The sequence below is a fragment of the Nuphar pumila genome, chromosome 17, assembly GCF_984573655.1.
Source record: "Nuphar pumila chromosome 17, dmNupPumi1.hap1.1, whole genome shotgun sequence".
Lineage (NCBI taxonomy): Eukaryota > Viridiplantae > Streptophyta > Magnoliopsida > Nymphaeales > Nymphaeaceae > Nuphar > Nuphar pumila.
Window position 1 is genome coordinate 51,541,685 of NC_143265.1, and position 72,089 is coordinate 51,613,773.

General features: G+C 35.3%; 1 protein-coding gene across 1 annotated transcript; it reads left to right on the plus strand.

Annotated features, from left to right (window-relative positions):
* The first annotated feature begins 20,223 nt into the window (after positions 1-20,223).
* Positions 20,224-60,487, plus strand: LOC149811957 (elongin-A-like). The gene is made up of 10 exons (XM_089992955.1): positions 20,224-20,352; positions 26,139-26,382; positions 26,646-26,783; positions 26,901-26,979; positions 32,695-32,766; positions 32,886-32,961; positions 33,083-33,151; positions 45,774-45,901; positions 46,001-46,101; positions 60,398-60,487. Exons 2-10 carry the CDS (start codon positions 26,221-26,223, stop codon positions 60,485-60,487), a joined length of 915 nt encoding a protein of 304 aa, XP_089849081.1. The 5' UTR covers positions 20,224-20,352; positions 26,139-26,220.
* Positions 60,488-72,089: the final 11,602 nt, after the last annotated feature.

A 72,089-nucleotide genomic window follows, 5' to 3' on the forward strand; every position in this document is an offset into this window, starting at 1 on the left:
CTCTGCAATTTCTTTCTTTTGAATCTTGCGCATGAAGTCACGATTTATCTCATGAAAAGGAATGGAGAAGTCTCCAAGATCTTGAGCATGACTATCATTAAATAGCTTATCAAAATAATCTTTCCATCTCTCCTTAATCTCCTCATCTTTGACTAAAACCCTTTGCGTTTCATCTTTGATACATCTAACCATACCCAAATCCTTCGATTTCCTATCTCTCATCTTTGCAAGCCTATAAATATCCTTCTCGCCTTCTTTGGTATCCAACTTGTCATAAACCTCCTTATATACCTTAGCCCTCGCGTTTCGAACAACTTTTTTAGCTTCCTTCTTTGCTATCATATACTTCTCCAAATTCTCACTATCACGACTCTTACTTAGATTTCTATAACACTCTCTTTTAACCTTAATAGCTAATTTGACATCCTCGTTCCACCATGATGTATCCTTACCTAGTGGTGCACCGCCTTTAGACTCACCCAATACCTCCTTAGCTACTTTTCTCATACCACCCGCTATCTTATTCCACATTGATTCTGAATCCTCCTCGAGACACCAATCAACTTCCTTAACTACCTGCTCTACAAACATTCCTTGTTTAGCTCCTTTCAGTGCCCACCACTTAATTCTAGGATCTATCCTATGTCTATCCCTTTTGCGGCATTGTCTAATTCTAAGATCTAAAATTAAGACTCTATGTTGTGTAGCTACACTTTCTCCTGGTATAACCTTACAATCGATGCAACAACCCCTATCTCTCTTTCTAAGTAGGAAAAAATCTATCTGACTCGTATTAACCCCACTTTTAAATGTTACTAGGTGAGACTCCCTCTTCCTAAACCAAGTGTTTGCTAAGATCATATCATAGGACAAACAAAAATCTAAAATCCTTTCTCCACTTTCATTTCTTTCTCCTATACCATAGCCTCCATGGATATTCTCAAATCCATCCCTACTAATGCCTACATGTCCATTAAGGTCACCGCCGATGAAAAGCTTTTCTCCATAAGATGTCTCTTGTACTACTCCATCTAAATCTTCCCAAAATTGATGCTTAATGGAATCATCTAAACCTACTTGAGGTGCATAAACACTAATAATATTAAGAATATCCGTACCTAATACTAATTTAATAAGTAAAATTCTATCACCCTTCCTACGGACCTCAACTACATTATCTATAAACTGATGACTCATAACAATCCCTACTCCATTCCTATTCCTATTTATTCCTGTATACCAAATCTTATATCCCCAAGGTTCTATCACTTTAGCTTTCTCACCTACCCATTTGGTCTCTTGAAGACATAAAATATCAATCTTTCTCCTACACATAACATCTACTAACTCTACCAACTTACCAGTTAAAGACCCTATGTTCCAAGTGGCTAACCTAATTTTATGGTCTTGGACTAACTTCTTTACCCCCACCCGTCCAACAAAGTGAGGGAACCCTTGCCTATTTGACACCACACCCGGGCGCCGGTGTGACGCGTCGCTTCTGGGCGACGACCTAGCAACCCTTGCACATTTATCACTGCCTCCGGGCCTAGAGTATGCCTGATTAGATGATCTTTAAAAAATTCATGATAATGCTTTAAATCATTAAACCTTTAATACTCATAATTTGAGTCTCTTGCTAGCTACTAAAAAGATTCATGGTTATTAATTTTTTTGTTACGCAACTCGTCAATCATTGTAGATGCCTCCACTTTAATTATTTTCAATTGTTCTTCATTGTATGAGAATCGATTGAATGAGAATCTATTCAAAACTATGTCTCATTGGTAGAAAAAATCAATTTTAATGCCCAATTAATGCTCATGTAGCTTACACAACATACCAAGGGTTTGAATTTTCAATTATCATTTTTGCATCATTTGCATTCGTCATTAATTGTCTCATGTAATATGTGTTATGGTTTTCTATTATCGTTTGATAATCATCCTCATCCGACATGCTATAGTCATCATCCTTATTCAATTCTTTGCTATCTAGATGGTCACTGCTACCACTAATTGGTTGTTTGGATGTAAAAACCAAATCACAAGGCATTATATTAATCTTTTCATTTTATTTCATAGATGCATCATTCATGCATTTCCAAATTTCATGACTAATCATAAAAATAACACATGCATCTCAATCATAGATTACATACATGCATGATATCTATATTTTTAATTGGTTGGGACAATTGCATGCCCTCTACATACATGTTATGAACATTCATATTGCCAACTGTTTGGGAGAGTTGGATGTTCACTACATAATTGCCCTCAATAGATATTGTCTAAGATAAATGCACATTCTCTACATGTTTTCCGCCATCGTTTGAAGCACTGCTTCTTTGGTGAGAATTTTGTTAATCAATTGCTTCTTGTTTAACTTTGTCATATAACATGATGAAAACAATTAAGTAAACATCACTACTACATAATATAGTCTACATCATCGTCATTCAAAATGGGCATAATCATTTTTTGGCTTTCTATGTCTGCAGAATAACTATACAGGAGGCTCATATACTCTTTGACCTATTCGATTTTATGACAACAAAGCCATAAAATTTCTTAGAGATAATGTTTTTTTAAACTATTATAGATCTCTAATGAGGGTCATCAATGAGATGGTAGTGCACTTTAACTCTTTCTGAGGCCATCATTAAGTGCCTACATCAACCACACAACATATTATGCATCAAATAAAAATAGCATGTAACAAAAGGTCATTCGTATATCCATCATATATTCAATTAGCACAATAGACTACACTAACCATGGTTGTTGTCTCACACTAAAAGCTAGTTAGTTCAACCCTAACCCCATTACCCCAATTGAATACTTATGCACAATCAACCCTAACCCCATTACTCCAAAATAACCATAAATGTACAAACTGATGTCAAATATTAAATAAAACATAAGTAAACAAATATAAATCACCTATGACAATAACCAAATGTAAATACTACAAGGCCAACAAATATATATATCTATAAAAAAGCTTATTCTATCAAGAAAACATATGAAACTCACTTTTTGACCTAAGTTTTTGGGGGCCAAAAGATGGGAAAGGTTAACCAAAAAGTTGTTGCAACCTCGACGAAATACTATGAGATAAAATTTCTAGAAATCACTATAAGGTGAGAAAAAAATGGTTGGGGTTCTATAAGAAAAAAGGTTAGGGTTCTAACGAGAAACAAAAAAAATAAAAAAAGAACCATCAATGACTTCATATATGAATATGAAAGTATGCAAAGATAAAAACATTCACAAAATGACATTCACACGTTAAAATCGATTGGCATTGCATTAACATGAGGTTCACATATAGTATTTATAAAATTCATGTCATTCCGTTGACAGAAGGTTCACATACAATATTTGCCAAATTCCTGCCATACATTTATGGCATCATGACTTTATGTGATTTTAGTTAAAGGAGGTTTGCATGTTTTCTATGAAAAGGTCATGATATTTTCAAATTTGTGACACAAACCTACAATAAGAAAACATGCTAAAGTAAGAACATTCACAACACATATTTGTGAATATCAAGCACACATTTGCAGAAATACGTCCAAACTCTATGCGAGTTTTAAGTTAAAAGAGGTTCATATGGTATTTGCATGAAGGTCATGACATTCACAAATATGTGACGCAAACCTAGAAAACTCGAATAAGAGAACATGCAAACAAAAAGACATTCACAATAGACATTTGTGAAGGTCGATCATATATTTGTAGACGTACATACTAACTTTAAGCAAGTTTTTAGTTAAACGAAGTTTGCATGATGTCTGCATGAATGTCAGGACTACTATAAAGGTATAGAGCAAACCTGCCAAGCTAAAAATTTTAAATTCTAAAAGATCCATGCATTTTAGATGTGAATCTCCTATGTTGGGATTCGAGTTAGCCATCTTCATAAATAATTTATGTTAATTTCATTAAGTTCGCAAAATGTTCATGTGAATCTCATTTTTATTAATGTGTTGTGACTTTCAAATGATGTATATATCTATCACATGAGCATCAACATGTTCACTTGTGTGAAGGGTAAAAATGTCCTAAAAAAATCAAAATTAAATTTTTTTGGACATGAGTAGGATTCAAAAAATTATGAGGCATTTTTTTAATTACACCATTTTACTAGGATAATACAGTCATTTTTTATATACTTTTAGAGGTGGGCTTCGGGTTGGGTGTATAATAATCGTAGTTATATTGGTTAGTCTACATATAGGTTTGAATACATAAACAATTTGGATTTGGTTAGTTTGGGAACACTATACCAATTGGATTGGGTTCAAACCAACTGGTTAAATCAAAATGGTTGTCTTTTGATGAAGAAAATTGATAATTTTTGGGTAACTGGTGTTTAATATCTATAAAAAAATAGTGTTTAAAAAAATATATTCAGAAGATATTATGTAATCATCACAAATAGGGGTGGGAAATGGGCTGGCCCGTTAGGAAAACCCCTGCCCATGAGGCTGGTGGGCTTAATCACACCGAGCCTATTATATTATATATAATATATAATATATATTATATTTTATGTTATATATATATATATATATATATACACACACACACATGGACTGGGAGGCCCGTGTCAGGCCAAAAGCCCGGTTCGGGCTGATCTTGGGCCTAATTTATAGGTCCAAGCCCGGTCCGTGGCAGGCTGGCCACTAGCTGCGCAAAATCACAAACTTAGGTAGTGAAATGTTATTTTGAGTAAATCCGATCAATGGATGTGATCAACATAACCAAAATAATATGATTAACTCTTGGATCATATTTTTTGACATAAATATATAATTTTATAAGGGTTGAAAATTTGGTATATTGTATGTCAATGCTTTTTCAACCCCTATAAAATCTTATATATGAATTGAAATAACATGATCCAAGCACCGATTTCTGCTAACTCAAACATGTAGGTCACATTAGAGGGTTAGATATGCAACAAACATAAAAAAATAAACAATATTACAATTTTTCACTAGGGGTTCCTTACCCAAGAGGGTAGCAAACATTAACAACCCCCTCCCCCAGCCCCCCCCCCCCCCCCCCCCCCCCCCACACACACACACACACACATGGTGCACACTTGATTTATATAGATCTAAGCTCCAAAAGCAAAATCTAACTATTGATCATGTTTAGTATATTCTACTCATTATGTTCTTGTGTTAAAGTTGACTCAAATATGATGTTTTATACCATTTTTAAACCATCCTTATTTTCATGAATTGTGAGTCATTGATTTTCACTATATCAAAATGAAATCTTATGGTGTATTAAACATAATAAAACCTTTAATATAATAAATAAATTATGCTAAAACACATTTTTACAATTAGATTTATCATTTGGTGGCTCGATCTATGCAAACATGAGTGTGTACCACTGTATGGTATCATGACACTATATATATATATAGGGGAATAAAAACCTACCCACTAAGAAGCATGCTATTAGATTTTCATGGTTTTTTCAAAATTCTGACTTTACATATGTGATCTATGTGCTTGTTTTTATAGGAATATGTTCTTGGAGCATTTGATTTTGATACATGGATAGGTTTTTATAAGGTTTCAAAAATCAATGTCCTACAATTTGCATAATTTTTTTAGGCTGCAAATACTATTTTTGAAATTCAAAATGCATAACCGGCATCAATTTCTAGTAAATTAATCATATTGAACACATTTGTAAGGTTAAAATTTTGAAAAAACACTAAAAAATCGATAAAATGTTTCTTAGTGGTAGGTTTTCTAGTGGGTAGATTTTCAATCCCCTATATATATGTATATATTATTTTCTATTGTCAATTGTATTTGAAAAATTATAGGTGCAAAATCTATACACTCAATTTGACTTTAGAGATGTGTTCAACATGGTTTATCCATAGGGTTCACACGTTAGATCATACTTTCTTGACATAAAATATGAGTTTTTGAGTCATGAAGTTTTGGCATATGATCAACATTGATTTTTAATTCCATTGGAAAGCCAACTTACATATTGCAAATAGAAGATCCAAAACTTGCTTCTACTAAATTAATAAACTATGTAGATCATGTCTACAAGGTTAGACCTACAAGAAAATTATAAAAAATAATATGTTCAAGTAGATTGTAAGTATGCTATTTTCATGTATTCCAAGCTCCTAGTCAAAAACTCAAATATTATTTATTTTTTTGTTAGCACATCTAACCCTCTAGATGTTATGTACATGTTTGGTTTTGTAGAAACTAGCTTTTAGATCATGTTCTCCAATATATATGGTTAATCAAGTAGAGGCACTAGGGGCTCTTAAAATATGAGAACTACCATGTGAGATGGGCATTTTCAATACTTTTTTTGCAAATCTAACCATGAAGATGTGTTTGCGTTGGAAAATGTGGTAGGTCAAGATACTAAAAATAACCTATAAATTTTATAAAATTTAAATACTACAAGAAATATTATCAATCGAGTAGGGCATATCCATATATGATTGCAACCAAGTGTAGAATTTCATTACTTTGTTTCATGAGAAACAATCACATCTTTTTATTTTTATTTGTTTGAAATAATCATAGCAATGAGACAAACTATATACTTTTATACATGATCCATGTAACATGTCATTTTAAATTTGCAAATGAAATCTCAATGACCAAATTAATATTGTAAATTAGTATATAAGATCATAAATAATCAATTGAAATATCTAATAATATCTAAATGAATCAAATTATAAATAATATATAGTTGCAATTAGAAATAAACATGTAATTATAATCTATAATTATCGACATGATTTTAGTTAAGATAAAAAATAAGATCAAGCTTATTTAAATAAGCAACTAAATTTGCCAAAGCATAAATGTTTCATTGTTATAAAATTTTGGACATGAAAGAGGAGGAATTTACTTTTGGCTTAAAAACACATAATTTATATAATTTAATAAGCTTTCTAACGTGTCAAAAAACACTAAATTCTAATATACAATTGGAAAGTTATGGCTTTCGTAAGCTGACTATGTCAAGTGCTAGCCAATTTTAGGTTATGATTTGACTCAAATATATATATATATATATATATATATATATATATATATATATATAAGATCCAAGCACAAAGTTGAATAAATAATATAAATAAATTATATAAATAAATTAATAATAACATCAAGAAAGAGAGAAAGATAAGGCATACCTTTCACCAACCAAAGCTTCTTGATTCATGTTGATTTCAAAAGAAAAAAAGAAAAAATATGAAGCATAATGCTAGATAAACTTATTTTAACTTGAACCACCATTAAAAGAGAATCAGACTCAAGCTTTTGTGTTCACCCTAGCTTTAGAAGCACACTGAATGTGGCAGACTTGGGCTTGCCTCTTGGCTATATGGCACAAGGCTACCCAAAAGGATTTATTTATTGATCTTTTCTAAGGTGAGACCCTTTATTTATAGAGTATGGGGACTCTAGTCTTCTGTTAAGAAAAAAAGTCTCACTTGATGCCAACCTTCAACCACACTTTCTTAATTGACAAGGTCATCCCTCATTAAGTAATATTTTTAATTAAAATAATATTCTAAAAGTTGTAGAGGATTTAGGAATACCAAAAATAAAATTTAATAAATATAATAATTACAAACATGTCTCAAAAATAAGATTTAAAAAAAAGCTTGTTTTGAAATTCATGACTTTGACTCAATATATGTATATTTACTAGTATACTAACAGAGACCACATTGATAGACATACTAAAGGTTTGACCTTAATATAATATGCTCAACTAGTTAATGTTAAGAGCATTCAAAAAGTTTTGTTCACCTAATACATAATATGGGTGAGTTTAGATCCAAAATAACATAATGAGATTCAAGATTATTCAAATTAGTTATGTGAGATTGTGGATGTCTCAATGTATGTGTTTTATAAATAGTCCCTCATTGGATGCCTTTATTATATGAATCTCGGTTTAATCCAATTTTATGATGAATTCGAATAGAAGCAAGCTAGATATGTTCTAGATCTAATTACATATGTTATATAGATTCATCTAACTTTGGATCATGAGGATATGGATTTGAACTATATTCAAATCTGAATGACCCATGATAATTAAACACGTGAATGAACTTGATATATAATAAATTCAAGCCCATAAACATGCATAGAACCAAATAAGTAATAGACCCATGATATAAAATTGCATAACTTTGTGCTTGGAATTGAGCCTATTTTGAATGTCTTGATTTGGTTATTTTAATTAACAACACAATGAGATCCAAGGGCATCTTGTTGGGTATGCTTTATAGATAGTCTGTATTTTGGATCCAATTGATTTATATTTGATCCAAGGTTAAGTGATGGGTCTTAATATTTGTATATTGAATATATTTAGATCCACATATATAATGGATTTTGACAACAGTAAAAACCTATATGACTCATGGTTTTGCTTGAGTTATTTAAACTTGCATGTAGATCCAATTTTTTTTATTATGGTTCATGTTGGACTTGATGATAACATCTCAAGTCAGTTTTGGATATAAACTCATATAAATCCAATAGATATGGGTATAATTTTTTTTTATGGATCAGTTAATGGATTTGACCTTATATGTTCAAATGCTTGTTGTTTGAATGCTTATTATCATTTTTATTAAAATTAAAACCTTGAAAAATAAGCTTATAATCTTTGGCATATACAAATGGTAATGAAACATAAAAAGATAATTCCCATTTAATATGAATATTGTGTATATCCAAATTGAATATGAATATGATGACTTAAGTTTTATTCTTAATGTATATTGCGTATAGTTTGTGATGTCTTAATGTGCACATATTACTTAATTACAATACCTTAATAAAGTGAGAGCTACATTATAATTTTGCATATGCATGCGAGTATTTATTTGCGTATAAAGATAAATCATCATCATAAATCATACTCCCTATGGTTTTCTTCTATGAATTCATGCTTTAGAAGCTTTATGCTTGGTATGCAACATGGATGTATTCATGTTTTAAATGACTATTTGGATTTGGATATATCAATCCAAAATGATCAAGTGGTGGTTAATCTGATGAGAGCTAAAGTATGTTGCATGTGATGATGATGCACATGAATAGTAAGACAATTGTCTATAGTGAAATCTTAAAAAATGAGAGCATTTGCTATGTTTGACAAATCATAATTTATCATAGATTCAAAAATCGATGAAAGTTTATAATACCCCACTAATGTGCATGTGAACTTTGTGCAAGGTTAGCAGATGATGATGTCCTATGGTATGGTCATGGAAGAACCATAAAAAACCTCATGACTAACTAAGAAAGTGAGACCCCCACATTATGATGTATTGGAATGAATATGACAACCTTATGATATATGTGCAAAATAATTCACCATGGTTTACTCTTAAACTATAGACTACACAGTTGAGGATAAAGTGAAAGTAAAAACAAAAATAAAATTTTATACAAGGTATTACACATTAAGGGTTATAATTAAAATTTTAACATAATGAAAAACCCATATGATTATGTGAAATGAGTGCATAAAAGGATCATGATAGAAAAAATCAACTTAGTTTATGAATATCATCATGATATGGATATATCATGAAGGAAAAGTCTAACCAATGTATGTAAAACCTCATGATATCATGGCTAAACCCATACTATATGTAGAAAAAATCATGATTCATATAATGATGAAAAATTCACATGACTATGTGAGAAAAAGATCATACTTAATTATTGATATTACTTTTAGAATTTTGCATGTTTTATCATGAAGTATCATATATGATACATGATGCACCAATTATGATATAATATGTTTGTTCATATTGTATGACCAAGGGAGAGATGTTGGTTCCAGGTATTGGATCCAGTGTAGCCATAGAGTCTCACAAATAGAACCCCAAGAGCCATAAAAATGGTGGGCTCATTAAGATTAATTTAGGTCATTTAATTATGAAATTTAATATTATTTATTGTTTGCATTTTACCCTCTTTGCATGGGTTATGAATGAGTTATGGCCATGGCATCAAGGTGAAAAATGTTTATGTGTTATAGCAAGAATGAGTTATGACCAAGTCAAGAATGGACATAAATTAGAAATGAGCAATATATGAAATAGGATTGTGAGTGAATTCCACCATGTGGAGAGGGCTAAAATAGATCTATATGTAGAGCGTGTGATTTCCCAGGTTGGAGGTTCAACCACTGCTTCTAGCGCACATGCCCCATTTGATTTGATGACTACAACCAAAACTTAATACGAACCCACAGGTTCTAGCAAAAATTATGAACTATTGATTTTCAAGCTTTAAAAAATCCTACTTATGCATCATAATCAAATGATTCAAGAGCTGCTCCTTATAAAACCAACACATGAAGATCACATCCATATAGCTAGATTCAAGATAAAAAACAAAAATCCCATGAAAATATTAGTTCACATAGTAGTTATCATATTCTATTGTCCCTAGTAATTGGTTGTAACATATCTAGACCAAACGGTTTCTAAAGAAACCTAGGTGAAACACACATTTGAAAGAAGTTCATCATTTTAGATGTAGCATAGGACTCAATTATAAACCAATTGTTGTGTCAAAGACTATTTTCATTTTCCTTTTGGTAATAGAGATAAGCTTGCAAGGAGTAACATAAGCGTGATCCCAGTTGTTGTTCAGTTATACATGGTGTGGTGAGGTGGTCCCTACATTACCTGTGTACAACATATTTTTGGCAGAGAAGCAGAATCATCTATATGCAGCGTGATCCCAGACGGAGTTCAGTAGTGCAACGTGATCCCAGGTGTGTGTCGTTAGTTCTTGTTTTCTGCATGCCTATCCTATTTACAATATATATATATATATATATATATATATATATATATATATATATATATATATATATATATATATATATATATATTTGGAACCCACATCAGCAATTTTGTATCTCATTAACATGGTTTGTTGCTAAATCAATGCTTTGTGACCTATTTGTTGGGGTCTTCTTGATGTCCTTATGGCTTCACCGTCAAACTCCCAGTCCAGTTTTTCCAGTTTGGTGATGCCAAAACCTCGGTGACCCAATGAAATGCTTTTTCAAGTTTGGTTTCTATTAAACTGGTGTAATACCCATAAATTTTCAATAATTATTTAAATAAAAAAGATAATTTTATTTCTTAATTATGAATTTTTATTTATTTAAATATATATTTGGATTAGAACTGATTGTGTATATTAACTTGAAATTTAATCTAAGCTGAATTGGAATTTTAATTTATATTAAAATGAAATTCAAATTTAACTTAGAGTTAATTTCATGTAAATTATAATTTAAACATAAATTGAATTTGAATTTGAAATTGGATTTTAATTACAAGTGAATTTGGGTTTAGTATGTGGAGTTGGATCCAAATTAGGTTTGAAAATTAATTGGATTTGGATTTGGATTTGATATGAAATCCAAGGTTTAATATGGAACAAAAATCTAATTTTGGAAATTTAAGAATTAAGCTAAATAGATAAAACCTAATTAATTATTTAATTAAGTAAGTCAATCCAAGAGGGTGGGATCCTCCTAGGTGGGCCACACCTCTTGGCTGGAAATTACTTTTTAAAATTTTGAACTCATTTGAAATCTCATTAGAAAAAGAAAGATTTTATTTTTTGAAACTTACCAAAATGAAGACAAGGCTTTGGTAAGGAAGCCTTGAATCCAAGTTAGACCCATTTAGCAATCAAGGCAAGTAGGAGGATTCACATGGGACGTCCCTATCTACTTGGATAATATAGGCATTTAAAATCAAAATAAAAAATACAAGGAAGTAAGAAAGAAAAAAAAAATGAAGTTTTTGAGTGTGGAATTTGGAAAAAAATGAGAAAGATCAAGGAGAGGGGGCGACCCACTCTGTTTCCATAAGTGTGTGGGCAGCCAAGGCAAGTCATTAACCTTGACTTAGCTGGACCCACATAGCCTTAAGTAGGGATCCCTAAGAGGGACGTCCCACCTAGTCTTGCCATTCTCTCTCTCCAATCTCAAATCCATTTCTTCTTCCTCATCTTCTTATCTCCTTCCTTCTCCGACAAAGGGTTGGTCCAACAGCCATTGTAGTTGAAGCTTGGAGGTACCTTTCTCAAATTCGAAGTTGGGAGATAAAGGATTCGCTGGTTTAGAACTACTTACGAGGTAGGTGCATCAAACACACAAGCATGGGTCAATCTAAATGAATGGGTTATGCGTAGGAGTTATTTTAAATCTGAATTAAGGGTGGATCAAACCTTGGAACAACAAAAAATAGATTTGGTTTTGGCTTTTCAAATTGGTTTTGGTGAATCCATGTCACCATATTTGGTTTTTAAAAACTGGTTTGTCGAAAAACAATATTTGAAGCCTTAAATCAAAAATCAGTTTTGGGGAGGATTAGATCTATGATTGAGTATTAGATCTCAATTATTTTCAGCATATTTAATGTTTGAATGATGGGTTTATATGTTGCAAGCATGATTTATAAGTTTTGAAATTGATTTGGGCTTAGATCTATGTTTAAATCAAGCACAAATATTTTATCTAGGGATTTAAGCAAAATTGATATGGAGTTTTATGTCTTATAGTTAGATTAAATTGTAATTAACATATTAGTGAGTTAAGTTCATGTTAGTTATGTCAATTAGCATGATAATATCTATATAAAATTATAATGATCTTGCTTTGACTGAGTTCTAAGTTGTTAGTCGGCTAAGTTTATGTTTTGGAATAAACATGAAAGAAGCATAAATTCGGAATGATGAATATGGCTAATTCATTTTTTGTTTGCATAAAAAAAGTTTAAGAATTGATGTGATGCATTGTAAATAGGTTTAAACATCTGAATATAAGGTTGACCATGCATTTTTGACTTTCTTGATCTTAGTTATTGGATGAATCATGAATATTACAATTCATTGTTATGTTCCCATTTTTTACGCAATTAGTTTTGAAAAAAAATCTATCTCCCAGAATATGAATCTAATAAATAAAAATAAAAAATATTAAGATGTTCTACATATCTAGGGCTTGATTTTGAAATCTTATTTGGTCGAGTTTGAGTCAATATGAGGGCGAAATGATTGTTGCAACAGAGCATAAATTTTTTGTTCTGGTTGCAACACTATTTTGACCTAGAGTGAAATCCAATACATAGAAGAAGACTTTGTAAAAGTGATTTTGTCAAAAGAGTTCACAATAAATCCTAAAAAAAAATTCAAGTTGATTTTTTTTTTTGCAGTTACGAGTCTGTCCTATAATTTTTCTGGACATGGGTCTGTTACATAATTTTCAAGGATTTGTGGAGATCAAATTTGGGGCTAAGATTTTGGAGTTTTGTTTCTGACATGGTAGGAAAATTCTAGTTAAATTTTGAGGGCTAAAACTAATATGTGATTTTTGGTGATTTTTTAAAATCTTGTAAATAATGATCTAAATTTTTCTAAATGCTTGTGGTTATTGTTAATCATTTTGCCATGTTGCTAATCATGATCAGTGATAGGTAAGACCTATTCTATGATATTTTATGCATGTTAAATGAATGTGTATCATGACAAATCATGTTTGCTAAAGAGTCGTGTCATCCTACATGAGAATGTGTTTTATGTATCATTTGATATGATATTAAGTTATGATGGAGGCATTGTTATACATTATTGTCTCAAGTTGTGATTTTATAACATTATGAATCAAATATATGTTATGGGGCATGTGTATAACTCACGAGTGGAATCGGGTTCATTGGAACCCATGAGTGGTTGTTAGGCACTAAGCAAAAAAGAAAATATGGTAAAACACACACATAATCACATAAGCCTCAAGGAGGCTGAGCTCAAAGTACCCTAAGATGGGGTATGCACTGCGAGTTATTTGAATGAGTTAATGAACGACCTTGTGTTATGGAAGCATCCTAGAGTGAAACTTGAGCTAGGGGCCCGTGTGCTAAGATCACATAAAATTAATTTATGAGCCTAAATTTAAATAACACCTAGTGACCAATTCAAACCCAGGACCACCTTGGAGAGGGTAAAGGTACACATGACCGGTCAACCATTTGTTGCTTTGGAGAGCTAGGCATCACTGTTGGTCCTCAACCATCAATCATAGGGGGCTGGACTATCGTATAGCCTAAATAGTATGTTCTAAATCTTTGGAGAGTAAGAATCAATTTTGTATGAACCACTGAGAGTTCTCTCTGTCATAGACCAACCCAGTGGGAAACTCTGATAAGAGTTTGCATGTTCTTTTAATCAATGTGGATAATAAATTATATGGCATAACAGACACCACATTGACTTGGTTGAATCAAAGTTAGAATCCTTGAGTGTGTACCCTTCAGGGTAAAGAAAGATAAACAAAACACTAAATTACGAACTCACTGGCATTAGTACAAATTGTATATGCATATAGGGTTTATTATGAGTTGTTTGTTTACTTCTGAAATTATGCATAATAGGATATTCACTTTGAATGTTTCATGTAATCATGACTGGGTTATGAATTTGTGAAAGGTATATGCCTATGTATTATGTTGCATGATTTGAGCTTTTTATTTGAACATGGACTTGCGTATATCTCTTATGTTTAGACTCTATCCATGTTTACGTTGTTTGGTATATCCTACTGGAGTTATCGTTTAATGCCCCATACTTTAAATTTTTACAGATAATGCATGAGCTGGTGTGATGGCGGGTTGCTCGGTGACGTCAAATAGATCATCGTCGTTCTCTTTCCTTTTATTTCAGACTTGTAAACTTTGAATTTATTTGAGTGTAAGTTTGAATTAATCTCATTAATTAAGTTCTTTAAACTCAGTTGTGTGTGTAATTATTTTCATTGTAACCCAGCCAAAGTTTGAATCGGTTTCAAATCAACTATTCCATTGTATTTGCATTTTGATAAGTCAAAATAAATAAAAAAATCCTTAAAAAATTTCGATAAAAATTTTGGGGTGTTACAACTGGATCACAATAATGATCTATTAAGGGGAACTCAAATTGAGTTAGTCATGAATAACCAAGACCTATTTAAATTTGTTGATGGCACATATCCCCATCGAAATATGGGAAGGAGGATAATGGTACATTAAATCCTAAATAACAAGCATGGTATAGGGCTAACCAACTTGCACCTAGTTGGATTAAAGTCATAATGTTTGAATACGTTTTTAGTCAAATAATCTGGATCCCTATAACATGGGATGCATGGGTTGTTCTTGAGAGGTCATATGCTTCACAATCTTCATTGCGCATTCTATAACTTAAAGATCAATTATGTACCATAAAAAGGAGAGAATGGCATGATAAATTATTTAAATAAAGTTAAATTATTGGCAGACTCCCTAATGGCCGCAGGAGAGGTTGTGAGTGATAGTGATCTGGTTGAGTCAACCCTCAACGATCTCCCAGTTGAATATGAAAATTTTATAACCTTTGTTACAATAATTGCATCCAAGTATTTACCTATGTTCATCGATATTTTTGATATACTCCTAAATCAAAAATGTAGATTTGCCCTACTTCTCCCAAAACAGAGTCAGCCTACTGAAAATAATCGTATTGCTATGTCATCCTTTGGAGAAAGAAGAATAGGTCAAAATCAGTATCATGGTCATCATGGCCACGGTAGTCAGGGTCATGGCTTTTTGAGTGGTAATAATAATTGGAACCCTGCGCCTCCTAGTGATGATATCTCCGGTGGTCAAGTTGTATGCGAGTATTGTGGTCATCATAACCATATAGCTTGCCAATATTTTGATATTACAAAAGCCTTCTCTGCCATCGCCCTGAACTCTGCCTTCGATAACCCCTGGTATCCTAACAATGACACCATCTGTCATATGATTTCAGACGATCAAAGCATGACAAGACAAATTGATCCGAGTACACTTGAACTTGTTATGGTTGGCAATGGTTTGTATCTTCCCATAACTAATACTGGTAACATCACTCTTTCTACTCCCCAGAAAAGATTTATTCTTCATGATGTTCTTCTTGTGTCTGCCATAAAGAAAAACTTGTTATTTGTTGGCAAATTTAAAGAGGATAATGATTGTTTGTTTATATTCTCTAACATGGGCTTTGTGGTTAAGGATTGAAAGACAAGGAAGAAACTTCTAAGAGGGCCAATTAAGCATGTTCTATACCTGGTTAAAATCAGCAAGGAAAATCAAGGTCGTTTTACACCTTGTGCTTTCACCTCTATTGGCGTGCGTGTGGCTCTTGAGCAATGGCACAATCGGTTGGGACATTCCAATTCTAAAGTTTTACAGTTTTTATAGAATGATAGTTTATTACAACCTACTGGTGCTAAACATTTTAACACATTGTGTGAACATTGTCTTATTGCTAAGTCTCATAGACTACTTTTTGATTTCTATCACTCATGTCTCTGGTCCTCTTGAGATTGTTCATGCAGAATTATGGGGCCAGCTCCAATCATATCTCATGATGGTTATAGATATTACTTATTGTTTGTTGATAAAATTTCTCATTTTACTTTGTTGTTTCTATTAAAGCAAAAATCAGATGCTTACCTGTGTTTTGAAAAATTTAAACTTATTATGGAAAAACAATTGGGGGTTGCAATTCAAAATGTCCAAAGTGATGGTGGGGAGAATTCATTGGAAAAAGTTTTCAATAATTTTTATTGTCATGTGGCATACATTATCGTATATCGTGTCCTCATACACATCAACAAAATGGGCTTGTTGAACGTAAGCATCAATATGTAGTTGAAACATGGCTCAATTTATTATCTCACTCTAGTTTGCCGGTGCCATTTTAGGTTAATGCTTTTAGCACTGCTATGTATCTGGTTAACTGTTTAACCTCATTAATCAAAACAAAAAATCTCTTTTTTTTTATTCTTTTTCTTAGAAAACCTGATTACTCTTTCCTTCATGTTTTTTAGTGCACGTGTTACCCTCACCTTGTCCCTTATAATTCTCATAAGCTTCAACCCAAAACTAAAGCCTGCATTTTCCTTGGGTATAATCCTAATTATAAGGGGTATGTTTGTTTTGATCTTGTTCAGTCTCGTACCTATATGTCTTGTAATGTTATCTTTGATGAGAACATGTTTGTTTATGTCAAATCCCATCTCCCCATCACAACCTCTGACATATCCACTTTGTTGACATCGTCACTGCCATCTATTCTGCCCCCAACCTTTGGTACCAAAAGGTATTTCGATCATCCCTATCATTTTTCTTTCTCCATCTATGGTCATACCAACCGAGGTTACTTCTCTGAACACAAATGATAGTCCTACCCCTGCATTTCTGATTATGCCCACCCCCAGTCCGACCCTTCTTATGGTCATACCCGATGTTGACGTTCCCCCTTTATCAGTTCGTACCTACCATATGGTAACTCAATTTAAAGATAGTACCTTAAAACCAAAGACCTTCCTTAGCACCTGGTATCCTCTACCACTTAGACCCAGGACTTGGAACCCACCTAATTTTTTGAAGCTCACAAACATTCTTATTGGCGCTGGACTATGGCAGATGAATTTAATGCTCTCATTCAGAATGACACTTGCCAGTTTGTCTCACCTAATCCATCTTATAATGTTATTGGCAGTAAATGAATTTATAAAATTAAGCGAAAAGTTGATGGCACGTTGGAATGGTATAAAGCTCAGCTTGTTGCTAAAGACTATTCACAATAAGAAGGTTTTGACTATATTGATACTTTCAACCCTGTTGCCAAACTCACTACTATTCAGATAGCTCTTGCTTATGGCATTAGTTAGGGATGGCTGATTCATCAGGTTAATGCCAACAATGCTTTTATCCACGGTAATCTATCAGAAGAGATCTATCTTGAGCAACTGCAAGGCTTCAAGGATCTATGTTATTCTGCTTATGTGTGTCATCTCCATAAAGCTCTTTATGTGCTTAAGCAAGCTCCATGAGCATGGTACCAACAATTGAGATGATTTCTTACTTTTATTGGGATTTCAAGCATAAAAAATGAATATTTCTGTTCATTTTTTGGTCCTCCACTGTGGTTGTTTTTTACTTATTTATGTTGATGATATTATTGTTACTAAAAATTGCCCTCATCATATTGATCATCTATTGACATGCTTCACTCGTACATTTGCTATTAAAGATTTGGGGCAACTACATTTTTTTTTGGGAATTGAAGCTAACCCTAATTCAGCTGGTCTTTTCCTCTCACAGGTAATATATTATTAAGCTCTTATAAAGAACATGTATAACATGTTGCAAGCCTATCTCGTCTCCTATGCCAATTAATGCTAAATTGTTTTGCGGTGATAGTTCTCAATTTTTTAACCCCACATTATATCAGCGCATGGTGAGTGCCCTTCAATATATTACTATGACAAGACCTGATGTTGCATATTCAGTCAATAAAGTCTACCGGTTCATGCATGCCCGTATTGAAATACATTAGTCATATGTCAAACTCATTTTGAGTTATCTCAAACACACGCATAATTTTGATCTTGACTTTCACAAGTCCAATTCGGTTGTTCTTATGGGCTATAGTGATGCTGATTGGGCCAACTCTCTTGATGATCATAAATCTCCTGGAGGTTATGCTATCTATCTTGGTAAAAATCTTATATACGGCAGCTCCAAAAAGCAACAAACAGAATATTGTGCTCTCGCTAATGGTGCTGCTAAAGTTCTCTGGTTGAAGTATCTACTTCCCGAAATGGGCATCCATGTGTCCTCTCCCTTGGATATTTGGTGTGATATTGGTGGTGTTGCTTACCTCGCTGCTCATCCCATCTTTCATACTCGTAGTAAGCATGCTAAGATTGATATTCATTTTGTTCGCGATCAAATTGCTAACGAACAACTACAGGTTCGCTATGTGCCTTCTTCTAAACAAATTGCTGATATTCTCACCAAACCTCGATATGAGTTCCTGTGTACCAAACTCATTGTGCAGTCTAGCCCAATGAGCTTGAGGGATCCTGTTAAGATGAATACGAACTCTACAAGTCCAACATGTGAAGAAGCCTCATACGAGAAGACTCCCACAAGATCAACATGCATTATCTCAAATGTAGATATTCTAAACAAATTGCTGATATTCTCACCAACCTTCTTACCAAAGCTCGATATGAGTTCCTGTGTACCAAACTCATTGTGCAGTCTAGCCCAATGAGCTTGAGGGATCCTGTTAAGATGAATACGTACGGACTCTATAAGTCCAACATGTGAAGAAGCCTCGTATGAGAAGACTCCCACAAGATCAACATGCATTATCTCAAATGTAGATAAGAATAATCAGTCCTGTAACAACCAAACTCATGTGGTTGTACAAGACTTCATGTATCAATACTTATAAATAAGATTGATCTCTCCTCTCTCCTCATTGTCATATATATATATATATATATATATATATATATATATATAGAGAGAGAGAGAGAGAGAGAGAGAGAGAGAGAGAGAGAGATTTCTTCACCTTGGATACAGTTCTTCAACTAACTGAACCACATAAACCTTGTATTGTGTGTGCCCCTTGTGAGTGTGTGTCTCTGTCCTTGATTCTTTCAACTGGGACTGGAAATAGGGATGTAAATAGTTTAGTTCAAATGGGATGTGGCCAAATACCATATTCTATTAATCAGATGTTGGCTGAACAAATTAAATAGTTTCAAATATCTATCAAATTCGAATATTTCTCAGTTGTAGTAGCAAAAGTCAAAACCATATCCACATCCCATTGTAATCTGATATTTTTTTTTGTTTTTTTTTTTAAAGGCAAGCTGGGGTTAGGCAGATCCCTACCAATTACACAACTATACCATTGGGTTTTGGATCTGCACGGTCCCAACACAAGCTGACGTGCACTAGCTGCTCCTACCAGACAAGCAGAGACCCGTTGGTGTAATCAGATATTGTTTTGGCTCACGAAATACAAGTAAACAGAATCCAATTCTGTTGGATATCAGATAAGATCCAATTCCTTTACATCCTTACCGGGAAAATTGTGTTTGGTCCGGGTCAGCTACCCGCCATAATCCGACTCATTAAGTTAAGTGAGGCAATCAAACATTGCGCTTCTGCCACGTGCACAAGTCGGGAAAATAATGGTATTCAATATAACGTAGGGCATTTCCTGGAAAATGCACACTAGGAAAGCCAGGTGGCAACAATCCCTTCTTTAGCGAGAGAGGGTTGGCATTGAAGAAAAGCTTTCCTTCCCAACCCCTCTATTTTTAGGACTTCTATTTTTCTCCTTAAAATTATTATTATCATTTTTTTTATCTGGCGGGGAATCGGATCGTTGCCGTTGATTTGGTAAGAACTCAATCACCTCCGTCCAAATTAATGTTTTGTCTGATGATCTTTCTCATCGCCGAAATCTGATTTCTTCTTGTAGCTCATTTGAACGAGGATCTTAGTGTTTTTGATTTGTTGTTTCTCGTCGATCATTAGATTGGATGTGACGAATGATCCCTCTCTTTCTTTCCTCTGTTTGGTTGTTGTTTCGATCGAGAATACGCATGTTGTTTCTTTTTCACGAACTCGTTTGGTAAATTAATCTGACGATGGGTTAGTATTTTCTAATCTCAGGATTCTCAGAAATTCGGATTAATTTAGGGCAATATTTTGGCATTTAGGCTGGTCCCTTTTCTCTTAAGAATTGCAATATATCGTTTCTTTCTGATATATTTGATAGTGTTTTTATTTTCCCCCTCCTTTAGTCAAAATTGTGATTCTTGTTGAGATGCTCTTACGGAAAAGCATATTTGCGTGTGTTCTGATGATTTTAAGTTGCTAAATACAAGGAATCAACCAATTCTGCTGAGATTAGTGAGTATAATTAACAAAAAAAAAAAGAGGAGGGCGGTTGATGTAGATCGAATAAGTGATGGATAATCGGGGAAAAAATATGTCAGAATCTATATAACATGGCTACCTCCACCAGGACCTAATACTGGTGTGGACACAGCATGTCACCGCTACCGGTATTGGTACTCCTAGGCACTGGTCAAATGGGCTTCGGACGTGATTCGACCGATATTATCGATTTTATGATCTGATCAACATGTGGCCAATGTGCGGCATCAAAATTGTTTATTGTTTATATATTTGTTCATCATTAATTCTTCTTAATTAACTATGTATCATTGACTTGTTCTAGGCTTTAATTCATGATTGACAGTCTATAACTTGGTAACGGAGCATTTTGTAAAATGTGGTATAATTGCAAGATTTTTTATGCGAACTTGTGTGCTTCTCTCTCTCTCTATATATATATATATACAAAAGGCTCTTGAAGAATATTCAAAAAAGCATGATGAGTGGGAAATAAAGAACTTCAAAATATTATCTTGGATTTTTTCATCCGTTGAAACAAGATCAATGCCAACATCATTAAGTTTAAAAGGGCCTCCGAAGCTTGGTTGTACCTTGAAAAAATGTATACTTCAAGGGACCTATCTCACAAATATTATCTCCAAAAGAAAGCTTTGACTCTTCAACAAAACGATTTGTCCATTCGGGAATATTTTGCCGAACTATCATCTATTTGGGATGAGCTTGCTATGCTCGAACCAAAATGGAGCGGAGAAGCTACTGAATTGAGACACAAGCAACTAGAGGAAGATCGATTCTTCAACTTTTTAAATGGTCTTAGACCCGAATTTGAGCAAATTCGGTCCTCTCTCCTATCCGCTTTCACATCTCCCTCTATTGAAGATGTCATCACCAAGCTAAGTGGTGAGGAAACACGTATGGGGATTAGCAAAAATAACCCAAGTATCCTTGCTACTCCTTCTCAAAGTGATTATGAAGTGGTTAATGCTGTGTCAAGACCCGGAAATAATTTGAAAACCTATAAACCACCCCATTTCAAAAATCAAGGGCAAGGAGGAAATGATCGATATGGCAAGAGAGACTATAGCAAATTAACTTGCCATTTTTGTAAAGAACCGGAGCATATCAAACCCCTTTGTCCCAAATGGAAGAAATTTCTTGCCGCGGCCTTAGCATCCCAATCAGAGGAACGACCGTCGTCATCAAATGAATTTCTTTCGCTTCAACAAATTATGGATTCTCTTCAACCTATTCTCAAAGGAGGCATTTCTGGAGCCGCTATGTCATCCCCATCCTCTCTCGGTAAGACATCTTGGCTCCTTGATTCCGGTGCTTCATTTCATATGACTCCAAGTCCTTGTTTCTTTCTGATTATTCTAAAAATTTTCTTCCATCTTTTGTCTCAACGGCGGATGGAACACCTCTTGAAATTAAAGGAATGAGCAATTTTGAAAAACAAGACTTCTTTATCCTAAAAATTCGTCTTATACCAAAACTAAACTTAAACTTACTTTCCGTTTCTCAACTCTCGGACTATGGTTGCGATATAAAGTTTTCTTCTGATAAATGTTGGATACAAGATCGCCAGTCCGGGAAGTTGATTGGGGAAGGCTCTAGGAGAGGAGACCTCTACTATGTTGATTTTTTTAAAATTCCCAAGAATCAATTTTGTAATGTTGCTCAAAACAAAGATATTCATGTATGGCATAAGAGATTGGGTCATCACAACATTGTTAAAATCTCTTATTTGCCTTTTATTAAGCATTTTTGTAATGAAAATTTTGTTTGTAATGAATGTATTCTTGGAAAAATGAGAAGTCTTCCTTTTCCTCAAAGATCCATGTTTACAACAAAACCTTTTGAAATTGTTCACTCCGATGTATGGGGTCCGGCTCCGGTGATATCTAAGGGAGGTTTCTCGTACTATGTTATCTTTGTGGACGATTTCACTAGGTTTAGTTGGATATATTTTCTTAAACATAAACATGAAGTTTTCTCAACTTTTAAAACATTTCATACGATGGTGTTAAATCAATTCAATGAAAATTTAAAAATTCTTAGAACTGATTCGGGTGGCGAATATCTTTCCAATGAATTCAAAAATTATCTTGAAAATTATGGAATTCTCCATCAAAAGTCTTATCCTAAAACCCCCCAGCAAAATGGGTTGGCGGAACGAAAACATAGGCATATTATTGAAACAACACGAACTTTGCTCATTTCACAAAATATTCCGAAAAAACTTTGGGCTGAGGCAGCCCTTACATCTGTCTATCTCATAAATAGACTTCCATCTAAAAACTTGAACAAAATTTCCCCATTTGAAAAATTATACGAAAAAGAACCTGATTACAACAGGTTAAGGGTTTTTGGATGCAAATGTTTTGTCCTTACTGATAAAAATGACAAACTCTCTCCCAAGGCCATTCCTTGTGCCTTTCTTGGTTATTCTGAAACTCAAAAAGGCTTTCGCTGTTATGATATTAAAAGTGATAAACTATATGTTGCCAGAAATGTAAGCTTCTTGGAAAATATTAGTGGTTTCGAAAAACTTGAAACTAATGACGAGAATTTTGACTATTCATTTCTGTTTGATTTATTGACTGATGATGATGATTCTAGTGATGATGAATCAAATCAAAATGACTTAAGTAATAATGAAACCCATTCTGAGTCCTCAACCCTTCATCAACATATCAGTGAAGAACCACATAGAGATCCCATAACCTACTCTCATAGAGATAGGAATACTTTCAGAAGTGCCCTCGAAAGATATGATAATAAGTCTACTCCTTCGAGTGAAGAAAACCTTCGTAGGACCGAAAGACTAAGAAGACCCCCTTCTAGGTTCATCTCATATGAGTCCTTTTCACCTAAATATAGAGCCTGTCTAAGCGCCATTCACTCTTACGTAGAACCTAGGAACTTCGAGGAAGCACGAAAATGTCCGGAATGGATAGTCGCTATGAATAATGAACTTGAAGCTCTAAAGAAAGCAAAGACATGGGAGTTTCAAGACCTCCCTAAAGACAAGAAAGCAATAGGATGTAGATGGGTATTTAAGGTCAAGACTAAGAGTGATGGATCCCTTGAGAGATATAAGGCCGCTTAGTTGCTAAAGGATATGGTAAAAAATATGTGATTGATTATGAGGAGACCTTTGCCCCGGTAGCTCGGATGGTCACCGTCCGATGCCTTATAACTGTTGCCTCAATCAATAAATGGAACATCTATCAGATGGATGTTAAGAATATCTTTTTAAACGGAGATCTAAATGAAGAAGTATATATGGATGCTCCTCCTGGAATGGAGTCTCCTAAAGGAAAAGTGCTTTGCCTTCGGAAAACACTTTATGGTTTAAAACAAGCTCCCAAGGCTTGGTATGATAGGTTTAACTCTATAATGTTAGATAATGTTTTTTCATCCTGCTTTACTGATACTGCTTTATTTGTTAGAAAATCTAATGCAGGGATTGTTATTCTACTACTTTATGTGGATGATATGCTTATAACTGAGAGCGATTCTAAAGGGATTAAAAGCATAAAATCCATTTTAAAGGGTAAGTTTGAAATGTCTGACTTGGGTTTCTTAACTTATTTTTTGGGTATTGAGGTAGCATACTCTCATAGATGATATTTTTTGTCTCAAACTAAGCTGACATCTGAGATTATTGACAGGTCAGGTATTACGGACGATAAAATTTGTGAAACTCCTGCTATAGTAGGAGCTAAAATAAAGATTGATGATGGTGTTCCTCTCTCCGATCCTACTCCCTACAGGCAACTAGTACGATCGTTGATGTACCTGAGTATCACCAGACCAGATATCTCACATGCGGTGCATACGACAAGTCAGTTTCAGCATGCACCAACTTCTGTTCACATGGGTGCTATCTTACGTATCGTGAGATACCTAAAGCACACTATTAATAAGGGAGTTTTTCTGTCTTCCTCTTCTGAGTTAAAATTAATTGCTTATACTGACTCTGATTGGGGAGGTGACCCAAATAACCGTCACTCCACCACTGGATTTTGTGTTTTCTTAGGAGACTCATTAATCTCATGGAGATGCAAGAAGCAGCAAAAGGTGTCTCTATCATCAACTGAAGCTGAATATCGTGCCATGACGACTACTACTATGAAAATTGTTTGGATTCATCAGTTGCTGGAAGACATGGGGATCACTATTGAAGGACCTACAAAGTTTTGCTGTGACAACAAAAGTGCGATTTATATCCCTAAAAATCACACTTTTCATGAGCGGACCAAACACATAGAGATGGATTGTCATTATGTTCGGGAGGCGTACCTCAAAGGGATCATTGACCTTCCATATGTCACGTTCGAATATCAATTAGCGGATTTCTTCACCAAAGCCTTGTGTGCTCCGCGTTTCAACTTTCTTCTTAACAAACTCTCGGTCATCCTGCCCTAAGTTTGAGGGGGGGTGTTAAATTATGTACCTAATCACTTAATGTAATATATATATATTATATATATATATAAAGTAATACATATACATATATTAATATATATGCATATGTATCTACTTATTATATATATAAAATATATATTTCTATTTGTTTAGCCGTAGGGGTAGTTTAGTCTTTTTCTCTATTTTACGCATATTCACTTAATGAATGTGTTTGTAATTTATTTTAGTTTTCTTTTTCTTTTATTTTTATTTCTTTTATTTTTGTACCTAAAGGTACATTGGGGGGCCCACTCAAATAGACGTTGGGCCCCTCCAACGGTCACATTTGTGACCGTTGGAGGGGCTCCAACGACTATGAGTGGAGCCCCTCCAAGGCTCCTTTTGTGTGGTTATAAATAGGGGCTCTCTCCTTTGTATTCTCTCATGGCTTTGAGTCAAAGCCCAAGTGCTCAATAAATTGATTCCATTATTTTTATGCCTTTGTGCATTTGTGAGTTACTTGTGAGTTGTGCTTTTGTGCACAAGTGTTCTAAAGTGTTCTTATTGTGTATTCATGCCGGGTTTATTATCAAGAATATTAAGGTCTTGATCTAAGTATCTTGTTGAAGATACTTTCACACTAGTTTGATGGAATGATTGAATGAACTCATCTTTTGCTATGTGGTGAGAATTGTTTATTTTATATTCCTGGTTTTTTTCTATTCTTGCTCTGGCTGACCCCTTTTTCTTGTAAATTAGATATTTACTTTATTTTCAGGAGCCATATTGTTGTTTACACAGTTCAGGGTTTAAATTTAGAACTGACATACATTTTTTTCCTTTTTGTGTAGCACTTGGGAAATAGTACCTGTGCTTGTTCTAGTCCCTGTTTTCATCCTGGGATTAGATTGACTTGGTTTTCTCAATAAAAATATGGTAGTCAGGATTCCCTCTTTGGTGGACCTCTGTATTCAGACTGCGATTGACAACATCAAATATATTCGGGATGTTGGTGAGACAGATATAAATCTGTTGAAGTTCATTCTACCACACTGCACCATTGATCAACTAATGCACATTGAAACTTCTTCTGAAGTAAGCTAGTTGTTTTCATTGCAATTCTTTCTTATTCATGCTAAAGTGCAAGTAGTAACGTGTTTCAGTTGCATAGCTTGTAGCATGATTTTATTTTTTTGCATTTATTCATAATGTGACTGTTTTAGAATGCCTGATGCATGTAATTTGATTCTATCTTAAGTCCTGGGTTCAAGCTTCTAGCCTGACTATATTTTTATCTTGTCTTTGTTTGTGGAGGTGGTAAATGCAACTTTCATTTGTGTTTGTTCAACTTGTGCTAGGGGAGAGATTTGAGTCCTGTAACTGACAACTTGTGGAAGAGACACTATGAACACCAATTTGGTGTAGAAAATGCTAATGTTGTTATCAAGAGGATGAAGAAAGTGCAACGCTCATATAAGTGGCGAGACTTATATAAGGCATTCTTATCCCTCTTTCACACTCTTCCATTCTCTTAGTATATAGCAGGATCTGCATAGCCTTGATCTTTATGCTTGCTGTGAAGGATCTCCCGATGTAATGAAACTTGATTGCAGGCAAAATTAAAGGACAGGGATGAGGCCCAGAAGAAATCAGTAGATAGAATGAAGCAACGTTATGCACAAGAAGTCCTTAGTAAGCTCTTTTCAGTCAACAGTTTTTTTTCTTTCCTTTCCTCCACAAGAACTTTGTAGCTGAGTACAGACATTTCTTTCCGCTCAGGCTTCCCACCCGGGAACCCCCTCGATGACTTCCCACTGCTGGAATTCATATTTCTTTCTCACTACTGAGCTGGCACTGTCCTACTCTGGTCAAGCTCAAAAAGGTCTGATCTTCGCCACCTGGGGTGCTAGTACGTCCCAAGGGTTGGGCTGTTCACCCATTAAAGCGGTACATGAGCTGGGTTCAGAATGTCATGAGACAGTTCTGACCGGCAAGCAGAATGGTGCACAACAAAGGCTGGGTTTTTACCCAGCCTTTACCAAACCACAGACCAAACAGACTGGAAATAATAGCTGAACACTTCCACTTTGATTTCTTTAGTAGATGATTTCACCATGTTCTGTGCTCTTCTCTGTCATACACAGTTGGTGGGTGCTAAGCTATTAATAAATTCACTAAACTGTGTTGATCATTTGGAAAAAAATCACCACTCAAAGTGTTTGGTAATGCATACTTCTATAAATTACTACAAGGGCCCTTGGTTGATCTTTCTTGTAATTCTTTGTAAAGTTTTGCTCTCTTAAAACCATTAGCATTGATGTGTTTAAAACTATTAGCATTTGATATATGACGTGTTACTTGTAATTAATGAACTAAAAGTATGGTTACCTGAAAGTCCCTTGAAAGCTATGTCACATGGGTGCGGGTGCGACACGGGTGTGGCGCAATTCCAAAAAATTTGGACACGGGGACTCGGCTATATATATATATATATTAAAAAATATATATTATAAAAATATATATATATATATATATATTTTAAATATATATAATTATATATAACAATAAATTGACACATAAAGATTGTAAATTTTAAAGCAAAAATAAAAAAGCTATTCTTAACAACACAAACTTACCAAAATATAACACATAAAGAAGCTTGTGAGTGTGATAAACAACAAAACTTATCATAAATCTGCCTCATCGTCTGAATTAGAGGGAAGAACAGGATCGAGGTAGTCCATGTTGAGAGTATGTAAATTATGTTCTCCCTCCAAGTCAAAATCTTCTGGATTTACATCCCAATTCTTGGATGGTCCACAACTGCATCAAAAAATGACTATATTAGTATTTAACTTAAAACTTTGAATGCAAATATTTAAATACAAACTTTGAATACAAAAAAAAAATACCTATACTCTTCTTTGGTGCGGCGAGAAATTAATCGTAGATTTGAGTGGATATAAACCAAATCCTCTGCTCTTTTACTAGTGAGTTTGTTTCTTTTAATGTTGTGAATTTGAGCATATGTACTCCAATTTCTTTCACAACAAGATGATGTAGCAGGTTGGGATAACAACTTCATTGCAAGACGTTGCAGATTTGGTGTCTCTGATCCATATGTTGCCCACCAATTAAGGGGATCTTCCTCGTCCCTTGCCACAAGTGCTGCTAAAGAATCAAATCTCCCTGTAGAAAACTTGCCAAACTCATTATTTATAACCTTAAACATGTGAGGATCATTAAAAAGTCTTCCCAAATATATCATTCTATTTTTTGATATCTCAGGATCTTCATTTGGAGAAACACAACCAACACCTGCTGTCAACCATTTTTTTGCGTAGTATTTTGGATTGAGAGAGTGTGCCATGCAATGCAAATGTGTATTGCTTTTATCCCATCTTCTCACTAAAACTGAATGTACATGATTGTAAAATTCTGAATCATCAAGTGCAATATCTTTCTTCTCATGTTTAAAAATGATACTTTGAACTTTTTCAATCATATTGTCCCACATTTCATAAATTCTATGAAGCATGGGTACATCTCTGTCAACTTCTCTCAACATTTTCCAAATAGGCTCTGTAAATTCAACAAAATATGTAATTTTATCCCACCAAAAATCATCACAGATGCATTTTTTGATAGCTTGAGCCTTGACATCATCTTCAGTACGATAAAAATCCCAATCTTGATCAGCCACCATCATCATCAATGCATTCTTGAGTTGCTTAATTCTTTTTATCATAACAATGAGAGAAGCAAAACGAGTTTCAGCAACTTTCAGTAACTTTCAGTAACTTGAGATCAGAATGCCTATTAAATATAGAAAGGGCATGATGATGGTTTGCAACAAAATTTCTAATATTTCGAACATCATGTTCTATTTCCTCAATCCATAAGCACATTTCATGTGCACGTGCATCATCTTTTGATGGATTGCATATACTCTTAAGTGCCAAATTTAAACTGTGTGCTGTACAAGGAGTCCAAAAAATATGTGAATATGTATTTTCACTTGCCAAATTCATTCCTACACGACTGCAAACTGGAGCATTGTCAGTAATGATTTGCACCACAACTTTCTTCACCCACTTCTTTTATCACTTCGACAAATAATCTTTTTAAATATTCAGCATCTTTATACTCTCCAGATGCATCAACAGTCTTTAAAAAGATTGGCCCATTAAGTGAGTAAGCAATGAAGTTTATCAGTGGTCGCCTTTGTATATCAGTCCACCCATCAGAAACAATCGACACTCCATGTCGTTTCCATGCAAATTTTTGAGTCTCTAACAAGTCTTCAATTCAATTTTTTTCCTCTGCAAGAATGACTGTTCTTAGTTTTTCTGAACTAGGAGGCACATAACCACTCAAATTGCAATTAGCCAAAGATGTAATCATATCTTTCCAGTATGGACTTCTAGCTACATTAAAAGGAATTGAGCTTGAGTAAAAGAATCGACCAATCTTTTTATCAATTTATGCTCTTGCCATGTTTTTGAATGACGCTTGTATTGTTTTATTGCTTTCCATCTTTCTTTTCTTTAAAATCTCTTCTTGTATATCACTAGCAGTAGGAAAAGACAAATTAATCGAATCACTTCTCATCTCTGCAATTTTCTTCTTTTCAGCTTCCTCTTGTTCTTTTTTTAATTGCTTTAACATGTCTTTGTCAACCCCAGAACATGCTCTAATTCCTTGACCACGAATATGCAAAAGATGTGCTTTCACACGCGTATAAGAACATGTGAAAACAGTCTTACATAGATTACAATGAAACTGCACATTCCCACCACCACCACTACTAGCTTTTACCCCTTTTGTCACAAGCCTCTAAAGTGGTTGAGAAACTTCTAATTCAGGGTTAGAACTTGAACCAAATGTATTGACACTACCGCTAGAACTCACCATTATATCTGAAAAGTGAAAACTGAAAAGAAAATAAGTAAATAAAATAAAGTTAATAAACACTTCAAAATAATAGTAATAGGAGCTACCCCCTATCTAACGCAAAAAAGGAGGGGCAGGGCAAGCCCCTGCTGAACCTTATCCGTGCCGGGGGCTTCGCCCTTGCCAAAAAGCCAAAGGCAGCAGGGTAAACGAGGAGGGGTCAGGGCTCTCCTCGTTTTCCTTTTGTTTGGCAGGGGTAAGAAGGAGTGCGGGAAGGAGGTGGTTCGGCTGACAGGCCGAGCCTTGCCACGCCGAACAGAAGGAAAATGAGGGGTTGAGCCCCTCTTCTGTGAATCAAAGGCAAAGGGAGGGGCCGAGCCCCTCTTCTGCGAGCAGAGGGTGCAGGCCGAGCCTTGCCACGCCGAACAACAGGGGAAACGAGGAGGGGTCGAGCCCCTCCTCGTTTTCCTTCTGTTCGGCGTGGCAAGGCTCGGCCTGTCAGCCGAACCACCTCCTTCCCCCACTCCTTACCCCTGCCGAACAAAAGGAAAACGAGGAGGGCCCCCTCGTTTCCCCTGTTTTTCGGCGTGGCAAGGCTCGGCCTGTCAGTCGAGCCCCCTCCTTCCCCCACTCCTACTTTGAACTTTTTCAATAAAAGGGAAACGAGGAGGGGTTGAGCCCCTCCTCTATGAATCAGACGCATAGGGAGGGGCCGAGCCCCTCTTCTGCGAGCAGAGGGTGCAGGGAGGGGGGGGGGGGTGAGTCCCTCCTCTGCGAGCAAAGGGTGAAGGGAGGGGGGGCGAGCCCCTCTTCTGCGAGCAGAGGGTATGGGGGGAGGGGTTTGCCTGTCATAAGTGAAACGAGGAGGGGCCAAGCCCCTCCTCTGTGAATAGGAGGCACAGAAAGGGGCCAAGCCCCTCCTTTGTGAATAGAGGCACAGAGAGGGGCCGAGCCCCTCTTCTGCGAGCAGACGGTGCAAGGGAGGCTGCGAGTAGAGGGAGGGTTAATCGACGTACCTATTGAGTGTTGACGGAGGGGGAGACGGTGGCTGCCTGTGCGTACCGTCGTCGAAGTCTGGATCGCTGGCGTGGGTGGAGGAGAAATCTGCAGGGGCTGAAGGGGAGAAGCAAAATTGAGAGGGTAAGCCCCTCCCTCTGTCGATAAACCCCTTTTAGGGTTCGGCTGCAAAAAAAAATTGGATCTAGGTCGGGTCCAGACCCGACCCGACCCAGATCCAAAATGTAATTTAAAAGTCGAAATGGACATTTTTGGACTCGGTCGAAGTTGACCGAGTCCAAAATGTGGACGGACTCGGCCTGGACTCGTTGACCGAGTCTGACTCGGCGTTGACCGAGTCCGGGCCGAGTCCGAAGCCGCACCCGAGTCCGCACCCATGTCGGGGCGTGTCGACTCGGGTGCGGCACCTCCTTAGCCGAGTCCGTGTGACATAGCTTGAAAGTTATAAGATACTTTTTTATTTGACAAAATTTTCAAAAAGCATGCCATCCAAGGTCATTTCATGTTAATAATTATGAATGTTTTACACGAGCTTTATCTGTGTACGGGCAGCATAAGAAAGCATGTTAAAGAACATTCTGACATGAGCTTAGTGGCCCCTCTCTCTCTCTTCTTTGTAATGTGCACACAAAATCTTCATCAAAATATTTTAAAAATAAAAACAAAGGATATCAAAAACATGAAAAACCATAGTTGAGTTTAATGTATTGATCATGTTTCAACATGGTTCACTGTTTATCTAGGAAATGACATGTTATGTCAATGTCATGTTGTGTAGACACAAGATGCTCATGCTGTGTACTTGTGTCACAGTCTATATTTCAAAACTAACTGCCTTCGCAGAGGCCAAATTAGCCTAAACAGCTTGAAGCTGGACTAAATTCATCCTACTATTAACTGAATTTGGGGTCGAATGAGATAGCTATATGGTGAGATCGTACTATCGTAACCGAGGAGAAATCTTGGGGCTTATCCTTGTCACCTATAAAAAAACTACTCTGGGCATCTGGTTGTCATCAGGCATAATGGAAAATGACAAACTTAGAGGTCAGCTCTCTTTCTTTCTGTTTTTTTCTTTTTTGCTGTGATATGAGACAGGTGGGGCTACATATGGGCCATGGTGGGCAAGTACCCACCCTGACCCAGATATCCCCAATGAGTGGGGTTTGTGTCAGGGTGGTCAGTGCCCACCCTCACCCAAATGTTGTGCCTCTCTCTCTCTCTCTCTTTGCCACGGCTGGTGGGTGGGTCCACTGCCAGACAGATACAGACCGACCATTGCAGCCCAACAGCCACATATTTTCAGTTAACATATTTTAGTGGACATGCGTGCACACACATAAACACATCTGTGCCCACCATAATTTGGATTTCTGGCTTTGCCCCTGATATGAGATATTTATGTTTTTTTAGGTTTTTTTCTGTGATATGAGGTATTTTATTCATTATAGCATGTGTACTTAATGAAGACAATGCATTGTGCTTCTTACCTTGCAGAAAAGCAGAGTCGGCAAATTCAGATTTGTTCAAAGATTCCACCTTCAAGCAAGAAAAGACCCTTTTTTGAAGGTGTTTTTATCAAGTATCCTTGCTTTGTCATATGAGCAGCATGAGTTAACTTGCACTCATACCATCTGCAGATATATAAGCATACAGTGGGCCTGATGTTTGGTGCATTATCTTCTCAGGTAGTGGATCTTGCAATAACTTCTCTAATATAAAGGGAAATCTGATGAAGAAGGCAAAAATGGAATACCTAGACAGGTTTTCTGATGAACTGGGCATATTTTTAATTGTTGTTTAGTAGTATAACCTTATTCAATGAAATAATCTTTAATCAACCACTGGCATCTTAGCCATATTTATTTCTTCTGGGTTATAATAGCCAAGAGGCGAAAGTACATGCAGATATGAGGAAAAATGCACTGCAAAGGAAGTGCGTCTCACAATCAAGGTGAATCTCAAACATCCAACATTGATCATCATTGGCGTCCTTTCTATTTCAAACAGATATATCTAACAGGTGTGTGTGTGTGTGTGTGTGTGTGTGTGTGAGAGAGAGAGAGAGAGAGAGAGAGAGAGAGAGAGTTCCAAATTTGGATAAAACTATCGTTTCGTTTGGTTCTTTCCCTCTTTATGCGGCAAGGACTTCAAAACAAGATTTTTTGAAAGAACAGAGCCAGTTGAAAATATCTAAGCTTCGTTTTCACATATTGAATTTATCATAGTTCACTATTTGAATTGTTTAAGTTGATTCTTGTAGCCAGAACTTGGTTGTCACTTCTAATTAGTCCATACTTGGGTTCTTACTCTATATGGTTAAGCAGAAGCTTCCAAGAGCTAACTTAGTCCGCTGTGTTTTATTGGTTTGACGAAGTTTGGAATCAACCATACTCTGACTGTCTGCAAAGTTTCAATCATTGAACTAAGTTAATTTGTGATGTATAATTGTCAATTGAAGTAAAGCCCTCTAAATGCAATTCTTTAGTATGTAAGGCTAAAACTCATTATCTATATTATGACATCATTTGATTCATGTCTCCAAATAATTACTAGTGTTATTTGGAAAGCTCAACGATGAGAGATTTAACAATAACTGAGGAAAATTGGCAAATTTAATATCATAACTAAAGATTTGTTTGAAGTTGTTTAGAAGTGTAATTTTTCTTGAAGTACCTAACGTGAGCTGACCTTGTTTCTGTTGTTTTTTCGGACAGTGTATCTCAATCAGCAAGACCAAACAATTTTACAGGAAAGGGGTCATCATCTAGTTCCCCTCTTCCATAAGTAAGGAGAAAGGAATGGTAACTAACTGCAACATATGTGGCTTCCGAGACCTGCCAGTAGTTTCATAGGGCTTCTGTATGGATGGTACATGCGTATCATTTAAAGTTGTCCTTAAGGCATGCAAGTGCATTGTTTTCTCTATAGATGACAAAATCGTCTGTCTCTGTATCTATCTATCATATCCTTGCAATGCCAGCCCACGCTTTTCTCCTTCTTGCTGGTCCACTTGGTACAAACTCTTTTAAGCTTTGACTGAGCAAGTAGCTGTCCTGAAATGCCTTTGGCATGTTCAACTAGGGGTGTCAAGGGGTTGGGTTTACCCGTACCAGACCCTATAGGGTCTGGGTATGGTGATAAATAAGAAGACTCGATTAAGACCCAGGTTTGGACTCAAAAGTTTGATTAATACATGGATCTGGGTATGGTTTGTGAAATTTTATACCAGACTTGGGCCCGACTCAAGTTTCCATTAGGACCAGGAAATTTTCAATGTAAAAATGATAAAAAATATTATTTTACCAGGTGTGGCTCAGGTCTGGTTCATGTAGTTCTTATCTGCCTCCAGGTATGGTTTCTCTGGTGGTGGGTCTGATTAGACCCGGGTGAACCTCATACCATACTCGAAAATAGGGGCCAGGTCTGGGTCAAACCAAACTCCACCAGTTGACACCCCTATGTTCAACCAGTCATGATGTACTTCTCCTCAAAGAAAATTGAATGGCTCAGATGGACTAAAAGTTCTCTTTTCTCCCTGTATCTTTTGAGAGAAAGGACGACAGGAATATTTTATGGACTGTAGGCCCTCTGCTTAATCCTTGAACCATCCTCCTGGGGATCAGTTTTATTTTTCTTTTTTCGCGTCACACTGGTTTTGGAACGTCTAACTGCTGAATATTTCAATTTTTAAGTTGGCTGCCCAAATGGTTGGATGTGCACCCTGATCTGAGACTTAGATGCTAAATGGGTATGGTTCTTATCTTGACCCTGCAAATTAAGGCAAACCTAGGTCCCTACCCAAGTACTTGTGAGTTAGATCTTATGATCCTGTTCCAATTGGTTTTCCCATGTGCCAGTGGTTAGGCTCTGTTTTGGAGCGGTAGATGGGAGGGGAGGGGAGGTGGCATTTAATGAGTTAATGCCACCTACCCGGAACCCTGTTGTGGGAGATGGGAATGGTATTGAGAGTGGAGACGGGCCCTTTTCAACTACAATGACAACTTCATCTCCCATTTTCATTTCTACTCCCATCACCCCTCTCATCTCCTCTTCGACACCGGTTCCCAAACAGTCTACCTAAACATGAAGGTTGGATGGGTAATGGACTTGATGCCTGTGTCACCGGGTGGGTGGTTAGGGTGCATTCTGATTGTTGGAGTGGAATCCAGCGTACGGTGAAGATGCAAGTGTCAAAATGCATTTGGAATTTCAAACATTCCGGGTCCCTTGTTTCACACCCCTCCATAGTCTTTGCATCTGTTTCCCCTTTTTCCTTTTTCCTTTCTTGGTCTCCATCATCGTCTGGATTGCCCTGTTCAGCAACGCTCTCACCATAGGACTGCCATTAAGGGTGTTGGCATTGCCATTGGGGCGCCCCCTCTTCAAAACTGGAGCGTCGCTCGGCAACATCACCACACACTCTCTCTCTCTATTTATGAAAGGAGAGAGAAACTACAGCTGCCACCACGAAAGCATGGGGTCTCACCGTAAAGAGGCCATCGTTCTTGGTGGTCGATCGGAGTTTTCAGATGAGGAAATCAGTCCGGACAATCGAGAGAGCCACGGTGGTAGATAAGGCCGTGAACTTCAATTTGAGGGCCATCGTGATCATAAACAGGGTAGACCTCATGGAGATCATTGGAAGCATTTGGATGCCCTCTATGATAAGATGGGGACGAACACTTATACTTCAGGTTCTTGATAATCAGAGTATGCATTTCATTTTTTTGCTTCACTAAGTTGCGAATATGTTTTTGCCTCTTTTAAGTCAGGTTGGTGTTAGTATGCTGTTGAATATTGGTTCTAGTTTTTAGTAATTTTTTTGTATGAACTGTCAATACAGGATCGGCAAGAGGAGCAAACAAGGTCATTTTGAAACGTTGGCTTAGGTCAAATGTTAACGCAGAGAATCTCCAGTATGCGTCAGATTTTGTAGTCACTTAGGATTTCAGACAGCCAGCAGCCATCACGGTGGTGACCAGCACAAGTTCTTAGAGAGTGTAGTGATTGAAGATACATTGGGGTATCTGGTTCTAAGTGATGGTGACGCTTTTTGGTTTTGGACACACATTTCTATTGCTTGGAAATTTGGGGGAGCAGGGAAGGGCTGGCTGGCTCACGGTGCTTCCTTGTGCAGATCAGTGCTGGCTACAGTTGGGGGTTGTATTAAGTGGGCGAATGACGAGCTTAGCTAAGCTGTTCGAATGTTCAAATTGCTAGAATTAAATTTGTATGGTTGTCTTCTTTTTCCTTTTTTTGAGAATAAGGAAAACTTTGAATTATAAAACCAAAGACTTTGCATGGAGCTCAGTTAACAGGATTAGCTGATGAGGGATTGGTGCGGAGAAGATGTAATAGGTCTTTGTTACAGAAAAATATGGGATGAATCTAGTTGAGGCTTTCCTGGTTGCGCCTTGGGCCTTTCAATTCCATCTAAGATCCTTGCATTTCTCTCATTCCAATGGGTCCACCAAGCGGTTATAAGCCAACATCTCCAAATGAAGCTCTGTTTTTTAGAGTGTTCGAGTGAAATGGGACCGATAAGGAGATCTCTAGCCCAAGAGTTATCTCTAACCACGAGTTCCAAATGCTGCCATGACAAGTTGAGTAATGCTTGAAAGAACTCACAAGCTCAAAATAGAAGCAGGCTGGATTTGCACAGGGTAGCAGCTGGGAAATTGGTAGCCCCATTTCTTCAACATCTCTTGAGTAGCTATTCGATGCAGCAGTATCAACCATCCAAAGAACTTGGATCGTGGTGATGGGCCTGGACCCCAAGGGGAATCAGTGGGCAGGATGGACATGGCCAGGGGGTTAAGAGGCCACTGAGAACGTGCCATCCCTAGAGCAGCCCCAATGGATGGGGACTTCCTCGGACGAAATACACTCTTTGAAATGCCGTCAACATTTCGACCAAGCTATCCAAGTAGACGAGCCACCACATTTGCGGGCAGGAGACCAACCATTTTGATTATTCGGGATGTCATATTTCTTTCTCACGAGGGTGATCCATTCCGTTTGTGAAACATCTCCCACCACCACTTAGAGAGAAGGGCAGAGCCAGGCGCTCCACCAAAATCTGAGGCCAGGCGTAAAGAGTAAGCCTCAATTTTTTTTTTTAAAAACTTTAAAAAAACTATAAAAAATCTAAAATTACAAATAAATAAAAAATGTTTTATTGATGAAGCAACAACCAACAAGAAATAAAAAATTTCAAATAAGTATTGAAAATATGAGATTAACATGTAAAATCAACATTAATGCAACAACTTGATCGACGTAAGTATCTAAAAAGTATAATATGAGCATTCATTCGATAAAAAATTAACATTAACAACGAAGTGCATATTACCATTAACAACCAACATATTATAATTAAAAAATGCATGTTAGTATTAGCAATCAAATGTTAATATATTTGTGCAAAACTTTTCAAAATGAGAGTGTTAACATTCACAAGTGCAAATGAAAGACCCAAAATGAGGAATTTATATAAATAGGTTCGCCTTCATCCTCATTCTCTGACTCTTCATCATCTGCACTTTCTTCCTTCACATTCTCGGTCACTTTTGCTTTTTTTTTTCTTCAATAAAAAATCATGTATTAAATACTTATTTTATTTAATTAAAAAAATATATTTATATTTATAGCAAGGTAAAAGAAATATAGCTTTACCTCGATCTCTTGAAAACTTGTTTTGCCTAGAACCACTTTATTAATCATGAGGTGAAGTGACTTTTTCTATAGGCACATGCTCAATGGCATTTATGTCGAAGTTCGGATCCAATCATGAATCTTTCAACTAATTGGGATCACTAAGCAACACTTGATCTTCTTTCTCCATAATCCACTCATCGTCTGAGTCTATATGATCTAGACATATAAGGTCTTTGGTAGCCTTTCTCCTCATATTTCTCTCTCTTAATTTCATATTGTATATTACAAAAACCAATGCATTAATCTTCTCTTGTTCAAGTCTATTCATTTGTTTTGTTTGCACCTATAATTTCAAATCATTGATAATCAATTATAAGATAATTATACTTATAAAAATGTATTTCAAAAATAAAATACAAAGTCACAAACCAATGAGAAAGTACTCTAATTCCTCTCACAACCCGATGCACTGCACGTCAAACTTAGGATTCAAATTACAAAATTCATCAACTCAGGATTTTCGTGCCCAAATGAACTCCACCAATCAGCTGCATTCAAATAAAACAATAAAAAATTGATAAAAACATTAAGGATGTCACAATTAACAAAAATATAAAAAAATAGTAACAAATAACAACATAATTGCAAACTTACCAAGACTTTTTAATTTTCTTATTATAACGACTACCTCTCTACCAAACAACCCCTTTGCCTTTTTAAATGTATCAATTTGTGTTGTAATTTTCAACCGAACATTTGCATCAGAAACCATTTTTTCAACACAATCATAAAAGTCACTCATAACTTCTTCATCTGGGTTGAAGTTGTCAGCATAATGAAAATGAGGATTTAAATAATAGGCAGCATGCAAAGGCTTATGAAGTTGCAAGTCTCATCATCTATCAATGATATCCCAAATATGTTTATATTTTTTTTTCAACTTTGTCAAGGTTTGAAGCAATTTCTTCCTTTGCTCTATCAATTGTCTCGTACAAAAATCCCATAGCAGGCTCATCTGCATTCATTACTCATAGGATTTTCATGAGAGGTTGTGTAGCTTTAATTGCATATGATATGGCAACTCAAAACTTATGATCATTAAGAACAATATGAGAAATGTTCTTAACATCAGATTTTTTATAGTAATTAGATGATCTAAAATTTGAAGACAAAAACATCGACTTCAACTCTTTCTTATAACATCCAATACTATGAAGCGTGAGATATGTTGTGGCAAAACAAGTGGCGGCTGGACATACAAGTTCTTTCTTCTTTGTAAACTTTTTCATCAAATTTAATACCCATGCATGACTATAGATATATTGTATTTTTTTTTGCCTTTTCCACTGTATCTTTAAAAATTGATATCTTTTCAATATTTTCTAACATCAGATCCAAGCAATGCATTGCATATGGTGTCCAAAAACATGTTTTTCCTGCTGTTAATAGATTCTCAGCTGTCACATAATTTGGTGCATTATCTGTAATGAATTGCACCACATTACTTTCACCAACTTCTTTAACAATTTCTTCAAATAACTTACACAAATTTGCACAAGTTTTTTTCATGTCGCTGATGTCAACGAACTTTAAAAATACTGTCCCAGATGAGCTGTTCACAAGAAAATTAATTAAGTTTCATCATTTTCCATCTGTCCAACTGTCTACCATAATGCTGCAACCAACTTTTGGCCATTCTTTTTTGAACTCTTTTAAAATTTTATTAGTATAATCTACCTCATCCTTTAGAATCCATGTTCTGATCTCACGGTAAGAAGACGGTTTGAACCCTCACCCATAATTTGCAATAGCTTCTACCATTGCACCAAAATATGGACTGTTGCAAAAATTAAATAATAATGCATTTGAATAAAAAAATCTACCAATGACCCAACATAAACTTTTTCTCTCATCTCTTTTGAAAGCAGTGTTTATTGTGATTTGTAGTGCTTCTTTATTCACAAAGAGGTTCATGGGATCATCTGTGTTTATTTTTTTATCACTACATGATCAACTGGTTTTTTTGTTCATATTATCGTCGGTTGATGATCCAAAATAAACACTCCTCTCGATTTCGAACTTGTTTTGTTCCTCCCCTTGTTTCTTTTGTTTCTGATTCCTTAGATGATTCTGAAAAAACCTTTTCACATCAGGTGGAACCGCTTCGCACATGCTTACACTATGTTTCGTGCTAGCTAAGTGATGTTTCAACCATCCCGTTTTATCTTTTCTTTTTGCTGACTCAATTTTTCATTCTTTTTTAAAGACTTTTCTTTCTGACCTGTATGATTGCTCTTGCTATTTTTGTAGTCGCTGCGGCCGACATTGGCAGAGAATGTAAAATTTTCCTTCTTTGAATCTTGATTATTCTTAACGAGGGTGATGCCATCATAGACCCCATTCTCTATTCCCATCTCGAGCCACTCGACCCGTTCAGTAAGCTCAATAAAAGATTTGGAAGGCGAGGTGGAGATAAAACCTCTCAAAGGTTGTGATAAATTATTTAGAATAATCTGGAGTGTGTGCTCATCTGAGATGTGATTTCACATTTTATTGCAAGTGCCTATATACATGCCTCTTGTAGTCTCTTTATGACAGTAATTGCAAATTACATGTCCTACGAGTTTGAGATCTTTAGTGAGATTTGAAACTTTAATTCCATGATTCCATCCTACATCTTTTCCCATTGTTCAACTGCAAAAATGCATATAAAAAAATATATTAACACGAAAATTTATATTACAAATACCATTTTTTGATAACAGACACATTCAAAATCCAAATAAAAGAACATTTACAGTTCTATGTAATCATTCTTATGAAACTAAATCATTCAACAACGAAGGAAAAAGACTCAAATACTAAAATGTGTTTCAACCACAAACACTACCAAATATGCAGCAATCACAATTACATCAATTATTTAGATGAAAATAACATGTATACATCTATTGAGAATGGTGCATCTATGAAGAAATCAATATTAAAATCTCTTCATAAACTCATACCAAACTAAAACAAGATCACTTGCTAATTTCCGAAAGATGACTTCCATTAAGGAAAAGATGTAGTTGGCCAACATAATAGCTTTTTGTCATATTTTGTGCTTTTGGGTCCAACCTGGATGGTACAAATCAAAAACTCATTTAACAGTGGCAGAAACACTAAAAAGTCCATGCCTTATTCATTTTCTAATAAACTCTTGATCCATGTTTTGAGAAACTGGCAGTCGGATGACTGAAAAAATCATTTTTTTCAAGTTTTAAGGCACAACAGGCCATTTTTTAACTACTCGCCAACTGAGAATAGCCAACCACCCAAAAGAAATGAAAAAACAGAACAGTTGCATGAGAGACGAGAGAGAGTAAAGGCATGTGTGTGTGAGAGAGAGAGTACCTATTTTTTGGGCTTGACCACAAGAGAGAGCCTGCGTGTGAGCGACAAAAAAGAGAAACTGCGTGAGAAAATATAAGAGAGAGAAACTACGTGAGAAAATTACGAGAGAGAGAGAGAATGCAAAAATAAAAAATTAGGGCCCCCAACCCTAATTAGGGTCGGGAGCTCTTTGTTTATAATCCAACTTTTAGTCAAATTAGGGCTTTGACCCTCATTTGACCAAAAGCAATAAAGGCGTATACGCCTCATTTTGAAGTGCACCTCGTCTCGAGGCATGCACCTCAAGGCGTATGAGGCACACGCCTCGAGGCTTTTGCATTTTATTCATGCACCTCAAGGCATAAAGCCCCTTGCCTTGAGGTGAGGCACACCTTTTGTGCCTTGAGGTATGTTTTTAATAACACTGGTTTGTGACTTGTAGATCTCGTATACCAAGACCCCCCTTATCCATCAGAAGGGTAACAAGATGCCACCCTACAGGCGAGGTGCGCCGCCGGTCGCCAACACCACTCCAAAGGAAATTGCACAGCAGCTACCTTAGTGGGGATATTGAATAGCGACATGTAGTAAGCCAGAATCTAAGAATGTGTTTAATCATCACCGTTCTCCTTGCGATGGACAAGTATTTTCCCTTCCATGATTGCAATTTATGTGCCACTTTGTCGATGGCAGGTTGCCACATTGGAGCTCTGATAGACGAGGTATGAAGAGGGGGACCGAGGTATAGAAGGGGAACGCTTCCATCAGCACAGTTGAAGATGGTGCAGGAAGGTTAGGACAGAACACTTGCTCTCATTTATCTGTAGACCAAAAACCAATGCAAAAGCTTTTAAAATGAGTGTGATTTTGGTCATTTGTTGGATGTTGGCCTCCCCAAAAATGATAAGGTCGACGAACTGCAGGACAGAAAAATCAGACCCTTGACTGGAGACTGGGTTAAACGAAACCTGTTTTAGCCGCACGACAAAATACTTCTGCCAACCCTTCCATCACCAAGTTGAAGAGAAGTGGCGACAAAGAACACCCCTGTCGCAAACCCCATTCCATCACCAAGTATAAAATGTTTGCTTCCTAGGTTTTCAATTTTCATTTGGTAGACGAGCTTTTCCCCCTTCTCTGTGCATAATTTACTTTTTTATCTTCTCGCTTCTTCTTTTTCTACTTCTTTGCAAAACATAAAAGAAAGTCCTATCAAGGGATGATCAATCATGCTATTATTGTTTACTTCGTTGTATTGTTGATCAATATTTCATTTGGTTTGGTGATTCAGGTTAGGTCTGCCCAAACAGTTGTCTTATGACCTAGCAGTCAACATTTTATACAACTTTTTTAGGATTTGATCATTGATGTGTTACTACTTATGGAATTGCTCATTGACAACCTCATAGTTGTGTGTATTCATTTCTTTTGTTTTTTGATAGGCAAGTAGAACCCCATCCCCCACTAGATTGTTGGTCATACATGATCATGGTGGCCATGTTTCACGGAGAGTCTCATGGGTTGAGGAGAGGTGGGACAACTCTCTCTTTCTCTCTAACTCATGAAACTGCCTGTTAAAGAGCCTTACCATATGAAGCACATTTGAATGTGCTTCATTTGGATAAGCTGGAACCAATGAAATAGTTACCGATTTTCTCTTTAAAGAAAAAAATGGTAAGTCCCATAGAGTATTGGGTAAACGGCTACTTAGGAGGGTGAAACCATCAACCTTATCTTTCCCTTATATGAGGGCAAGGACTTACTCAAGATACGTATGAGAAAACTTTGAGAAGTAACACCCCCTCCCAAAGAAGGGCATTTACATCCCTATCTTCACCTTCATTCTTCTCACTTTCATATGCACACACACCAATCAACGATCCTTCAGTGGTATCAGAGCTGAGGTTGGTGGTGTGTACAGTGCCAACTCCAAATCGCCATTTGATGCTCGAAGCCATGAGTCATCGATCAATGGTTACTGAAAAAACGAAAATCAATAAAAAAAGGTCAATGATATCTATTTATTAGGCATATCAGACAAGTCGCCGGATTCTTGTGACCCCTGTCTTTATTTTTTTTAAATAATAATAAAGGAGAAACAGAGATGTGAATCGGGTTTGCCCGACGATATTTTTTTTCTTTTGGTGTTTTTTTTATTCGAGGAAAACACTTGCAAGTAAAAAAAAAAGCCTCTCACCCATTTTTTTAAGATCTCTTATATAAGTAAAAAAAAAGTAGAACACATACCCCATTTGGGGTCTGCGATAGATATCAAAGGGTCACAAAAAGAAAAAGGAAAGAAAAAATAATAATTTTTTTTATTCTCTTGGCTCTATCATTTTTTTTTTTAGAGTCACCAGTAACTGACGACCTCACTTCTCGGGCGACCTCAGTAAATAAACTAAAAAAAAATAATATAAAAGGAGGAAGAAGAACATAGACCCTGAATCAGAGCCCATGTTTGATTCCATTGGGTCACAAAAAAAAAAAAGAGAAAGAAAAGGGGTTTTTTTAAGGGAGTCGCCTGTAACGGGCAATCTCTCTGCACTGAACATTTAGCAATAGGTCACCGACATCCGACAACCTTGTTACAAAAAACAAAACAAAACAAACAAAGGGGGTTATCTTTTTTTTTTATCGTCGATTCATCACCGCAACCATCATCCCTGTTTTGGCGACCCATCCGACAAGATAATCGAACCCAAAAGGGGTTTATCGCAGAAAAGGGGAAACTTGAGATTTTTTTTTCTTTTTTTCGATCCTCCACTGCTGAAACAACAAGCAAGGTCACTTCGACGACCTTTGTGGCAGCGCTGTCAGCCCTTCTGTAAAAGGGCGCACATCACCAGTTTTTTTTTTTGGCAAACGAACTGGCAAACCTATCATTTTTTTTTCTCGCTGACTGAAAAAAATTTGCAGAACAACAGAAGCTTCTCATTTTTTTAGAAAATTTAAGCCCTTTTATATGCGTTTATAAGCGATATTATAGAAATACCCCTGGTCTTTTTTTATAATTTCAGTCATATCCTTGCCAGGTGAAATTACATGTTACCCCTATTTTTTTTGGTATTATTGGTCAAGTCCCTTCTCGGTTAAATTACTTTTTTGACCCTTTTTTTTATTTTAGTGTCTACTCTGTCCTTTTATAATAAATTTACTATACTTCCCTTGCACTTTATTATTTTTGACATCTGTATCCCTGGATTACAAAACAGGTGCTCATTTTTTTTCGTAATTCTAAAAAGGAACCTGAACTCTGAAATATTATCCAGAGTAGACTTAAGTTTCTGATTTTTTGCAGAAAACCCCTTGGATTTTTTTAAGTCCTATTTTTGTTAGGATAATATTTTTTTGTATAGTACTCTTCTCTGACTTTTTTGAAATTATAGAAAAGTGCTCAGAGATTGTAGATTAGCTCATTTTTATTGAAAATCAAGAACTTGATTGTCGTATATTTTTTTTAGTACTTGCATGAAACAATAAGTTTGATTTCATGAATTTGTTGATTATGAAAGTTATGTTTTATGAGTTTATGGATAATATTCTTTTATTTATCTACTTGTTGAATGTTGGACTTATATTTATCATGCTTTGCCATTTTAAAATACCTAAATTTTGAAAAATGATAAGTAAGGTTTCTGCAATCGAATTAACCAAAACTGATAAACTTAATGGCATCAATTTCCATATTTGGAAGAGGAGGATTCCTCTTGTTTTAACTTTAGAGGGCATCGAGAATGCCCTCACTACTGAAATGAGGGACCCTGGTGTCGAAGCTACTGAAGAGGACAAATCATCTTTTCTAAAATATAAAAGAAACAACATGTGGGCTAGAACCATCATGCTCACATATATGAATGACAATCTTATTAGGGTGTTCAAAAATTACCCCACAACTAAGTCTATGTTTGATGTCATTTCAAAAAAGTATAATACTACTCCTAAAACACACATTCAATTACTCCTAGAACAATATAATTCATGTCGAATGCAAGAAAATGATATGTCATTGATCACATGAACAAAATGTTTGTTATGGCAAAGGACCTGGCAATAGTTGAGAATGTAATCTCTGACCGTATGCAGATATCCACCATTCTGCATAGTCTCTCATCTTCATGGAAGATGGTGCAAACTGCTCTTAAACTAAACTCAAAAAATCTAAACCTGAAAGAGTTTCCTACTCAATTTAAAATTGAGCAGCAACATATGCAAAAAGATAAGAAAAGTGAATTACACTTCACAAAATATGCTTTCAATCGCAGTCATAGCCCTTCTAGACGTCCACATTTTAAGAAGAATTTTTTTAAAGGTAATGGCAAATTTGATAAGATGAAAGATCCAACATTCCGTAAGCCACAGGCAGCCGCCTCCCAGGTTAAGTACTTCAAGTGTGGAAAACCTGAACACTTTAAGAAAGATTGATGGAGCTAGACAAATAACAATAATGGTAAGAACAACAAAAATGGCTAGCAAAAAGAGAGATGAGATATAATCTGTGTGATATCAGAATGCTTTTATGTGGACCGGGCTCTTTTTAGATGGTCGGTGGATTCTAGGGTGACACATCATATGTCAATGAGCAAGGAGAGAATAGTGGACGTGGTCGAGTATAAGCGTGGTGAACATTGGGTGTACATGGGCAACAACACCTACTCTGATGTTATGGGTAATGAGACTTATTGCATTCAAACTTCTAGAAATAATGTATTGCTGTCAAATGTCATGTTTATACTATCCATGAGACGTAATCTAGTGTCTGTTCCAGCCTTGGTTGCCAAAGGTTTTGAAATTAGATTTTTACCAGAGAAGGTTGCTATGGAAAACATGTTTGAGTCCTATTTGATGGTGTCTTTGATAAACAATAGGGTCTCTTCAAAATTTATGATTCTGATATGAATAAAATTTCCTCAATTTCTGCTTATATTGACACTGCCTTTAATGCAGATGTAAATGTCTGGCATCAAAGACTTGGACACATTAACTTAAAAAAATAAAAAAATTTGTTGAATTAAATTTAATACCTTACTTTAATGAATCTTTATTTCATAGATGTGAACCCTGTATTTATGAAAAAAATGACAAGAAAATGTAATTAGATCATCTAAAATATTGAAAATCATACACACTGATATTTGTGATCCCTTCAGTACTCAAACTTATAAAGGAATGCAATATTTTATATCTTTTATTGATGATTTTTCTAGATATACTTATGTTTATCTTATAACTTATAAATATGAAGCATTAGACAAATTTAAAGAATATCGTCAAGAAGTCAAAAACCAACTTGGTCGAAACATTAAAGTTTTACGGTCTGATCGAGGAGGAGAATATACTTTAAATGAATTTTCTGAATATTGTAAGGCTAATGAGATCAGACCTCAAACTTCAACTCCTAGCACTCCTTAACAAAATGATGTGGCTGAAAGATTCAATAGAACCCTTCTCGACATGGTTAGATGCATGTTATCTAATGCTTCATTACCCAAAGTCTTCTGGAGAGAAAAAAAACATACAATATATATTTTAAATAGAGTTTCTTATAAAGCTATTGTCTCTACAACTTATGAATCATGGATAAGAAGAAAACCTAATATAAGTTACCTTCGTAGATGGAGTTCAGTAGCTCATACAAATGTTATAGAGCAATCTAGAGATAAACTTGATATCAGATCGATAAGGTGTACCTTTATTGGATATCCTAAAGGATAAAAAAGTTATAGATTTTACTACCCAAATAAGGGTTTAATCGAAAGTAGAGATGTTATCTTTTTAGAAGATCAAAATATGGAAGACATTATTTTTAAAATAAATGGAGACGATCCTCTTGATTTGCTTTATGATTCTAATGACTCGCAAGAATACTTAAGCATTGACGAACCCTCTGAAAACTCCCCTTCTTCATCTCATCAGTCTCAGGTTGGGCACAAAACGTCTAGAGCTCCTCCGTCTTACTTAGATGATTATTATGTCTACCTATCGAAGGAATTGTGTTATTCTTTAGACATGGATGATAAGGAAGATAACCTGTCATATGGTGAGGCAATTAAGCTCACGTGAATCATCAGACTTGGTAAAAGCCATGGACAAGAAAATTGAGTCATTTAAAAAAAACTAGGTTTGAGAATTTACTGATTTACCTGAAAAAATGAAAGTCATTAGATGTAAATAGATTTTAAAGAATAAATTCAAGTCTGATGGTAGTATTGATAAATTTAAAGCAAAGTTAGTTGTTGAGGGTTTTTCTCAGAAAAAAATATTAGATTATGTTGACACATATTCACCTGTTACAAAATTTACCTCGATAAGGATAATTCTCGCTATTGTAGCTCAGTACGACCTAGATTTACATCAAATGGATATTAAAACTGTGTTTCTTAATGACGAGCCTAAAGAAACCATCTTCATGGTACAACCTGAAGGCTATATAATAAAAGGTAAAAAAGATAAAGTATATAGGTTGAAAAAAATCCCTATACGGACTCAAGCAATCACTACGTCAGTGATACATAAAGTTTTATAAGGCAATTACGTCATTAAGGTTTATGGCAAATAAATTTGACCACTGTATTTATGTCTGAAAAAGTGAGTAAATTTGCTATTCTCTCACTACATGTAGATGACATTCTTTTGATTAAAAATGACAATGATATGATTGTCAAAACCAAGTCATGGTTGAATTTTCAGTTCGAGATGAAAGGCATGGTAGAAGCATCCTATGTTTTTGAAATTAAAATCACTCGAGATAGAAACTTAAAACTTTTAAGCTTGAGTCAGAAAAGATATATAAACCATATACTCAAAAAATTTAAAATGAGTGATTGCAATCATATTGGGATACATGTGGTAAAATGTGTGAAACTGAGTAAGAATGATAGTCTCAGTGATGAACAAGAAAGATTGAATGTCCCTTATGTACAAGCTATTGGAGGCTTGATGTATGTTATGCTATACACAAGGCTTGATATTAGCTTTGCTATTGGCCTCGTTAGTCGCTACCAAAGTAATCCTGGTTGACCTCACTGGCAAGCAATAAAAAGAATATTCTGATATTTAAAAGAAACTATAAACTTGAAATTATGTTTTCAAGTTGATGCTTTAGAATTAATAGAGTATTCTGATAGTGACTTTGCAGGCAGCATAGATGATAATAAATCTACTTTTGGGTATATTTTTCTCCTCAGAGGAGCAATTTTCTGGTCTTGTAAGAAACAAAGTTGTGTAGCTCAACATACTCAAGCAGAAAATGCATTGCTTGCAATGCAACTGCCACATTTGTCGTTTGGATAAGTCGCTTAATTAATGATTTGAAGCAGGATATAAACAATGGGCCAGTCCAAATTTATTGTGATAACCAAGCTGTCATCTCTCTTATAAAGAGTGGAGTGGACAATTCTAAAAGTAAACATATAATGGTAAAGTACCATTTATTCATGACATGATTAAAAGGAATGAAATAAAAAATTGTTACTTGATTGTTGATCCTTTGACAAAGGGCATATCAGAGGAAATATTTTTGAAACATGTATCCTGTATGAGATTAAAATATGTCTGATAAGACATATGGCTGGATGAGTAACTAAGATATATAACTCATTCCAGGAATATAGATGCAAGGAAAATACTTTAATAGTGAGAGGTAAAATCCTGCAACATATTTGTTTTCACATGGCTAAGTGGGAGATGTTGGTCATACATGACCATGATGGCAATGTTTCATAGAGAGTCTCATGGGTTGAGGAGAGAGGTGGGCTCACTCTCTCTCCAACTCGTGAAACTGCCAGTTAAAGGGCCTTATCCACATGAAACACGTTTGAATGTGCTTCATCTGGATAAGCTCGAACCAGTGAAATAGTTACCAATTTTCTCTCTAAAGAGAAAAAATCGGTAAGTCCCACAGAGTACTGGGTAAATGGCTACCCAGGAAGGTGAAACTGCTAGCCTTATATCTCCCCTATATGAGGGAGAGGACTTATTGATGATACGTATGAGAAAACTCTGAGAAGTAACACCCCCTCCTAAAGAAGGTCGTTTACATCCCTATCTGCACCTTCATTCTTATCACCTTCATCTACACGCACACCAGTCAACGATCCTTCACAGATATCTCTTAAGCCCCACGTGGCAAAGGAATTCAAACCTAAACCTTCAGCTTGGCACAGGACCCCGCTTACCACATGGGATACCACCTTGGTCTTGCGACTAAGGACGATGTAGAAACTGTTGCATAAAAAGGATCTTCATATCATCAAGATTTGCTATCATTTTCTTGAACCTTTCATGCAATGTATTTTCAAGTTGATCGAAACTACTTTCAATTTAATCAAATTTGTGATCGAGTTTCTCATCGTATGATCAATCTTCAAACTGTTCACCATTAGAACAACAAAAAACCTTTTTTTATATACCATTTGATGCAAATCTGTTATCGGATTCACACAAAAAACTACAATATATAAAACCACTACTACTACACTATGCTGAAGGAGACTAGATATTCAAATATGCAGAAACTGAATAAAATACTCATAAATTCATTCCACCTCTCTGAAAATAAGAGCCTCTATAATCAATATTTATAAAGAAAACACAAAACCTTAATCTTTAATATGGATCTGAGATAGATATGAAACTTAACTACAATCCCAAATCCAATCCAATGTTAAACATTTAATTAAATTTAATTTAAAACATAAAAGAAAATTAAATGGATTGACATATCCTGAACCAGAACGTATCTTGCTTTTGTCCTGCATTACTTTTGCTTTTGAAAGAATTCATGGTTCTTGATTATCAAAAAGAGGAAAAGAGAAGGAAATGGTTTAGTTATTGGTTTAGCAATTAACCAAATTCACAAGAAGCCTAATTGGTCCACAACAGATGGCTAGGATTGGAGATCCCTATTACAAAAGGGAGCGAAAGATAAATCATCATCAATGTACCCGTAATGAGTATCCGGGATTTGAGATCTGATAGAATGAAATACACCCGTAAAGAGTAGCTGCCCTATATTACACACTCAGTACGACTGACTATTACATGCTTAGAAGGTTGCATAGAGGGTTGGGCTAGGGCCACCATAGGGCTTGGCCCACCAGGACCATGTAGATGAGTAATCAAGGTTGGGTGAAGCAGGTTCCTAACAAAAAAACCGTTTTACCCAGGCTTGAGTCCTATTTTATTTACCATTTGAGTCAGTGCATGTTCGAGTTTATGTGAGTCTCGGGTTGCACATGCAGCCAAAACCCGGTCCATCGAGTACCTGGCCGATTGCCGAAATACCAGCTCAATTCAAAAACCATTTTTTTGACAGAGAAAGCTGGGGTTAGTCAGACCCGCTGTAATAAATATCATGAGATTTATAAAAATATCGCGATAATATCACGAGAAATTGCCTGAAAGTCTAAAACGACAATTTCTTCTGAGATTTTCAATCCATGAAAAATATCGCGACATTTACCATTTTAGCCGATATTTATGGCAAGATTTTCATTTTTAAATGTGTTTTATTTATATTTTCCTATAAAAATTTATTTTTTATATTTTTAATTCATTTTTTATTGCCAAGATTTTGCCAAAAAAATGCATGATTTATGAAAATTTTCAAAATCTTTTGAGCTTTTTGACTCCCAAGATTTTGCCGTTTTAACTTTTGTCACTATGGTTAGACCCCTAACAGTTATACAACCATTCCAACTTGCAACGTCCCAACACAAGGTGACCTGAACTAAGTGATCCTGCCAGACAAGCGGAGCCCCCGTTCAAAAACCATTTGCTAGCATATAAAATTAAAGAAGGGTATTATCCAATAGTCATCCTAGGGTACGTAAACAAAACCATTGTACTTAAGTTGCAATAAAATCTAAACAAAAAAATTGTTTTTCAACTCTCACCTTTTTGCATGATATTTCAAAAAGTCCCATATTTTCTGAGGCCAGACCTTTAAGTAAATCCTTAAATAGAGTAACCTTTACCATGAATAGGTATGTTTTGCCTATTCTGTTTTGAAATATAAGCAGTTTACTACTTTTGTTTTATATTTATATATATAACTCCTCATCGTCATTAGGTGCTCTCTCTAAGTGTGCTATTTATGGTACAGTTTCAGTAAAAGGTTGATCTTGAAATTGTCTATTGAGCAAACACCAAACTGGTTTTGGAATATCAGGCAAAAAGAGAGTATGTAATTGAAAATTCCTCATCTAAAAATCAAAGCCGTGTAAGCGGAGACTTGCAAAGCAGGTTATATGTTCCCCCCCCCGAACAGGGCAGTTAGCTACATCTCATGATCGGGGGTCTCAAAGAGCACCACGTATGTAAGCATGTGCGTCTCGTATCCCCATGTTTGTCAGCATTAATTAGCGTTGGAGTTTGATAAGATTGCAAAGACTTAAGTACCCTCTCCTCCATTGGTGCAAAAAAAAATGACGGTTCTTGAAAAGGAGTGGTTGTAAAGACTTAAGTGCCCCGAAGATGATTATTTAAGACCCAGTCTCTGCACTGCAGGATTATCCGAGAAAGAAATCTCTCCTGGAGGAGGCCATGAACATCAACCCTCTCACTCTCTCTCTCCCTTCTATTTCTGCTTCTGTGCACATCCATTAGAAGATCATACATTGCTCCATCAAGCACCGACTGACCTATACATTGACTCTTGTGAAGCCTGATTCAGAGTTTTTACCCATACAGGAGGAGGGTTTGGGGGCTCCTCCCAGCGTGGGTATCATCATTCAACTAAATGAGTTGTAGATCCTGATTCAGAGTTTTTACCCTTACAAGAGAGGGGTAAAACCTCATCTCACTCTCTCTCTCTTCTCTCTCTACTTCTGTGCACATCCAACAAACGATCCAACATTTCTCCATCAAACACCGACTGACCTGCACACTAACTGTAGCATCGTTAACTTGATGAGTTGTGGAAACTGATTTAGAGTTTTTGCCCTTACAGGAGGGGGGTTTGGGGGCTCCTCCCAGCGTGGGTAGCATCATTCAACTTGAAGAGTTGTGGAGTCTGATTCAAAGTTTTTATCCATTCATATTTTAAGGCATTAGATCTCATTTTTGAACATCCACGCATGTGCAGTTTGCTTTCATCATGTTCAGTTGCTTTCTAGATTATACTTTGAATTCTTGTGCATTTTAGATCTATCGATTTGTATGTAACCAGAGCTCATTTTAACTTGAATTTTTTACTGCAACTTCATGCATATGTCTTTATGCTCTCCACCAAAAATCAGATCATTCTGAGTTTGTTTGACCCACTTTAAAAATCGAAATTTAAAACCTGTTATTTTGCACCGTCAAAATTTTAGCAGAATTAGGACCAACTTGCGGAAGTGATTTCTCCCTAACCAGAGCTGATCTTTCCGATCCGTAAAAAGGTTTGTTTTCTAAATTGAATCTAGTTTGTTCATACCAAATTTCAGCGATTTCTATGGTGTTTTGGTACCAGTTTCGGGTAAAAAACCATAACCCTGTCACCCTGTGTCATTTTAACGGCGCAGATTTTGATCAATTTGGTTTGAATTTTATTTTCCTAATGGAAGATCATTTTTCAATTCTGTAAAACGGGTTCTCTTTGTTTATGTGTCTAGTTCATCCCTGTAAATTGTCAGAATTTTTCATGGTCAATTACTATTTTATTTTGATTAAATACCAGAACCTTGTATCCAGATTTTATAAATGTTCTGATTTTGGCCCCCATATCATGACTGTTGTAGCACTTCTTCAACAAATCGTTATTTGATTGGCAATATTCTTCAGCAAATTATTGTTATGATTTTTTTGAGTCTCTAATGAGTCTCTACTATGATTTGTAGTATTTTTGGGTCTCCAACGAGCCTCACAATGATTTATAGTGTTGTTCGTTCTTTTAACTATGATTTATAGTGCTTTGGGGTCTCCAACGAGCCCCATAACGATTTGTAGTGTTTTTCGGTCTTTTAACTATGATTTATAGTGTTTTTGGGTCTCTAACGAGACCCACAGCGATTTATAGTGTTGTTGGACCTCGCCATAGCGATTTGTAGTGTTTCTCGCTAAACACTACAGCGATTTGTGATACAAATCGCTATCCGAATTAGGACCAACTTGTCAGGGTCATATCTCCCTAACCAGAGATCGGATTTCAAATCCGTTAAAAGTGGTGTTTTCGTTATAAAGTCTAGTTTATTCCTGTAAATTTTCAACGATTTCTATGGTCATTTGATACCCCATTTGGATCTAAAATCAGACCCCTATCAGTCTGCCTTATTTGAGTGACATGGGTTTTTATTTCATTTTGTAAGAGTCATATCTCCCCAACGGAAGATCATTTTTCAAATCCGTAAAAAAGGTTTTCTTCCTCTATGTATTTAATTTATATCTGAAAAGTTTTATAACTTTTTATGTTCATTTAATATTTCGAACCTGTTAAAAACTGAGACATGTTATAAAATGTTATAAAACTTAAAAAGTTTGAAACTTCCTCTATGTGTCTCAATTTTTAACAGGTTTGAAATATCAAATGAGCATAAAAAGTTATAAAACTTTCCACATATAAACTAGACACATAGAAAAAGAAAACCCTTTTTACGGATTTGAAAAATGATCTTCCGTTGGGGAGATATGACTCTTACAAAATGAAATAAAAACCTATGTCACTCAAATAAGACAGACTGATAGGGGTCTGGTTTTAGATCCAAATGGGGTATCAAATGACCATAGAAATCGCTGAAAATTTACAAAAATAAACTAGACTTCATAACAAAGATACTACTTTTTACGGATTCGAAATCCGATATCTGGTTAGGGAGATATGACCCTGACAAGTTGGTCATGATTCGGATAGCGATTTGTATCACAAATCGCTGTAGTGTTTAGCGATTTGTAGTAAAAATCGCTATCTGAATCAGGACCAACTTGTTAGGGTCATATCTCCCTAACCAGAGATCGGATTTTAAATCCGTAAAAAGTGGTGTCTTCGTTATGAAGTCTAGTTTATTGCTGTAAATTTTCAGCGATTTCTATGGTCATTTGATACCCCATTTGGATCTAAAACCAGATCCCTATCAGTCTGCCTTATTTGAGTGACATAGGTTTTTATTTCATTTTGTAAGAGTCATATCTCCCCAACGGAAGATCATTTTTCAAATCCGTAAAAAAAGTTTTCTTCCTCTATTTGTCTAGTTTATATCTGGAAAGTTTTATAACTTTTTATGCTCATTTGATATTTCGAATCTGTTAAAAACCGAGACATGTTATAAAATATTATAAAACTTAAATAGTTTGAAACTTCCTCTATGTGTCTCGATTTTTAACAGGTTTGAAATATCAAATGAGCATAAAAAGTTATAAAACTTTCCAGATATAAACTAGACACATAGAGGAAGAAAACCGTTTTTACGGATTTGAAAAATGATCTTCCGTTGGGGAGATATGACTCTTACAAAATGAAATAAAAACCTATGTCACTCAAATAAGACAGACTGATAGGGGTCTGGTTTTAGATTCAAATGGGGTATCAAATGACCATAGAAATCGCTAAAAATTTACAGGAATAAACTAGACTTCATAACAAAGATACCACTTTTTACGGATTTGAAATTCAATCTCTGGTTAGGGAGATATGACCCTGACAAGTTGGTCCTGATTCGGATAGCGATTTGTATCACAAATCGCTGTAGTGTTTAGCGATTTGTAGTGTTTCTCGCTAAACACTACAGCGATTTGTGATACAAATCGCTATCCGAATCAGGACCAACTTGTCAGGGTCATATCTCCCTAACCAGAGATCGGATTTCAAATCCGTAAAAAATGGTGTCTTCGTTATGAAGTCTAGTTTCTTCCTGTAAATTTTCAGCGATTTCTATGGTCATTTGATACTCTATTTGGATCTAAAACCAGACCCCTATTAGTCTACCTTATTTGAGTGACATAGGTTTTTATTTCATTTTGTAAGAGTCATATCTCCTCAACGGAAGATCATTTTTCAAATCCGTAAAAAGGATTTTCTTCCTCTATGTGTCTAGTTTATATCTGAAAAGTTTTATAACTTTTTATGCTCATTTGATATTTCGAACCTGTTAAAAACTGAGACATGTTATAAAATGTTATAAAACTTAAAAAGTTTGAAACTTTCTCTATGTGTCTCGATTTTTAACAAGTTTGAAATATCAAATGAGCATAAAAAGTTATAAAACTTTCCAAATATAAACTAGACACATAGAGAAAAAAAACCTATTTTACGAATTTGGAAAATGATCTTCCGTTGGGGAGATATGAGTCTTACAAAATGAAATAAAAACCTATGTCACTCAAATAAGACAGACTGATAGGGGTCTGGTTTTAGATATAAATGGGGTATCAAATGACCATAGAAATCGCTGAAAATTTACAGGAATAAACTAGACTTCATAACAAAGACACCACTTTTTACGGATTTGAAATCCGATCTCTGGTTAGGGAGATATGACCCTGACAAGTTGGTCCTGATTCGAATAGCGATTTGTATCACAAATCGCTGTAGTGTTTAGCGAGAAACACTACAAATCGCTATAGCGAGGTCCAACAACACTATAAATCGCTGTGGGTCTCGTTAGAGACCCGAAAACACTATAAATCATAGTTAAAAGACCTAAAAACACTATAAATCGTTGTGGGGCTCGTTGAAGACTCCAAAGCACTATAAATCATAGTTAAAAGATCGAACAACACTATAAATCATTGTGAGGCTCGTTGGAGACCCAAAAATACTACAAATCATAGTAGAGACTCATTAGAGACTCAAAAAAATTATAACAATAATTTGCTGAAGAATATTGTCAATCAAATAACGATTTGTTGAAGAAGTGCTACAACAGTCATGATATGGGGGCCAAAATCAGAACATTTATAAAATCTGGATACAAAGTTCTGGTATTTAATCAAAATAAAATAGTAATTGACCATGAAAAATTATGAAGATTTACAGGGATGAACTAGAAACATAAAAGAGAACCCGTTTTACAGAATTGAAAAATGATTTTCCATTAGAAAAATAAAATTCAAACAAAATGGATCAAAATCTGAGCCGTTAAAATGACACAGGGTGATAGGGTTATGGTTTTTGACCCGAAACTGGTATGAAAACACCATAGAAATCGCTGAAATTTGGTATGAACAAACTAGATTTAATTTAGAAAACAACCCTTTTTACAGATCGGAAAGATCATCTCTGGTTAGGGAGAAATCACTTCCGCAAGTTGGTCCTGATTCTGCTAAAATCCTGACGATGCAAAATAGCAGGTTTTGAATCTCGATTTTTAAAGTGGGTCAAACAAACTCAGAATGATCTGATTTTTGGTGGAGAGCATGAAGACATATGCATGAAGTTGCAGTAAAAATTTCAGATTAAAATGAGCTCTGGTTACATACAAATCGATAGATCTAAAATGCACAAGAATTCAAAGTATAATCTAGAAAGCAACTGAACATGATGAAAGCAAACTGCATATGCGTGGATGTTCAAACATGAGATCTAATGCCTTAAAATATGAATGGGTAAAAACTTTGAATCAGACTCCACAACTCTTCAAGTTGAATGATGCTACCCACGTTGGGAGGAGCCCCCAGACCCCTCTCCTATAAGGGTAAAAACTCTGAATCAGGATCTACAACTCATTTAGTTGAATGATGCTACCCACACTGGGATGAACCCCCAGACCCCCCTCCTGTAAGGGCAAAAACTCTAAATCAGGCACATAAGTAGAGAGAGAAGGGAGAGAGAGTGAAAGGGTTGGTGTTCATGGCCTTCTCCAGGAGGAACCCTTTACCTCCCTTGATTTCTTCTCTAGAGAGAGAGAGGGTTTTACAGTGTTTTACGAAGACGGAAGAAGAAGAAGATGACGATGGAGCAATGTAGGATCGTCTGTTGGATGTGCACAGAGAGAGAGAAGAGAGAGAGAGTGAGAGGGTTGATGTTCATGGCCTTCTCCTGGAAGAACTCTTTGTTTCCCTTGATTTCTTCTCTAGAGAGAGAGAGGGTTTTACAGTGTTTTACGGAGAAAGAAGAAGAAGACATGTTTGTCCTTTTTTTGAACAGAAAAAGAAGAAGACTTTGAAGAGTCAACATCATCCTCGACTTTCTGGATGGAGGACATGTTTGTCCTTTTTTTGAACTGTTTGTTTTTTCTTTTTTGAATGAAGGGCATTTTTGTCATTTTCTCAAACCATCACTTTATGAGAAGAATAGCAAGAAAGGGTACTTAAGTCTTTGCAACAACACCAGAGTCCGATGCAAAGTTATGTCAACATACACGGGAATACGAGCCCCATGTGCTTGTATACGTGGTGCTCATTCAAAGCCCCGAACACAGACGTGGGATTCAGTGAATCATCGGGGGCGAACATACACCACCCTCTCGGAGACTTGGAATACAATATGCGCAAAGTGTTTGTGCTAACAAACCAAAGTCTGGGGAAGTCGTGGGACACTTTGCATGAAGTCAATGTCTTAAGCTGTGGAAGACTTCGTATGGATAAGAATTTTCTTGCGGTACGAGAGTTTAAAAAGGTTGTCTAGAGAATTTCTTGGAAAGAGAAATGACGTGAAATGTTGGAGCTTACAAGGTAGGTGTTGGAATTCTGAACCGTGGTGTGTGCAGCGTGAGCGAGGAGAGAAAAAATTGGAGTGATGAGGGAAGGAGTTTGGATTGGTGAACAACCTTCTTCAAGGGGGGGGGGGGGTGAAAATCAGATTTTTCTGAGTTCTCTCTCCTTGGGTTTAATTAGCCTCTCCTAGGTAGCCATTTTTCAGCCATAATTGTTCTATTGGATTTTCAACATGTTTGAGAATTCAACGAGATGTAGGTCCACCACAATATTTGTGGCTCTTTGATTTTCAATTATGTTGGGTATCTTATGAGTTCCATTTGTGGTCGCTTAGGGTTTCATATTAGAGATCCTATGGCCACACTGGATCTAGGTTCTACACTTGATCTATTTTTTGTACTGGATTCAATTCTTAGATCCAACATCTCTCGCTTGGTCATATAGGGTGAACACTCATATTATATCACAACTGGTGCATCATATATCATATATAGCACTTCATGATAAAACATATCCCAAATAATTGTTTTCAATTTTTGAGGTTATATCATTATTTAAATATGATATATTTTTCATATGTTATGAGTTATTTCTCACATAATCATGTGAACATGCCCCAACAGGTCAGGAATTGAGTTCAAATTTAATTTGGTATATGCTTTTCTGTTAATCAGAAAGGTTGAGGCTTGGGTGTGCAATCAAGGATCTGCACACCATAGGGTTTTATTTTCCTTAAAAAATAGAAAAGAGAGTTAAGGGTCAAAGATATTACCAAGCCCCTATGCACAAATGTTTTTTAAAGGGCTTTTATTCCTCTGATCATTACTGCTTTGCATGTGTGTTTGTTTGACTGATTTGTTGCAGTCTATTTTTTTTTCTTTTTCTCTCTGTTGTTTGAATTGTATAACCCCTGTTTAGGCCACTATATTTAGCTAGATGTATGAGAGACTCCAGCAAACCCTCATACCTATGTGTGTTGGTCACCTAGCTAGGATCGTTGGTCAGCAATGACAATCTTTGTTCTGACCTGATGCATGAGTTTAGGGGAGAAGGGTTCCATTGGAATTCTACCATTAATTTTCTTGAGTTTAGGGTTCAATTTGAGGAGGGTCGAGAAGTACCCCTCTTTTGCTTTAGTATTAATAAGGACTCTAGAGTCTTTTCTATGACAAAACTCCTTTAAAAGAGATTCCTCAAAACAATAAATCAACTAAGAACTTTTTTATAATTAATTAACTACCTAATTTGCTTTTAGACTAAAGAACATTTCCTAGGACTCTCCACCATCACACGTTCCTTAAGTGGACCCCACTCTTAATTGTCATGTCTTTGGGTCTTGACATGTCAGGCTTCTTCTGCTATCAATTGAGACTCTTAATCTTTGACTTGTCATCCATTAAGAAAGTCATCCCATCGACCACATCATCATCGTGAGACCCACATTGTGCTGGTTGAACCCTATTAGCCTCTAGAGGTGGCGTTTGTATTCTAGGCAGTAAATCTACACCATCTTTCAAAATTTTGGTCATAACAATATAGGTTGTGTTTCTTGTAAGATTTCATATGTGAATGTTGGAGTTATGGAGTGTTGAATAAAAATAGTTTTGTGTTTATGTATATGTATATATTGTGTTTCTTGTAGGGTTTCATATGTGAATGTTAGAGTTATAGAAAGTTGGAGTTATGAAATGTTGAATGAAGATATTTGTGTGTTTATGTATATATTATGTTTTTTACAAGTTTTCTATGTGAATGTTAGAGTTATGGAGGGTTAGAGTTAGAAGTATTTGGTGATGAATGAATGAATGATTGTAAGAGTTGGTTCATATTGAATGAAAAATATCAATGTATGTAAGAGCTGGTTCATTTTAGAATGAATAAAATGAATAAGGTAGTTGATTTCAAATGAATGAAATGAATGATATATATATTAGTAGGTTTATTATTGAACGAAAGTATGAGCAGGTTATAAATGAGAAAAAAAATAGCAAAAAAAAAACTATCATTGGCGCTAAAAAACACTAAAAAAGATATTTTTTTCTAACACTACAAATGCCAAAAATGCATTGTTTCTATAAGTAATTTAGTGTCAGAAAATAGTTTTTTTATGCTATTTTAATGTCAAATTATTATTTTTTGATACTTTTTTAGCACTAAAAAAGGCCTTTTTTTTGAAGTTATTTTAGTGTCATTAAAAACCATTCATTGGCACTATTATATGTATTACCAGTGAAACTACTAGAACTATGTTAGTGCAAGTAAAGGTTTTTACTGAGGCTAATTTAACGCTAGTAAAGGTCTGATTTTTTATTATGCGTAAACTAACTAATAATGACAAAAATAAAATCTTGCCTCTCAAAGGACAATCTTGTATAGGCAATATGCTTTATAACATATCCTTCATGAAAAAGAAACAACGCATTATGTTTTCTAAAATAAGAGAGAGAGAGCTTTTTCTAGACCTGAATTATACCTTCTTGCAAAATTTATATAATCTTGTTTGCAAAATTTCTAAAATAAGAGAGAAACACCAAGATAATGAAAACAATGTTTTCTTCTTATTCTATTTTTATTTTTCATGGTTATGCTTCAGGTGAATGGCAAGAGGTGGAGTAGGAGGGCAGTAGTTTTCTATGGCCATCCAAAGACCGAAGAGGTCGCAAAATTTGTTGTCGTTCACTGAAAGAGGGCAACCTTGCAGTTGCTGCGGTTCCGTGAGGAAGTAAGAGGTGGGACGCCAAGAGCTCTTTTTCCTGTTAACCGATATATTGCAGGCTTCTCAAATATCATAATATTATCTGATTTTCAATAAAAAACAATTTTAACACAAGATTTTGAATAGCATTATGCGAGAAATAGCATTTTAAATGGTTGCGCAATTTTTCATGCTTGTTGTTAAAGGCCGAATTTGTCCTAAGTAACCACATAAACTGTTTTAAGTAGCAAGCAATTATGGTTTGCCTAGTGTCAGACTCTAGGTCTTGAAAAATCACAACATTTGTATAAATAAACTCGAATTTTGTCATTTAAAAAAATAGTTTTCAAAGGCATAAACACCAACCAAAATATTTGTACATGAGCAGTTTTTTCAAACATTATAAGAAAATTATAAGGCCCATAAGAGTAGACATAGATGGCAGCCTACAGGCAGCCTACAATGAAGGTTAAGCTGACAATTTCATAGCAATCATATAAAATGCATGATGGAATTATGTTAATCACATGTCATTTCCATGAATAATCCAGCACACTTATTGGTTGTCTTATCAAGCATGTCTGGGATTGCAATAATCATACAACAACTAATCTCATCAACAACTGAAATACAAAAGCTACAAGGCTTAAAATTAGGATTATGAAAATCCAACCACTGATATTAAAGAAAATGTACTTTACTACACTAATATCCATATGCAAAATCCTATCTCCAATGTTAACGTGGGACAAATTGCTCACTGAAGATTGTTTATTTCAAAATTTTGATTTAAAATTTTATGTGTCATAAGGTTCTTTACCTTTTAGATCAAATTCAGGTTGTACATCACACATTTGCAAACACAAAAAGAAAAATACTTACAGAAAAGGGAAAAACAAAAAAGGGTGGGTAGAAATGAAAAATGCTTTAAATAAACTTGAAAGTAAATAAAAAAAATATAATAATCAGCACAATCATAAAACCCTAGGCTTACTAGAAAATGATCAGTTGTTTGGCTTCCTATTTCCTCTTATATTACTCATTCCTCTAGAAGACACCTCTACAGAGCACGATCTCAACAACTTCAACTCAAATACAACAAAAAACAAGTGAAACATCACAAATTTTGATAAAAAAATACTTACAAAAAGGAAAAAAACAAAAAAAGTTGGTAGAAATGCAAAATGCACCAAATAAACTTAAAAATGAATTAAAAATATATAATAACTAGCACAGTTATTAAACCCTAGGCTTACCAACAAATGATCAATTGTTTTTGGTTTCCTATTTCCTCTGATCTCACTGATTTTTTCTGCAGACACCTCTACAAAGAACGATCACACTCAATTCATCTCAAACACAACAAAAGACAAATGAAACATCTCAAATTTGGACAAAAAAAACATAAGAAAAATACTCACAAAAGGGGGGGGGGGGGGGGAGAATAAAAAGAGTGGGTAGAAATGCAAAATGCTCTAAATAAACTTGAAAATAAACAAAAAAACATAATAATCAATACAATCATGAAACCCTAAGCTTACCAGCAAATCGATTGTTTCTAGCTTCCTATTTCCTCTAATCTCACCGATTATTCCTGTAGACACCTCTATAGAGAATGATCTCACTCACTTAATCTAAAACACAACAAAAAACAAATGAATCATCACATATTTGCATAAAAAAATAGGCGGGATGGGCAAGGGTCTTTGAAGTAAACATTCTTATCGAAAAACCAAAATCGACAAAGAGAGGGAACAATCTCACCACTCCTAAACCCATCGAATGCCATCAATGGAAGGGGTAAAAAAACAAATAACACTTGAGCAATCAAAGAAAAAGAGAGAAAAATATAAAAAGAGCCTGTCAAGCCACTTTTACAGACATCACCCTATAACAACAACATAATTATCATTGTTATAGAGTAAAACTCTATAATGGTGAGTGTCAGATCTCACTATTATTGATCTATAAAAGTGAGATTATCTAGCTATTAGATATTGTTGTTTAAGATCATTAACGATGAGATAGAGCTCTCGCTTCAAGACAAAGCGCACCTTTTGCACCTTGAAACACATTTTTAACAACACTGATGTCACTCTATAAGGGAGACATAGTTGTCGCCGTTATAGAGTAAAATCCTATAACAACAAGAATCTCACCGTTATTGATCTATAACATCGAGATCTTATGATCGTTAAAGTGTTTTAACGACAATATCTATTGGCTAGAGAATCTCACTATTATACATGTCTTTAATAGCGAAATGTGTGCAAGAACAAGGCATTTCAGGGGACATCCAACTCGCTGTTATTGATGAAGCTAATAGCGGCGAGTTTCATGGTTGTAGTAGAGTAATAGCTATAAGATTCATGGCTCGCCATTATTAATGAAGCTAATAGCGAGACAAAAATCTTGTCATTATTGTTTTATCAATAACAGCGAGATTTTTTCTTATTGAAAAAGAGTCATCGTTATTGACCCTCATCCTTATAGTGTAAGGTCGCTGCTGATTGCATGTTGTGTAGTGAATCTAATTATGCACAATACAGACAAACTATTAAATAGGAAGGTTGCACATTAGGTTGGGCTAGGCTCATCATAAAGCTTGACCGACCTGAACCTTGTATAGTAGGAACCAAGGTTGGATTAGGCAGGGTCCCATTGAAAAAACATTTTACTCGGGCTTGAGTCTGGTTTTGTTTATTGTTTGGAGTTTGGCCAGCCGTGAGTTTAGTTGGGTCTTGGGCTCACATACAACCAAAACCTGGCTCATTGAGTACCTGGCCTATTGTCCACCCAATAAGTTGTTGGTATAGAAAAAAGGTGTGCCACATAAGAGCGTAGGTTCAAAACCATTCGCCAATAAAAAAGTGTAAAAACCGAGCAAATTATGGACCTTTTCTTTTTTTCTTTTCAATGAGAACTAAAACACGGACTTAAAAATTAGTATTGTAGGATTGGTATGCCAAGAACCAAATTGTATACCTGCATTTTTCAATAGTCTTCCTAGTGTACGTACACAAACTGTTGAACTGACGGTGCATTAGAATCTAGATAGAAAAACTTATTTGATGTCCACCTTTTGCTGCCTCATGTACTTTCAAAAAGCTCCTATATTTGAACGACATTTCATGACCCAACCATTTAGTAAAACTGCCAAATAAAAATGTCAGTAGGGTTATCAATGGATTGGGTTTGTGTCAGGTGCTGAATCAGTTTGGCATGGGTATAAAAAGTATCAACCAGAATAATATTTAACTCAATCCAAACCCGACAGGCCAGATTTGGGTTATGATTTTTGTCAGGTACCCAACTGGACTCAAGTATTTTATTTGTATTTTAGTCAAGTAAACCTCTAAAATTATATGGATCTGGATTTAGGATTTCATTTTCATGACACAGCCAAACCTGGACCCTAATTTTTTTTTTGAAAGGCAAGCTGGAGTTTTGAACCTGCAAAGTCCCAACACAAGGTAACGTGCACTAGCTGCTCCTACCAGACAAGCGGAACCCGACAATTTGTTGTTTGGGCAGGTCCAGGTATAACCTGATGATTACATCATCAAAATCTAATACATTTAATGAAATTTATATTTGCACACTAGTCTTTAAAGATTTTTCATCGAATTCTTCAATTCTTGTCATCTTTATTCATTGTTTTAGCTGAAATACAATTGATTTACTTGTTCATCATCAAAATCTAGTTCGAGAAATGTCATATACGGCTTCATTGACGTAACAATTATAACGCCCACCAATGATCAAACCAGTCAATCGCGAACCCAAGAATGTTTTGTAACACAAGGCAGGAACGAGAATGCGGCAATGTGTTGTAACACAAGCTAAACACCAATGCGGGAACCTGGACTCGAGAAGATGGCAAAGGCTGCTCCGGAGGCAACAGACGACGACAAAAGGTGTGTCGTCAAAGGAAGCTCATGTTACAACAGATGGTGCAAAAGTTTACTGCTTAGGAAAAAAATGAAACATTTGGACTTTGAAGAGTTAACATCATCCTCGACTTTTTGGATGCAGGACATTTTGTCTTTTTCTCGAACCGTCGTTTTCTTTTTTTTTAATAATCATTTTTGTTATTTTCTTGAACCGTCGTTTCATGGCGAGAATAGCAGAAAAGAGAGTGATGCTAACATACACGGGAATACAAGCCCCATATGCTTATATATGTGGCGCTCATTCGGACCCCCAAACACGTAACACCGTGTGCCACATAAGAGAATAGGTTCAAAAGCCATTCGCCAATAAAAGTGTAAAACCAAGCAAAGCTTAGACCTTTTCTTTTTTCTTTTTAATGAGAACTAAAACACAGACTTAAAAATTAGGCTTGTAGGATTGGTATGTCAAGAACCAAATTGTATACCTGCATTTTTCAATAGTCATCGTAGTGTACGTACACAAACTGTTGAACTGACGGTGCATTAGAATCTGAATAGAAAAACTTATTTGATGTCCACCTTTTGCTGCCTCGTATACTTTCAAAAGCTCCTATATTTGAAAGACATTTCATGACCCAACCTTTTAGTAAAACTGCCAAATAAAAATGTTATTAGGTCTATCGATGGATTGGATTTGTGTCAGGTGCTAGATCAGTTTGGTATGGGTATAAAAAGTATCAACTAGAATAATATTCAACTCAATCCAAACCCTACTTGAACAAGCCAGATTTGGGTTATGATTTTTGTCAGGTACCCAACTCGACTCAAGTATTTTATTTGCATTGTGAATATCAGGCAAAAGGTAGGCAGCTAAGGCAGGTCTGTCTGTGAATGAGATTTTTTCATATAAAAGTCAAAGTCAAAGCGGTGTAAGTCATGGGAGGCTGCACAAAGTTAATGGCGCATGGTTAGGTTTCTTGCAGCACAAGAGTTTGAAAATGTTGTCCAGAGATTTCCTGGAAAGAGAAGCATGAAATGTTTGTGAGTATCTCTAAAACCCTTATTTATGGGGGGATTAGTTTGTTAAAATGAGAAGACAGCAGAAGAAAGAAATTGATGGCGAGGGTGCTAGAGAGTTCAAATGCATCCCATGCACCTGCTGGTGGCTTCTTGCTCATCTGTTTTGCTGTGATGACGGTACTGCCCATCATGTCCATGATCATCTTTGCTTGTGCTGATCATGGCACCAAATCTAAGTGTCGCAAACAAAAGGGTGATGGTGGTGATGGGGGTGATGAAGGTGGTGGTAGTCATCGCAAACAAATGGGTGATGGTGGTGATGAAGGTGGTGATGGGGGTGATAAAGATGGTGGTGGTGATGATGGTGGTGGAGGGCATGGCCATCATGGTGATGACGGTCATCATGGAGGTCGATAAGGACTTCTCACATTCTAAGTTTGCAGAGGAGTATTAATGGAACTAGATTTGATATCATTGGATCTGGATCACAACCCATGCATATCCATCTTTATCCTCAAAGGGAAGTCGATAAGGACACCCATGGCTTATTCTTTTCAAGTTTGAAAATGTCAACTTGCTTGCCAAGTAAGAAAGTTGACTAATCAATATTTCTTTTTTTCTTCATTTTTTTCTTTCCTTATTCTATATATTGCTAATTTCTTTTTAATTCAGCCATCTAATTTGAAATGGACGTCCCCCTCATGGGAGGCCTCAATAATGCAATATATAATAAGTATTGACTTTTAAACTTTTCACTTGGTTACATTTTAATTTTTTTTTTAAAAAGTTTAAATGGAGTGTCACATAAGATGGGGCGTCCCACCTATGGACTCCTACAAGATTATAAAATTTAATTTATTTACAAGTTTTATTTCATTAAATAAATTCCAAATTAATTCACCTTAAATTCAAATTCAATTAAAATATGAAATTAATGAAATGACTCTAAATGAAATTTGAATTAGGCTTAAATGTAAATGATTTTCATCCATTGAAATTCGAATTTTTATGTATTTAAATTATTTATTTTGCATATTCTTTCTAAGTCTAATTCGCATTCTTCCGAAATAATTTCTGAAGAAATGAAATTTAATAGGGTCGATGGAACCCTTGGGCATGTAAGGGTATTTTTTGTACACTTAAACATTTTTTTCTATGTCTTATATTTCCTATAGCATGACACTTGGTTCATATTATTATTTTTAATTTATCTAGACTATTTAATTTAATTTTTCTAGAAATGTTGTTTCCTCTGAAATGAACTTCGAAAGCGATCTCTACCAAGGTCGGCAGGACCCAGTGTCGTTTGAGTATTTTAATTTTTTTATTTTATAGATTAGATTTTGAACTCATAAACTAAATTCAAATTTACATTACATACATATCAACTTATCATAAATTCGTTTGAAATCCTTTCGACTTTATTTCGATGAAATTTACTAGTTATTTTTCTTAAATGTCATCTTTTTCATAAATTCGATTCTGAATGCGAATTTCATTTAAATCAACTCGAATCAACTTTAATTTCTCATAGGATGTTTCTTATAATTTATTTTAGGCTAATTTAAAATTTTATATTTTTTTCTCGTAAAAGTCATCATTATTATTTTTTTTATTAATTAAAAATACCCTAAGAATTCACAGGTATTACTTATAGATTCAATTTAAGATTTTAAATCCAATTTCAATAAAATACAAATTATTGTATGTTTCAAACTTGAATTAACATTCAATTAAGTCTTAATTTAGATTCAAATCAAACTCAAATCTAATTATAATATTTGAGATACAGTTACTAAATCTGAATTCAAATCCAAGTCCGGTCTGAATTCAAATTCTCAAATTAGAAATCCAAATTCGCTAAAACTCCAGAAATAGAAATCAAAATCCCATAAGACTCTAAATTCAAATGCATACTCAATTCGAATCGTAACTATTATTGAAACTCAAATTAAATTATATTTAAGTTTAACATAAATATCGATTAAATTTGATTAAAAATCAAAACCCTGATTCAGAATAAATTCTCAACTTGAAGTTTATTTTGAATCCTAATTAATGCTCGAATTATAATTCAATTTTTATCTTAATTTCAAATAATACTTTAGACTTAAATTCACTGTTATTTCTCATAAAATATAAAAAATTTATACGTTTTACATCCTTCCCTCCTTAAAGAAATTTTGTCCTTAAAATTTAACAAGGGTTATTTATCGACACAGTTCTGGGTGTTTTGTTTTTATCATTTATATGTTTACTAACTGAAAAAAAATTACGGTTATTACATTATTTCCCCCCCAAAAAAGAATTTTGTCCCCACAATTCAATATCAATTAACCAAATGAGATATATTCAAAACAGAAATCATTATAAATATTAGCTTTATTAAATCAATTATGTCTCAAAAATTAAAACACATATATTTCATATAATAAAATGTCTAAAGCTCAATTTCTTCAACATAAGTTTTTTTATGAAATAAAAAAAAAATTATGCTATAATTACAGAGTATTTGTATGCACAATTACTATAAATTTCTAGCTTAAATTTAAATAAAATGATTAAATATAACATGTTTTTTCTAAAAATTATAAAATTTATTTATGAGAAAACCCATAACATGTAATACATATTTTTACATGAAAGAATAACAAAAATTGAATCATGGTTTTACATAAAAGACATAAAAATTTTGTATCTTAAAAAAAAGAGGTTGTAGAGATTTTAGGGTTGCCAAAATAATATCCAACAATTTTAGTTTTTACAAGTATATCCCCAAAAACTTAATGTATAAAAATTTGTTTGGCAAATCATGTTTTTGACTCAATAAACTAAGATATTATTATATATTTATATAACTCACATTGAAAGACATACCAGAGGTTTTGCTTACATGGTTTGTTCATCTTGAGTACCACAACGAGTATTGAAAAAACCCTGCTTACTCAGTACATGGACATGTGGACCAATAATTGGCACGTTAATTGTCTAAGACCAAAGTTCACTTACTCAATTTCAACTCGAAGGTCACGAATAAGTGTGGTTTTTAACCATCGTCTCTCCAGAGGGCTACCTGCCCTTCACACACTGAAAATGTCTAATTGACATAGAGAGAAAATGGGGTCACCTACAAGCATGTGGGTTGCATGCTCCATGATTTTCTGTCGGGTCTTCAGGTGATTTCTTCATACTAGCACCATGAGTAGATCTATATCTCGAAGGACTATTCTTTAGAAGACCCTATTGTAAAAAAAACAAAAGAACACACACTTCATCACCCCAACTTACTCAAGATTTACCCCTAATCGGATATGTGAGACATCAATGGCACTGCATCTAAAAGTCTTGAGGCTGGGGTTTTCTCATGTCAAATTGACATAATTTATATTTAATTTCCATATGAGTTCATCCTACAAATAACCATTTAGTAGTACAATATAATCTTGTACAAAGCACAATTGCATGCAATCATACGAAATTGTTCATGAACAAAACATAAATTTAATTATTTAAATATTCATGGATTCCAAAAAATTATGCAAGGCCATACACAATTTCAACAATCATCCTCCATTATTTATTCAGCCCCACAACCGACATATCAAACCTTGTTTTCTATAACATATCTAAAAATATGGGACACCCATTGATTCAGATTAGGGTTGGAAATTCAATCCACTTTCTCCTTATGCTCCTAATTCCTAATTAATTAATTTTAGCAACATTTTACTTTTTCCAATCACGTATTTTTGTCTGAAAATTTTAGAAAAAGGAAAAAAAGGGAAAACTTGTCTCATTATTTCTCTTTCCCTATCGACAATGAGTCTTCGCACGAATGTTATCCCCAAGGTTTTGTTTTCTTGCTTCCATTTTCATTAGAGAAAAAGGGAGAGGTTTTTATTTTCTTACTCAGAGGAACTTCCCTAGGCACAAAGACCTAGCCGTGCTGGCTTAGCCTGCGGGTTTGACAGAGTCGAACCCAACCTAGAAAGGCTGGGTTTCACACATGCGACAACAAGCTATGAAGAAAAAGAAGAATAAGAATAAGAAAGAGAAGAGAAGGACAAAGAAGGGATAGAGATATATCTTGCACTTGCAGCTGGAGGAGGAGAGGAGCGTTGCTCGACGACAGGATATCACAGAAAGAGAGGAGGAGGCACTCCGACGGTGGCAATATCACCCAAGCAAGGAAGAGGGTGGCGGTCATTGGTTGTGGTTCGACGATAGTGCAGAGAGAGAGAGAGAGAGAGAGAGAGAGAGAGAGAGAGAGAGAGAGAGAGAGAGAGAGAGAGAGGGTCTGTCAGGTCCTTTTAAAATACTAGGCTATAACGGCGACAGAAATGTCACTGTCATAGAGAAAGATAAAGGCTATAAAAGTGACAGACATGTCGTTGTTATACAACTTTTTTATCACATCATTATATATCAATAGTAGCAATAAATATTGTCGTAAAAGTTTTTTAACGGTTATATAATATCGCTGTTATAAACATACCTATAGCAATAATATTTAAAGCAATCGTTATAGGTGTGTTTATAATGATGACATATTTAATGACCATATAATGTTATTGTGATAAACATACCTATAACAGTGATATACAAAGGCGCCATTATAGACATGTCTTTAACAATGACATTTGTTCACGGCCAAGGCATTCACGGGAATATTTAAAGTCGCCGTTATTGCCAAGTCAATAGTGGTGACTTTTTTGTCATTGTTAAAGAGTCATTGCTATTGAATTTGTTCTTTGTGCCTAGTATAACTATATTACCTCCGAGCTTGTTTGTGCTTGTAGATTTTTTACCATTTTTTAATCCGAATAGGTTCTTAGACTTATTAGATCTATATATGCATGTAAAATCACTTTACTAGGTTTAGAACTCTATTAAAACTCTCCAGCTTCTTGTCAATTAAATACCAGGGTCATTTGTTTAATTGGATTTTCAGAACTTGAGAGCAGGATGGATATATTCCAGATTATGTAGATCTGAATCCAGGTTCAAATCTGGGTTGGGATCTAAACTAGATCAAATGCAACTAGGGATGTAAACGGTTCAATCTAGATTAGACGAGGTTGATACCAAATTCAACTAAATCGGATCTTAGCTAAATGGATAAGAATTTGGACTCAGATTCAGATTGTAATGCCCCAATTTTTTAAACAGAAAATTATAGGATTTTTTTAAAATCTCTTTACTCGATTTTTAAGAACACAACGAAAACTTTTTTTTATTCGTTTCAAACCTTGGGCGAATTACAATCACCAACACACACTTGAAAGACTAGAATAATTGAATCAAATCATTAATTAAATTGCGATAAATCAAATACAAATCTTTCAAATATTAGAGTTTACAGGACTAAAGAAAAATAATAAAGTAAATAAAATCATTTATTCCTTCCAACAAGCCTAAAGGAACGTGACCTTCTTGACACCACCTTGAGCCTCCTATCATCGCCCTCTAGCTCATTCTTTACCTGAAATATTTAAAATGTAAGGGCGTTAGCTACAACCAAAGTAGAAAAATACCCTACACATAAACATGAAAAAAACATAAATTCATAAAATATACATATTTACCAATACACTCAAATCATAGCATGTCATAACATATAAATCCAACACAATTAAAGATCACAAGAAATAATAAATTAATCATGCAGGATTACACAATAATTCATTCATACCATCAAGTGATGTACCTGCATAATATCATTAGTAATCAAGATAATAATCAAACATATCAATATATACCAACATATGCATAAACTAGAAATTATATATGACATGCATAGAAATTTATCCCAATATTCAATGACAAATTTAACCTTTGGTGAACATAATCTAATGCATTGTTTTTCTTTTCTTTCCTAAAGGGTACACATTCAAAACCTAATCTCAATTCAATAATCAGATGAGGGTTTATTATGCTATGTATTTTAATTAACCCATCGATTCAATGAGCCATGCCAAACATCCACTGAAGCGGTCTTTAATTAAGATAGAAACTTAACAGTGATTTAGGTAATTGATTCCTACTCTGCAAAGCCTAACTGTCTACCTAGAATAAATTGACAACCCCAGGCCCCCTATATCGACGACTGGGGGCCTAAGAGGTGTCAATGCCCTCAAAATGTGTCAGTTGATAAGTGTACCTCCTACTGGTGCGGACTCGGCACAGGATCTGATCCACAATCAGAGATCCAAATGGATCTCCATGCGCAAAAGACTTTTTGAAATGGTAGAGTTTGAAAGGATGCAAGGAAAACTGTTAAACACTCAGAAATGATGAAAGACAAGATATGGAGGAAGATGCATATCAGACACATCTTTTTAGTGAACCTAGAACCTCGTAATTTGGGTCCAAAATGACTTAGTATGGGAACTTTCCCATGAGATTCTCAGGGAATTCCAAATCACAAAAAAATACCAATTGTTAATGGCAGACACGCACACACCTGCTCTGACTAGGTTTGAGCTAAGAAACTCGAGAAAATGCGAAGATAGGAAAAGATTTTCCCATGACTCAGGTCACTAGAGGCACTCAGGTCTCAGAACGAACAAGAAAGTTCTATCCGGGATGGTCCAGACTAGACAGGACGACTGTCTGTTTTATCCAGGCCAATAGTCTGACTTGCAGCAGAATTTTGGGCTCTCAGACAGCCGAATTGC

Coding starts and splice junctions, on each gene's coding strand:
- LOC149811957 (XM_089992955.1), top strand. CDS start 26,221: ATGGTAGTCAGGATTCCCTCTTTGGTGGACCTCTGTATTCAGACTGCG. Junction 26,784..26,900: donor AGTGGCGAGACTTATATAAG/GCATTCTTATCC, acceptor ACTTGATTGCAG/GCAAAATTAAAGGACAGGGA. Junction 46,102..60,397: donor TGTCTTTGATAAACAATAGG/GTCTCTTCAAAA, acceptor GTTATGCTTCAG/GTGAATGGCAAGAGGTGGAG.